Source organism: Bombina bombina, chromosome 5 (genome assembly GCF_027579735.1).
Source record: "Bombina bombina isolate aBomBom1 chromosome 5, aBomBom1.pri, whole genome shotgun sequence".
NCBI classification, from domain to species: Eukaryota; Metazoa; Chordata; class Amphibia; order Anura; family Bombinatoridae; genus Bombina; species Bombina bombina.
Window position 1 is genome coordinate 78133071 of NC_069503.1, and position 72089 is coordinate 78205159.

The following is a 72089-nucleotide window of genomic DNA, read 5'->3' on the forward strand; positions in this document are numbered from 1 at the left end:
CCAGCCGTGAGATCTGAGAAAGGCCAGGACGATGTCCGTGTGAGCCTTTGCTTGAGGAAGGGACGACGCTTGAATCAGAATGTCGTCCAGGTAAGGTACTACTGCAATGCCCCTTGGTCTTAGCACCGCTAGAAGGGACCCTAGTACCTTTGTGAAAATCCTTGGAGCAGTGGCTAATCCGAAAGGAAGCGCCACGAACTGGTAATGTTTGTCCAGGAATGCAAACCTTAGGAACCGATGATGTTCCTTGTGGATAGGAATATGTAGATACGCATCCTTTAAATCCACCGTGGTCATGAATTGACCTTCCTGGATGGAAGGAAGAATAGTTCGAATGGTTTCCATCTTGAACGATGGAACCTTGAGAAACTTGTTTAAGATCTTGAGATCTAAGATTGGTCTGAACGTTCCCTCTTTTTTGGGAACTATGAACAGATTGGAGTAGAACCCCATCCCTTGTTCTCTTAATGGAACAGGATGAATCACTCCCATTTTTAACAGGTCTTCTACACAATGTAAGAACGCCTGTCTTTTTATGTGGTCTGAAGACAACTGAGACCTGTGGAACCTCCCCCTTGGGGGAAGTCCCTTGAATTCCAGAAGATAACCCTGGGAGACTATTTCTAGCGCCCAAGGATCCAGAACATCTCTTGCCCAAGCCTGAGCGAAGAGAGAGAGTCTGCCCCCCACCAGATCCGGTCCCGGATCGGGGGCCAATATTTCATGCTGTCTTGGTAGCAGTGGCAGGTTTCTTGGCCTGCTTTCCCTTGTTCCAGCCTTGCATTGGTCTCCAAGCTGGCTTGGCTTGAGAAGTATTACCCTCTTGCTTAGAGGACGTAGCACTTTGGGCTGGTCCGTTTTTACGAAAGGGACGAAAATTAGGTCTATTTTTTGCCTTGAAAGGCCGATCCTGAGGAAGGGCGTGGCCCTTACCCCCAGTGATATCAGAGATAATCTCTTTCAAGTCAGGGCCAAACAGCGTTTTCCCCTTGAAAGGAATGTTTAGTAGCTTGTTCTTGGAAGACGCATCAGCCGACCAAGATTTCAACCAAAGCGCTCTGCGCGCCACAATAGCAAACCCAGAATTCTTAGCCGCTAACCTAGCCAATTGCAAAGTGGCGTCTAGGGTGAAAGAATTAGCCAATTTGAGAGCATTGATTCTGTCCATAATCTCCTCATAAGGAGGAGAATCACTATCGAGCGCCTTTATCAGTTCATCAAACCAGAAACATGCGGCTGTAGTGACAGGGACAATGCATGAAATTGGTTGTAGAAGGTAACCCTGCTGAACAAACATCTTTTTAAGCAAACCTTCTAATTTTTTATCCATAGGATCTTTGAAAGCACAACTATCCTCTATGGGTATAGTGGTGCGTTTGTTTAAAGTAGAAACCGCTCCCTCGACCTTGGGGACTGTCTGCCATAAGTCCTTTCTGGGGTCGACCATAGGAAACAATTTTTTAAATATGGGGGGAGGGACGAAAGGAATACCGGGCCTTTCCCATTCTTTATTAACAATGTCCGCCACCCGCTTGGGTATAGGAAAAGCTTCTGGGAGCCCCGGCACCTCTAGGAACTTGTCCATTTTACATAGTTTCTCTGGGATGACCAACTTTTCACAATCATCCAGAGTGGATAATACCTCCTTAAGCAAAATGCGGAGATGTTCCAACTTAAATTTAAATGCAATCACATCAGGTTCAGCCTGTTGAGAAATGTTCCCTGAATCAGTAATTTCTCCCTCAGACAAAACCTCCCTGGCCCCCTCAGATTGGGTTAGGGGCCCTTCAGAGATATTAATATCAGCGTCGTCATGCTCTTCAGTAACTAAAACAGAGCAGCCACGCTTACGCTGACAAGGGTTCATTTTGGCTAAAATGTTTTTGACAGAATTATCCATTACAGCCGTTAATTGTTGCATAGTAAGGAGTATTGGCGCGCTAGATGTACTAGGGGCCTCCTGAGTGGGCAAGACTCGTGTAGACGAAGGAGGGAATGATGCAGTACCATGCTTACTCCCCTCACTTGAGGAATCATCTTGGGCATCATTGTCATTATCACATAAATCACATTTATTTAAATGAATAGGAATTCTGGCTTCCCCACATTCAGAACACAGTCTATCTGGTAGTTCAGACATGTTAAACAGGCATAAACTTGATAAGAAAGTACAAAAAACGTTTTAAAATAAAACCGTTACTGTCACTTTAAATTTTAAACTGAACACACTTTATTACTGCAATTGCGAAAAAACATGAAGGAATTGTTCAAAATTCACCAAATTTTCACCACAGTGTCATAAAGCCTTAAAAGTATTGCACACCAAATTTGGAAGCTTTAACCCTTAAAATAACGGAACCGGAGCCGTTTTAAAACTTTAACCCCTTTACAGTCCCTGGTATCTGCTTTGCTGAGACCCAACCAAACCCAAAGGGGAATACGATACCAAATGACGCCTTCAGAAAGTCTTTTCTAAGTATCAGAGCTCCTCTCACATGCGACTGCATGCCATGCCTCTCAAAAACAAGTGCGCCACACCGGCGCGAAAATGAGGCTCTGCTTATGCTTTGGGAAAGCCCCTAAGAAATAAGGTGTCTAATACAGTGCCTGCCGATATTATTATATCAAAATACCCAGATAAAATGATTCCTCAAGGCTAAATATGTGTTAATAATGAATCGATTTAGCCCAGAAAAGTCTACAGTCTTAATAAGCCCTTGTGAAGCCCTTATTTACGATCGTAATAAACATGGCTTACCGGATCCCATAGGGAAAATGACAGCTTCCAGCATTACATCGTCTTGTTAGAATGTGTCATACCTCAAGCAGCAAGAGACTGCACACTGTTCCCCCAACTGAAGTTAATTGCTCTCAACAGTCCTGTGTGGAACAGCCATGGATTTTAGTTACGGTTGCTAAAATCATTTTCCTCATACAAACAGAAATCTTCATCTCTTTTCTGTTTCTGAGTAAATAGTACATACCAGCACTATTTCAAAATAACAAACTCTTGATTGAATAATAAAAAACTACAGTTAAACACTAAAAAACTCTAAGCCATCTCCGTGGAGATGTTGCCTGTACAACGGCAAAGAGAATGACTGGGGTAGGCGGAGCCTAGGAGGGATCATGTGACCAGCTTTGCTGGGCTCTTTGCCATTTCCTGTTGGGGAAGAGAATATCCCACAAGTAAGGATGACGCCGTGGACCGGACACACCTATGTTGGAGAAATATATATAGATTACTATCTTCAACCAATGGTCAAGAACACAAGAGCGTATATAAAAGACACTCAGGCAGTTATTCACATGTTTGAAGGAACAAAATGGGAGAATGATATGAGCTGGATAACATGCGATGAATCCACATTATATACATCAATTCCTCATCAGAAGGGTGTACACAGGCTATAAAAAAAGAATTTGACAATTGGAATATACCGGACAGCCATGCAAAGTTTTTACTGGATAGTATTAACTTTGTTCTGAGCCATAATTATTTTTTATTTGAAAGCAAGTATTATCTGCAGATTCATGGCACAGCGATGGGGACTACGTTTGCCCCATCCTATGCCAATCTGTATGTAAATGCGTATGAGCATGAGTGCATATGGAATAATAATCCTTTTTTAGATAATATCCTAAAATATGGCCGGTACATAGATGATATCATCATTCTATGGCAGGGTGAAACTTCAAAAATGGATAAGTTTGTTTCCTACATGAACAAAAATACATATAATTTAAAATTCACCAAACAAACCTCACAGACATCAATAGAATTTATAGATTTAGTACTCTTTAGTAGCGAAAACTCTAATAAGGAGAAAAGTATCTGTGTCAAAAATTATAGAAAACCCACAGAAAGAAATGGATATATCGAAGCGACTAGCGCACACAAAAAATGCTGGATAAATAATGTACCTTAGTCAGTTTTTAAGGATAAGAAGAAATTGTACACATTTTAAAAATTATGAAGAAGAAGCTGATATTTTAGAGAGCAAGTTTATAGCTAAAGGATACAATGTAAATAAGATTAAGGAAGCAAGACAAAAGGCTGGTATGAAAGATAGAAAATAATTAATTTCTCTGAAAAAGGTCGGCCCCCCAAAAAAGACCAATAATCAGGATTGTATAAGATTCACAACCACATTTAACGAAGGTGCAGGGGCAATAAAAAGTATTATAAACAAACACTGGTCAATTTTAAAGGCAGACCCTCTTTTAGGGCCACACCTACAAGATAGAGCTAACATATCATATAAAAAGGGCATGAGCCTAAAAAACCACTTAGCCCCAAGCAAGATACGTTGTAAAGTTGATAACAAAAATAAACCCCAGGAAACCTGGCTGAGTACTTTGAAGGGAACACTACGGTGCTCCAAGCCCAGGTGCACGATGTGTCCTCATGTAGACAAATCAAAACTTTTTAGCAACTCTAGCAAAACAAACCAATATGAGATTGAGTTTAAAAGCAACTGTTTTACATTGTGGGTGTGGCCTAATGTATGTAGGCCGCACCAAACGCCAAATAAGACGCAGAGCCTGTGAACATATTTATAATATAAAAGAAAAATGAACCAAACACAATGTGGCAAAACATTTTTTTGAGCCTCACAACAGTGATCCTGTCTCTTTAAAAATACAAGTAATTGGGTGGATTCCGCCAACTAAACATAATAGTCTATTAGAATTAAGAAAACTTGAGACATATTGGATATATAAACTGAAGACATTACATCCTCAAGGTCTCAATATTGGTATTGATGTGGCCACTTATATGTAAATAAGAAGAAGATGAAATTTTTATTTTTTATATATATATTTTTTATAAGATGTATTTGCATCTAATTTTATTGCAATTTTTTAGCAACTTTTACAATATGTATTTATATGAAATAGTAGCAATAATGTTTTCAAAGGTTTCTTCAGCATATATCAATTATTTATTTTTTTTGATGCAAGGCATCTAAATATTACATTCACTCTCTGGCCAATTGTTGAAATTATACCCTTCAAGCCACTACGAATTAAATGGCCAAGTGTTGAAATTACACCCATCAAGCCACTATGAAGTATTTAGTCTGTTATTTAGTATTTCAAATAAATCATTAGAAAAGTCTGCTATAATTATAATAGTGTAGTGCATCTCTCAAGATGTTCATATCCATTTTTATTATAGACATTTATATATTAACACCTAATCAAAACAACACTTACCAGATTTTGAATATATAAAGCTGGGACTATGACATCGGTATGTGTACCGAGGTATAAAAGCTCAACAATCGTAATGAATAGGGAAACTCCCCATATACGTAACTGTGTGACTTGGACCTATCATGAGAAGAGTAGAACCATAGGCCAGGTAAATCACCAGTCCAGTAAAGGAGTCAAGTGTCGAGCCTTTTAGGGGACGGGGACACACGGAAAAACCCAAACACAGAGTAGCGATATAGCAACATTTATTGCATCTAGTATATTTAAACATCGAGCATTAAAACATTCACTCACTAACAGGTTTCATAAACATAGAGAAAACAAATCTAATAAAACTAAGTAAATTCGGTATGGCATTTTATGTATGTGTCTCTAAATGATATGTATCAGCTATGTTTTATCTCAATTTTAATGTTGTTTGTTTGTATTAATGAAATGAAAGTTCAGTTGTAATTTTAGATGAATTTATTTCAGTTTAAAAGTATTATCTTTATTGTCGCATGCAAACCAATCACGATCCAGATAGAGGACTGGGCCCCTGTGTGAGGAGGGCGGATGTAATACATACGGGTATAAAAGGAGTCAATGTTCAACAACCCGACATCAGTTTTTGGACAATATCCCCTTGATAAAGCACGGCGAGTACTGGGGGAAACGCGTTGGGGTTCACATCCGTCAGGAGCACCCGAGAACAGAACTGACTTACTGAGGGCGGGCTATCCGGAAACCCTGACGCAGATTGTGATCTGCATTCCAAAGACCTTCCAGTTATCAGTTGTCTGTTATTGCCGGGTGCTGTGCACGGAAACAAAGTTTTTATTCCTTGTAAACTAATAAAGGCACTTTTATTAATCATATCTGGTGAGTAGAATCATCACTTATTGCGCTAATCATGGTGTTTTAAAACTACACTTGAATCCTCTCTCTCTTTGCGCTTTGTTTTTCTTGGTAATTTCACTCTGGATCCTGGATCCCATAATCCCTTGAGAAAGAAGGGATTTAAAAGGAGCTGCACAGAGGAGGAGAAGAAAAAGAATAAGAAACACTTTTGAAAGCTGACAGCACAACTTCCAATAAATTTCAACAGAAGCGACACTGCTCCACTTTTGAGAGCTAAAGGTACTGTCTGGCCAAATTGACTTTAATCATATCCACTGCATAGATTTCGGAAGCTATATACCATTTTAATTACCATTTGATCTTGCATATTGTATAGATTTGATATATCACTATTCTGCATTACATTAGGTGGGCATAATATCAGAACCTAGCGCTGAGCAGTCCTGTGTTGTTTTAGTACACAGATAATATCCCGGCACACAGCTGATATAACAATACTATTAGACATTAAATAGTGAGTGAGTGAAGTTATTTCTATGTGATTATTGCATTATTAGTCACTGTACGTCTGTGATACACAGATAATATCCCGGCACACAGCTGATATAACAATACTATTAGACAATGAAATAATGAGTGAGTGAAGTTATTTCTATGTGTTTATTGCATTATAAGTCACTGTACGTCTGACACACAGATAATATCCTGGCACACAGCTGATATAACAATACTATTAGACATTAAATAGTGAGTCAGTGAAGTTATTTCTATGTGTTTATTGCATTATTAGTCACTGTATGTTTGTGACACACAGATAATATCCCGGCACACAGCTGATATAACAATACTATTAGACAATGAAAATATACGGTAAAGTTGTTTTCCTAGGAATAATAAGTCAGTTTATATTACAGTCTCAAGGTGTTTACTGTCCCTTTAATCAGATCTAGCTTTGTGCTATCTTGTTGTGAATCTTTGTTTAATGAAGATATCATTGCGACAAATTTACCAAGATATTGATTACCTAGAATATATTTATATTAATTATTTCTGTTATTAATTAAAGGGATATAAAGGTGCAATATTATTTAATATGTTAGATCAGTTTATTATTGTACCACTGATTATATATAACTATGTATTTAAAGGGACAGATTACACCTTGGTCATCTTAAAGTCTTACCATAGATTAAGCTGCAAATAGCCTCCTGCCCCTTTTCTATATCATGCAGCATAAACAGTAAAAAAGTTACTGTTTCTGTCCACTTTGAAATGGCTGCCAAGCTCAGCCCACTGATGACATGATCTGGGCTGCATATGGCATCCAATCACAAAAGGCTCACTAGTTGGATTCAACAGACTGTCAATGCTATTCAGCAGAGTCCCTAGATGCAGCCCAGATCATGATGTCATCAGTGGGCTGAGCTTGGTAGCCATTTCAAAGTGGCCAGAGACAATATTCATTTTAAAATAACTGTTTTAATGTTCCAACTGCATGATATAGAAAAGGTGCAGGAGGCTATTTGCAGCTTAATCTAAGGTAAGACTTTAAGATGACCGAGGTTTAGACTGTCCCTTTAACTCCTACAAAGTCAGCTATAGAGCAGCAATTAAGTACTGGGAGATAGCTTAGCATATCTGGTGAGCAAATGACAAGAGACACATGTGTGTAGCCAAAAGTCAGCTCTCAGTAGTACATAAGTTTGTTAACAGAAGTGAAACTAAAAGCATCATAAAATGACACATTCTATCTGAATCATGAAAGTGTAATTTCCTATCCCTTTAAGTAAAAGAAAATGTCTGTGTATAAAGTCTTGCTGGTGATTAATAATCTGGATTGGTGTAAATTGGGGGTTAATTTGATATTGTTTTATGTACTGTTAAAAGGACAGTAATGTCAAAATTAAACTTAAATAGATTGGATAGAACATGACATTTCAAACAACTTCAAATACACGTGCACGCCCCTAAGCTCATATAATATCAGCCTCCTAGGTTTACTCTAAAACAAAAGATACCAAAAGAACAAAGCAAATTAGATAATAGAAGTAAATTGGAAAGCTGGGTAAAATTGATGCTCTATCTGAATTATCAGCGTTTAACTTTCACTGTCAGATTCGGCTTCTGTCTTTGATGTTGTTTTCCTAATTATTCTGTGATATTGGGTTTTTAATTATACAAAAAACACAAAATACTGGTCTGGATTACAATCACTTTTTATTTGCATGAAAAAAAACATTGTATATCATTATATAGTAAACAGCAGCATTACATGATATATGCACACAATGGTATAAATATACCTAACACTTGTGCTCTTGATACAAAGGGATTTATCAGACATATAATGTTCCCTTTATATATACAGTATGTGCTATTATCAGTTCTTGTGGCTTCTAACTAACATGAAAACGTCTAACAGACATAATATCAAGTTACAGAACATGACACACATATTACATACCCAGTATACATGTAGGTTATAGTAGCCATTTAAATTAAACTGATTATGATCACATGACACACATATTACATACCCAGTATACATGTAGGTTATAGTAGCCATTTAAATTAAACTGATTATGATCACGTATGTACCGGTTACTGATATTGTGTCTCATTAAATAAAATCAGTTTCCCCTCAGTAATTCCTCTGGTATATAACATGTGCAATGCTAAGTATCTATTGCTATAAGAAAAAGTTTATCCACATGATCTGCACATTAAATATATCTCCCAGATGTCAATCATATGAGACTGATGTTCTTGTTTATATATTTCTCTAACACTCTATTCATATAAAGACTCTTTTATTCTGTAAATGTAATTATTTTATCCGCTATGTAAAACAAACATACAACTCCTAACACTGGCATATTAATAAACAACACTGGGGGTGCTTTAGTGGGGAATGGTTGTGTAAACTGGTCAGTATGAGGACAGATCTGTATATTCCTGTGTGGCGTTTGGATTCTATCACATTTATATGAGAGAAACTGAGGTGCACATGTATAGAGGAACAAAGGACAGCAGAAGAACACTTCCAATCTGGGGCTTTTATAACTGGGATTTATAAAGTATTATTTACAATAACATCCATTTTGATGCTTCCATTTATAGAGTTTGTCCTCTTTACGATAATTGTAAAAATGTTTGTACACTGTGTTTATAAAGTTTATTTGTGTGTAAATATTTGGTGTTTTGTGATACATGATTTCAATAATAAACCTTTTTTCCACTTTCTAAACATGTGAAAGGTCTCTTCCCTTGTGAATCCTTTCATGAGTTTTCAGACTAATTATTTGTGTAAAACGTTTTCCACACTCTGTACATGTGAAAGGCTTCTCCCCTGTGTGAAGCCTTTCATGAGTTTTCAGATGACTCTTTTGTTTAAAAAGTTTTCCACACTCTGTACATGTGAAAGGCTTCTCCCCTGTGTGACTCCTTTCATGCATTTTCAGAGAAGCCATTCGTGTAAAACGTTTTCCACACTCTGTACATGTGAAAGGCTTTTCTCCTGTGTGAATCCTTTCATGAGTTTTCAGAGTACTCTTTTCTGTAAAACTTGTTCCACACTCTGTACATGTGAAAGGCTTTTCCCCTGTGTGAATCCTTTTATGACTTTTCAGACTACCTAATTGTGTAAAACTTTTTCCACACTCTGTACATGTGAAAATCTTTTCCCCTGTATGAATCCTTTCATGATTTTTCAGATCACTCTTTTGTGTAAAACTTTTTTTACACTCTGTACACGTGAAAGGCTTTTCTCCTGTGTGAATCCATCCATGAGTTTTCAGTTGATTCATTTGTGTAAAGCATTTACCGCACTTAGTACATGTGTATGGTTTCTCACCTGTGTGACTTCTGTAGTGTTCTAGTAGACGAGACTTCCATCTAAAGCTTTTCTCACACTCTGTACATTGATTTTTTTTCTCCTTTGTATGAATCATTTGGCAAGACTGTAGACTTTTCCTTTCTTTAATATGTTTTGAAAACTCTGTAAATGTGTGTGGTTTATCCTCAGGGAAAATAATTTCACTAGATAAGGCATAAATGTTGTCCTCTTGTTTGATGACTAAATTACTCTCTGTACATACTGATTGCTGCTCAGTTCCTGCCAATTCACCATCTCCTTTAAATTTCTGCTGTGATATCTCCAAAGTTTGTGAATAGTCATTGGTGTCTAAGACTGTAGTGAAGGATAGATATGAAATATTGACGTGTTTGTCTACATGAAAAGAAATGAAATAAAGAAAAATAAGAAGGTTTATTCATTTATAATATAATACATCTAAATAAAAAAAGATTATGTTTTATAATAAAAAATGCCTTCAGTTTTCTATTTTTATTTTCTATAATTTATTTACCTGTAAATCACAAATTAAAAAAGCATGATATAGAATGTAAACATGGCTACATCATAGTAAACTAAATTACTCATGAAAACAAGTTATAGGCCCCATTAAACAAGGTGCGTGTGGATAATGTTCTCTGCCAGTGAACAAGTACATCTGTATTCTGGGCAAGAGAGGTGGCATCTACCATCCTCATTTAACATTGCACAAGCAACTGCACATACAGCCCTGCCAGGCTCATGCTCAACCAGTTGGGTGAGAACATGATGTCTTAATCATCACAGACTAATGATCAGTGTGAGATGTTTTGAGAGGGTAAGAAGCAGTGACCTTATGATAATCTTTAGCTTTTGGATGGTTGTTCTATTTATATAAACAGCCAAAAACTTTATTAGTTTAATAATACTTACTGTAAAAATAAGCACACAAATCAGTGGTGGTTTTGGGGTGGGGAACACTGGGGGAGTTGTTGGTGTTCCATGAGTGAGGTCAGGGCAGGGGAAGATGGAGTTGCAGGTGTTCTGAGTAATGAACCAGGTCTGGGGTGAGGTTAGGCAGTTGTTGGATGTGTTTTTTTTTTACCCTCCTCCTCGGCCCAATGGAGGTTGCTCCATATTTTTAACAGTCACTGACACAAATGTACTTAAAAGATGCAGATATAAATATTAGGGATGCACCAAAATTAAAATTGTGGACCGAAACCGAAAAATCAGGATGCCCTTGGCCAGAAACCGAAAATATCTTTTTTTTTCAAAAATGATTTTAAAATAATTTAAGGTATTCTTTAATTGCCTTGTTTGTTTGGCGCTAGCACAGAAACAGATGTTGCTCTGCTGTGCTAGATATTTAGTTTACTGTACCTAAGTTACCCAGCTGGTCTGTTAGTAGCACTTGCTTGTGTTTGCTAAACTATGTCAACTCCAAGAGAAGGCTGCAGGTTTATTTGTCATTTCTTTTTTTCCCCTTGCGTTTATCCTTGTACCCTCACCTCTGTTTAGAATGCTGTCTTTTTTTTATTTTTATGCTATACAGCGGACCTAAATATATCCAATCTTTGTTGATCAGTATGTGACTTATTACTTTTGTCATCTAATAATTATCGGCATGATCGCTTAGAGCTACAACCAACCTCATCTTCTACACTTAACTGGTACTGGATATAACACACATGTGTGTGATTTTTAATGATTGCTATACCGCTTCCCGCTACACAGGGGCACTTGGGAATCACGCAACTTTTTTTTTTTCTGATTGGGATGCAAAGACTGGACTCTGCGCTTAGTGAAACGGCTTCTTTTGCTTGGTTTTACAATAGCCATGGCATTCCCTAAGTTACAAACAAGATATCTGGCATTTCTCATCCATGGTTTTTATCATGTGACGCTTCATTCATTTTTATAAAAATGTGACATATTTCTTAAGCAATGTAATACCACTCATTTATTTAGGCCAGTATGACACCACTCATGTATTTGTTTCCATTAAATATGCTACCCTCATTTGTTTTTGCATTTACATTTGATATGATATCCCTAGTTCTTAAGTCAGTATTTACAATCAATATATGATACCCTCATGCATTTCTTAATTTAGAATGACATCCCTCATTCTTTTATTAAGTCAGTATTATACCACTCATTAATTTATTAAGTCAGTATGACACCCCTCATTGATTTTTTTTAACAAACAATATGACACCGCTAATTAATTTTTTAATTATGACAGCCTTCCACTTTTTGCAACAAATATGACACCTCATTCATTTTTAAGGTAGTATAACACACTTCATTAATTTTCTACAAACATGACACCCTTAATTAATTTCTTAAGTCCGTATGGCACCCCCTCATTGATTTTTTTTTATCATACAAATTACAATATGACACCCTTAATTTCTTTATGACACCCTTCCACTTTTTGCATCAAATATGACACCCAATTCATTTTTAAGGAAGTATGACACTTCATTAATTTTTTTTTACAACAATATTGCCAATTTGTGCAATAAATATGACACTCCTCATTCATACTGACTTAAATAACTGAGTGTTATTATAGAAACATGTCACATTTTTATAAAAATGAATGCAGCATCAAATGTTAAAAACCATGGACGAGAAATGCCATGGATATTGTAAAACTAAGCAGAAGGGACCATTTCACTAAGCCCAGAAATCCACCCTTCGCCTTCCCAATCAGAATAAAAAATATATATACATTGCGTGATTTCCAAGTGCCCTGGTGTAGCGTGGTGCGGTATAGTAATTGTTAAAAATCGCACGCATGCATGTTAAACAGGGTCCAGGAATTTGACACGGCATGCATGCGCATTCAAAGGAAGTGACACGGTTCTCTGTTTTGTCCGAACACAAGCTCCTGGTATAATTACAAGACCTGCTGGAAGCGCACTAAGGGCAGAAGCTGCATCGCATCCCTCCTCCCTCACAGCCTACCACATTTGTCCATATAACCAGATGTTTTCATTATGTCTAAGGGGAAGTAGTTTTCGGCCGGTTTGCCCCTCTTTCGGCCGAAATGGGATAGGCCCGTTTTCGGCAGAAAATTTCGGTTGCTGAAATTTCGGTGCATCCCTAATAAATATAATAGTTTATTTGTTTAATGAGTGATCTATTCTATTTTGCCAGTAATTAACCCCTTAAGGACCAACAAAGTACAGGGTACGTCGTACAAAAAATGTTAGTTAACAACCAATGACGTACCCTGCACGTCGTTAGTGTTTTCAAGCGGTGGAAGCCATCCTGATCGCTTCCAGACGCTTTCATGTTATTGCAGTGATGCCTCGATATTGAAGCATCCTGCAATAACATTTTTTAGCCATCCGATGCAGAGAGAGCCACTACACTATGGTACAATTTTTTTAGGATAAGGTGGGAGAGAGGAGGGGGGTATTTTTATCTAAGGGATCTAGGAGGGGTGGGGGGTTGGTTAATGAGGGGGGCAACTACACTGCAGAAAAATATTTAAAAATGATGGCACACAATAATGAAGAGGGGGAGGGTTACAGAGCTGTTTGGGGGGGATAAGGGAGGTTGGGGGCTAAGGGGGGGATCATACACAGCAGAATATGTTTTAAAAAAAATAAATTAAAAATAAATAAAAAAAAAAAACGCTTTTATTTTAGTACTGGTCGACTTTCTGCCAGTACTTAAGATGGTGGGGACAATTGTGGGGTGGGGAAGAGAGCTGCTTGGGAGGGATCAGGGGGTGGGATGTGTCAGGTGGGAGGCTGATCTCTACACTAAAGCTAAAATTAACCTTGCAAGTTCCCTACAAGCTACCTAATTAATGCCTTCACTGCTGGGCATACTACAAGTGTGGTGCACAGCAGAATTTAGCGGCCTTCTAATTACCAAAAAGCAACACCAAAGCCATATATGTCTGCTATTTCTGAACAAAGGGGATCCCAGAAAAGCTTTACAATGATGTGTGCCATAATAGCATAAACTGTTTGTAAATAATTTCAGTGAGAAACCTAAAATTAGGAAAAATGTAATGTTTTTTTTTATTTGATCGCATTTGGCGGTGAAATGGTGGTCTAGATCAATACTTTAGGTTGTCTACTACACTATACTAAAGCTAATTGTAAATAATTTCAGTGAGAAACCTAAAGTTTGTGGAAAAAGTGAACTATTTTTTTTATTTGATCGCATTTGGCGGTGAAATGGTGGCATCAAATATACCAAAATGGGCCTAGATCAATACTTTGGCTTGACTTCTAAAAATATCTATACATGTCAAGGGATATTCAGGGATTGCTGACAGATATCAGTGTTCCAATGTAACTAACCCTAATTTTGAAAAAAAAAAATGGTTTGGAAATAGCAAAGTGCTACTTGTATTTATTGCCCTATAACTTGCAAAAAAGTAAAGCACATGTAAACATTGGGTATTTCTAAACTCAGGACAAAATTTAGAAACTATTTAGTATGGTTATTTTTTGGTGGTTGTAGAAGTGTAACAGATTTTGGGGTCAAAGTTAGAAAAAGTGTGTTTTTTCCATTTTTTCATCATATTTTATAGTTTTTTTTATAGTAAATTATAGGATATGATGAAAATAATGGTATCTTTAGAAAGTCCATTTAATGGCGAGAAAAACGGTATATAATATGTGTGGGTACAGTAAATGAGTAAGAGGAAAATTATACAAACACCGCAGAAATGTAAAAATAGCCCTGGTCCCAAACGGTCAGAAAATGGAAAAGTGCTGTGGTCCTTAAGGGGTTAAAGTCAGGATAATATCTATTTTACTCACCTAACACATATGAGTTCATGCTGATAACAGGCTCCAATGTCACAGGAAGAAGGTTCCCTTATTCACTCCAGTTACATCAATACCTGATATCTCTCAGTGCTCTGGCCGTGTCTGTAAAAAGTATATTAAATGGTTTAAAGAGATAATAATAAATAATGGTTCTGATTAAATGTACGTATGGTATAATTAAAGGAACAGTCAAGTCCAAAAAAAAGTTTCATGATTCAAATAGGGCATGTAATTTTAAACAACTTTCCAATTTACTTTTATAACCAATTTTGCTTTGGTCTTTTGAAATTCTTAGTTGAAAGCTAAACCTAGGAGGTTCATATGCTAATTTCTTAGACCTTGAAGGCCGCCTCTAATCTGAAATTATTTTGATTGTTTTTCACCACTAGAGGGCATTAGTTCATGTGTTTCACATAGATAATATTGAGCTCACGCACATGAATTTACAGAGGAGTGAGCACTGATTGGCTAAAATGCAAGTCTGTCAAATGAACTGAAATAAGGGGGCAGTCTGCAGAGGCTTAGATAAAAGGTAATAACAGAGGTAAAACGTGTATTATTATAACTGTGTTGGTTATGCAAAACTGGGGAATGGGTAATAAAGCGATTATCTATCTTTTTAAACAACAAAAATTTCTGGTGTTTACTGTCCCTTTAAAGGCACACATAACAGTTCATGTGATACAGATCAGCTGATTAGGTTATTACATATGTGATGTTGATTCACCACACATTTAGTACAGTTAGCTCTGTGGGTGTTATAGTTGCACCTTAAATATGAATCTTCCCAGATCTATACAACATAATGGTAGAAAATATATTTAAGTGGGGCCATATCACAACTTTACAAACATATTATAATCTTTGTTTTATATCATTTATATAAAACAATATTTTCTACTGAAAGAAATGTTAAAATCAGTTGTTTAAATATAAGTTAGATTGGATACTGCAGTATTGGTATTGTACTTCCTACTAATTCTCACTGTCAGACATTTTGTCATGGGCTCCACCCCCAGTCCTTTAACTTCTCATGGTCAATACGGAGTTGTGTTAAATCACACTGCAAGGGGATGTGGGAGAGATAGGCACTAAAATGTTAATTTCAATTGTTTTCTTGGATAGAGTTAAGAAAATAAAGAATTTGTGTTTACATAGAGTGATAATATAATGAGATATGTTCTTTTGGAAAATTAAGTCCATTTAAAAGGACCATAAAATATAGAATTACAAAACGACAGATGCATAATAAAAATACAATGCAATAAAAGATACTATGAAATTTAAAAGAGCAGTAGGTTGTTTTCTGATAAATGTAGTTCTGCACCTGTACCATGTGACAGCTATCAGCCAATAACGGACTCATATTTTTATATAATGTGAACTCCTGCATATGCTAAGTAGGAGCTGGAGCCTCAGGTCATTTAAAAGGCTGTGCACAATTTAATAATGAAAATAAATTACAAACAGCAGTTATTTTACATAAAAATAAAGCTAAACGTGAAATCTCCCATACACTTAATACTATTTTATACACCGGTAAAACAAGTCATTAGAAACACATTAAAGGGACAGCAAAGTCACAATTACACTTTTATTATTCAAATTTAAACAACTTTCCAATTTCCATCTATGATCAAATCAGCTTTATTCCCTTGGGGACCTTTGTGACAAAGCATAAAATGCACTATGGTGCGCTAGCTGCTGATTAGTGGCACATACAAGCCTCTTGTCATTGGCTCACCTTATGTGCTCAGCTAGCTCCCAGTAGTGCAATGCTGCTGCTTCAATAAAGGATATCTAGAGAATGAAGCAAATATAATAGAAGTCAGTTGGAAAGTTGTTTAAAATTATATGTTCTATTTAAATGATGAAAAACATTTGGGGTTTCTTGTTATTTTAAGGGGAAACTAATTTTACAGGACCCTGTCCCTTTAAGTCTGTGATCATGTGACATAAACAGCAGCAGCTGAAGGTGCAGAATACACTCACTAAGGTCTTTGCTAACAACAAGAATCAGTCACAGATCAGTGGGATAAACGTTCTGATGATAAACAGGTGCAGCTAATAGAAATAAGAAATGTATTATAAAATAACCTCATTAGAAATAAAATAATATGCCGATCACAAGATATTTATGATTAGATCAGTATATGTGATGAGATTGATACAACAGGGCCATAAGCAGAGTGATATTAATTACTGGAGCAAATAGCAGCTTCAGACTCATATTAAATGAGAATGGTTTCTCCGGGCTCTACAGTTAATTATAACCCTATAGGGAAATACAAGATTCTAATTGGCTGATACTTAAGAATCTGTTGCTCATTGAATAACAGGAACAACCCCACAAATGTATTATTGGACAGACCTCCTCAAGCTTCAAAATATGGTATAGTTCTGTGTCAGTATATTTATAAGAATTTCAGTAGTGCTCTCCAAATAATATGTCAGTCTATGGCAGGGTTATAATACAATATATTTAATAATTATCCTTTAAAAATAAACACTCAATCAATATGCATCTACTAGAAACCATAAAATTAATATAAATACCTGAATTCTTTTTATTAGTTAATATCTATGAACACATTGGAATATATATTTAGGAACCAGAATATGAAACAATATTATACACGTTTAAAAAATTATTAAGATATGCTATACTTCTTACAAAGCTTATAAAAGTTTACCTTTAAAGCTAGCCTTATTTACAATAGCCTTTCATTCAATTAACACAATGAGATTCCAAGTAATATACTCAGCTATTTACCCACGCTTTATTCTAACACAATTCTAATTTAAAACATCCGAAATTGCACAGATAAATTACTTAGCCTACAAGATACAAATTTGACACTATACAGGGCTATGGATACCAGTTTTAAAATACAATTTATTTCTTTAAGTCTGCTGCATACAGCAACAATGAATGTTTTGCATACAAAAGGCAAACTAAGAGCTATTCAAGACTATGAAATACAGTATAAAACACAAATTGCTCTCTTTAATCTATCAGTTGTCTTTTAATACTTTACCAGGATGAACACCAATCGATATCCAATATCTCTCAGCAGGTTTAATCTCACCTCAGAAGACCAATAAGTATATTTTGTAATCAATGAGAAAAGGTAGACCAGCTTTGCTAGAGTAATGTTAGTTCATGCCCAACAAATCAGTTACAAGTCAGCTCAGCAGAATCTGTCCTTCTCCTATCTTGCCTTAAGCTTATATGCGTTTCCATCATGGGTGAGAATATGGGAGGCCCTTTTGGGAAAACCTGCTTTGTTATTGGCCCTTACGGAGCTGATCACCCCATTGGTTACCTGGGAATTTCATTTTTAACAGCCTAAAAAGCCTTCTGGCTGTAGTTCTCACATCATAACACCAGGGGCAGCGTGACAAACAAACACAACAATACATTTACTATCCAACATTTTTAACAATTCATTATTTTTATGAAATGGTTATTCATTAGATCATAACTTCCTGCATCAATTACTGACAATATTAATTATAGATGGGGCAGCATCATATCATCTCTCTGATTATTTCAATATGAAACATCATGTGTCCCCAACATTATACTATATTAAAGCAAATTAATACTGCTAATTATTCAGAAATTAATGGAATTTATACGTCTATTATATATGTATTCACACAAATACAGCATGTTCTACATCTCCAACAAATTCTGCATGCATGAATCTTGTCTATGGTCCATCTGAAATAAAAATAAGTGTTATTAATCATTTCTTTTTAGGTCCACAAATATTCTTAAAAAAATACAGATGCTAAGACATGCTTTCAATATATATATATATCGGGGAACCCAATTCGCTAGTGAAGTGGGTTCCCCGATCTGATTCGATTCTTTGGGGTAAACCAAATCTGGAAAACACGTGGTTGATGAGCAATGCTGCGCATGTTTCAGCACTATTGTTAGGTGCACTGATGCACTCTACCCATTTAGTGAACAGGCATGTCACTGTTAACATGTATTTGTTACCTCTTGATGACCTTGTTACTGGACCGATAAAATCAGTTTGTATATCTGACTATGGCATTACCATTCCCCTTTTCTGCAATGGCGCTCTATGCGTTGGCGCAGTGGGTTGGAACTGTGGACAGATTAGACACCCTTGACAGTAGGTTTGAACATCTTTCAACATGTGTGGCCAAAAAGTGTAATCACGCAATATTTCATATGTGAGTTTGGCACCACGATGACCAGATGTGGGAGCATCATGGGCATGTTGAAGCATTAGTCCTCTGAATTTGGTGGGTACCACCCATTGCTGGATGCCAGTTTTGGAGGTTCTAATTAACAAAACATCCTGTAACTTGAATTGTGATCTGGATTTCATTAAGATTCTAAGATCTTCTTTGCCAATACAATCATCTTTTGAGGTGGGGTTGCTTTCAGGATCTTCTATGTGTTTATAGAAGATGCCTACAATTGGGTCTTCTTTTTGACTAGTGATCAGGTCCTCGCTAGGAGAATCCTGACTCCATTGCACCAGGTTAGGCTCACTCTGTTGTTTGGCCTGGTTTCTGGTAATGGCTTCTATCTGAATTGCACCCATTAAGTGTTCAATATTAAAGAGTTCTCCAGTTATGGCTCCTTGTTTGGCTAATGAATCCGCAAGATCATTGCCTTCCTTATCAGGACCCAGAACCCTGAAATGACCCTTGGTCTATTTCCAGTGTATGGTTAAATCATTGGATACCACCAGATTATCAATCACTTGCCATACTTGACTGGTTTGTTATTGCTTTTCTGCATGCCATTTCTTCTCCAAGTTGGCAGGTATTCAACAAAACTGTCACGCACATAATTTGAGTCAGTTATGATTACAAATTTGTGAATACCATGTTCAATAGCAATTTAAATCATTAGATACCACCAGATTATCAATCTCGCAGAACAACTTGCCATGCTTGACTGGTTTGTTGTTGCTTTTCTGCATGCCATTTCTTTTCCAAGTTGGCAGGTATTCAACAAAACTGTCACGCACATAATTTGAGTCAGTAATGATTACAAATTCATGAATACCATGTTCAATAGCCATTTCAATGTTTTTTAGAACAGCAGTTAGTTCTGCAACTTGACTGGATCTTGGTCCAATGAAACCTATAGACATATTTGGGAATCCATTTGCCCAAGTTATACCAATGCCAGCGACTAATCTGTTCTCATTATCAATAGTGGCATGGTAAGAACAACCATCAACATATACCCAAGGTAATGTTTGACAAAGGTCCTCATTGTACATTTTATATGGGGAAAGCAATTGTTCCTCCAGAAAATCATCTTCTGATAATTCTTCCCCAGGATCTTTAGCAGTACAGTCGTGGAGCTCAGCAAGCCCCTGTGCAACTGGATTCTTTTTATTCTGCTTGTAGTGAATTTCTAAGGGCCAGCCTTGTAAGGAAAGAGTCCACGCTCTTATGCAGCTATTAGACAAATTCCCATCTCTTATTATATCACTTTGCAAATATAGCAAAGGCTGGTGGGCCATTTCTACAATAATTTTCTCGCCCTGTATATAGCTGCAGAAATTTTGTAGAGCCCATACAGTAGATAAGAGGGCTTTTTTGCAATTGCTAAATTTTATTTCTACTGGGGATAGAGTTTTGCTCGCATAAGCAATGGATTTGCTTAAATTATCATGCTTTTGGTATAAAACAGCACTCATGCTTACATCCGTGTAACCTGTCTCTAAGAAGAAAGGTTTACCACCTTCAGGGTATGCTAAGCAAGGTGCTTGTGTGAGTTTTCTCTTCAGCTCTTTCATGGCTGTCTCTTGAGACTCACTCCAGTGCCATTTCACATCCTTCTTTAGAAGAAGTAGTAGTGGTTTAGCTAATTCTGCATAATTATCAATGAATTTGCGAGAATAATTTGTCATACCCAGGAAGGATCTCAATTTCTTTAAGTTAGTTGGGTTTTTAGAATTTACTATAGCTTCCACCTTTTTCTTCTGAGGATTTAACCCTTCCGAAGTAACTTCATGCCCCAAGAAGTTTACACGAGTGTGGCACCATTGAGCTTTCTGTAGGGATAATTTGACACCTGCCCTTTTAAGATGGCTGAGGACATGTTTAAGCTCTGCAATGTGTTTTTCAAAGTCAGTGCTTTTGATTAAAACATGATCAACATAAGATAAGGTCCCCCTTTCCAGTGCATCAGACATAGCCTTATGCATGAATACAGCAAATTCATGTCCAGAATTTATGTATCCAAAAGGAAGTCTCTGAAATGCATATTGGACCTTTTGGAAGGAGAAGGCCAGCTTATACTGGTCCTTTTCATGTACCTTTATGGTCCAATATCCCTGTGCACAATCAATGGCAGTGAATATTTTGGATCCCTGCATCTGCACTAGGCACTGGTCAATGTATGGCACAGGCCAGCCAGAAATGTACACTCGTTTGTTTAGCCGTCTTAAATCAGCACACAAACGCCATTGTCCATTGGGCTTAAGAACACCTAGAATAGGATTATTATAAGAGCTGTGCACCTTTCGGATAATACCCCTTTCTTCCAAGTTCCTTATGATTTCTGCAAGAGAATCATATGAGGCTAAAGGAAGTCTGTATTGTTTAACAAAGACCGGTGGTGCATTGGGATCTGTTTGTATTCTTGCAATGTGCAAGTCTGTAGTCCCACAGTCATAAGAATCCTTAGCAAAAATATCTTTGTACTCCATCAGGAGTTCTCGCAGCAGATGGCGTTCATCATCGCTGGAACAGCCATTAGCTAAAGATATTTGCTCTTCGACTATTTGCTGAAATCCTGGAAAGATTTCAGGCTGTCCTATTTCATAGGCTTCTTCCAACCTAGAGGTGAGATCCCCTTGACTATAATTTACATTGCCCCCATGACTCTGGGTATTGGGGTAATCTTGCTGTTTATTCGGCTGATCAAATACTAGAGAGGCTTCTTCAATTTTACAGATGCCTTTCTCTGAGCTGAAGGGATAAATAGACTAAATTGTAAATAGACCCTCTGGCATAGATGCAAAGGATTGTTCTATTAACTGTTCTTCAGTTAAGTATCCTTCAGGTATTAGCCCAATTATATTATTCTGGAATCCAAAAGTGTAATAACTTGATTCCAGTGCATACCCTATAGTAGTTCCCTTGGATAATGTTATATCCTGTGGGGTCATGTTATGCACAATAACATGTATTGGAATAGTTCCAATATTTACCAAAGTAGTGTAGGTCATTGTGACACCCAGATTTTTGTATTCTATGGGAGAGGCAAATTAGTGTTTCAGAAGTTTTTAATTTCTGACCTCTTTTTACCTGTAAGGGTAAAAGAAAGTTATCAGCCCCGGCAGGAATTATAATATCGCTAGACACCTGCATATTTACAGCATATGGCAATTAATGGTCCGATTTCAGGGCTGCATTTTCATCCTGAAATACTTCAGGGTCCCCCTTTAACCTGCTCCAGAGGCAAGAGTTAATCAAATCAATTTTGTATGGCATATCTATGTAAGATATATTTGCCAATGTATATTTGATTATGGGGAGTATTTAAAACTAAAAACAGGTGCTTCACTGATTTATTACCTATAGATACAGATAATAAGCACTTAGCTGTGACGTTATAGCTTTCAAACCTGTTATCCAGGCTGCGGACACAGAGGTCTTGGGGAGAAAGATATTTAATCACTTTAGGTTCAGCTATCTGCGCTAATAAACCTTTGCTTATATAGCTAGCTTCCTGTTTTAAGTTTAATTTAGCAAACTTGGTTTTCCCAAAGTCATGCACTTGTACTCTCTCAATTCCTGTGAGGTATTGAGCATGGCCCCCTCCCTTAGGGATTCTATGATCCCCCTTGTGGAGAGATATGGTTAATACATTGCCGTCTAAGGAAATATTCGCTATCTTTTCAGGCAAATTTTAAAAGTATTACCATCAGAGCCATTTAAAGGAGTCTGATCATCTATTTGTAAAATAGTGATTTCAGGTACAGAGTTATTCCTGAAATAAATCTCCACAGCATCTGGTTTCTCTTCCACCACGTGACAGATTTACCAGATTGCTCATAATTTATTGGCCATTTTACTTGTGACCAAATTACATTATTTATGTAATCAATTATGGTGCTTAATCGCTTCAGGAGATCACTACCAATAATTAAACGATCAGTTGGCAGATCCACTATAATGACAGGGTGTCTTATGACCCTGTTTCCCAATTTAAATTTTAACCAGGCAGTACCGTAAACTTTTAGGGAGTCACCCCAACTCCTATTAGAGAAACATCAAATTCTTTTATTTCAGGTTTGTGGAGTGTTAGCTCATTTAGATGTGTGTAGTACCTGTGGGATAAAATAGTTGCCTGAGATCCAGTATCAATTAATCCCATGATAGGGTTGGAGACTGAATCTTGCAGCTCGGCTAATACATAATATCTTCCTGCAGTTTCTACCATTTCACACATAAAATTGGCATTATAATACATCTGTGGGCTTCGCCACGTGTTACCTGAATCCGCCATGTTTTCCGATGCAGAAGAAACTTCATACCTACCAGCCCCTCTATGACAGGATCGGCTGGATTCTTGTGTACTGCATCTGTGGAAATAAGGTTAAGAGAACGCTGTAAAGGAAGAATTTGGTTAATTTTTCCCGGCTGAGGTTGCTTGTCATCACAGCTAAATCGTCCGTTTCCGGTCTGTGCAGAGAGAACATGATTAGTAGCATTGACATTTATCATTACATTTTGTATAGCTCTCCCCTCCCTTTCAGGTGATACTGCAGTATTTATGACTGTGCCTGTGGTCCAATGCTGACCACTGGCTGTACCCCTAAAAAAGTATTGTTCGGTTGCTGAGCCGTAAAAGGTTGACTCATATTAGCGAATTGTTCGCTCAACCACATTAACTGGGTATAAAGCATATCTACCTGATTGTACAAGTTACCTCTACTCCTGGGCCTATCTCTTGATGCCCCATAATAGTGATTCCTGGACCATCGGGTTCCCTCAGAATCAGGGCCGCTATTTCTATTCTGCCGTGGGGTTCAGCTTGTTCAGCATTAGTAGTTTGGAGAGCATTATATACTTGGGGTGTCTGGTTACCCTGAGAATATCTTCGCCATCTATTGTATCTACCCTGCGCGGATACCAATTATTTGGTGAGCATTCTCTTCGTGAGTAATTATTCACCTGATTATGTCCCCCACTTTGGTTATTGTCTCTGTGCGCCTCAGCCCGTGTTGGGGAAGGGGTAGAGTTAAACCTCTGTGGAGATGGCCTGTTTTGACTGGCCACCTCCGCGTAGGTTTTCTTTTTAGACTCCAAATTGAGGGGGCTAGGTGACACCCTAGTTTCTGCCACAATTTTGGGTTTTGATTCCTTTTTAACCCCTTTTCTCGCCATTAAATGGACTTTCTCAAGATATCATTATTTTCATCATATCTTATAATTTACTATAAAAAAAAATTTGAGGAAGAAATTGAAAAAAAACACACTTTTTCTAACTTTGACCCCCAAAATCTGTTACACATCTACAACCACCAAAAAACACCCATGCTTAATAGTTTCTAAATTTTGTCCTGAGTTTAGAAATACCCAATGTTCACATGTTCTTTGCTTTTTTGCAAGTTATAGGGCAATAAATATAAGAAGCACTTTGCTATTTCCAAACCACTTTTTTTTTCAAAATTAGCGCTAGTTACATTGGGACACTGATATCTTACAGGAATCCCTGAATATCCATTGACATGTATATATTTTTTTTAGAACACATCCCAAAGTATTGATCTAGGCCCATTTTGGTATATTTCATGCCACCATTTCACCGCCAAATGCGATCAAATAAAAAAAATCGTTCACTTTTTCACAAACTTTAGTTTTCTCACTGAAATTATTTGCAAACAACTTGTGCAATTATGGCACAAATGGTTGTAAATGCTTCTCTGGGATCCCCTTTGTTCAGAAATAGCCGACATATATGGCTTTGGCGTTGCTTTTTGGTAATTAGAAGGACACGAAATGCCGCTGCGCATCACACGTGTATTATGCTCAGCAGTGAACGGGTTAATTAGGTAGCTTGTAGGGAGCTTGCAGGGATAATTTTAGCTTTAGTATAGAGATCAGCATCCCACCTGACACATCAGACCCCTGATCCCTCCCAAACAGTGCTCTTCCCTCTCCCACCCCACAATTGTCCCCGCCATCTTAAATAAAATGTATATTTTTTTTAGCATATTTACATATGCTGATGTGTAGGATTACCTCCTTAGCCCCCAACCTCCCTAATCCCCCCCAAACAGCTTTCTAACCCTCCCCCTCTGCCTTACTGGGAGCCATCTTGGGTACTGGCAGCTGTCTGCCAGTACCCAGTTTCTGCAAAAAAATGCTTTTCAATTTTTTTTTCTTTTTTTTTTTCTGTAGTGTAGCTTCCCCCCCAAAGAACAACCCCCTCCACCTCCCAGATCACTTTGATTTAAAAAAAAAAAATACTTTTACCCAACTTTTATTTTTAATTGTTTTCTGTTGTGTAGCCGTTCCCACCCGCATCCACCCCGCCCGCCCCCGCTCTCCCGTGCACGCGCGCATGTCCGTGCGTGCCCCCCGGCGATCCCGCCCCCCTCAACATCATATGGCCTATCGATGGCCGCCCACCCGCCTCCCACGTAAGCTCCCACCCACCAACGATACCGGCCATCGATGTCCGGTGCAGAGAGGGCCACAGAGTGTCTCGCTCTGCATCAGATGGCCAAGGGGGGTTCTTGCAAGATGCCTCGATATCGAGGCATCACTGCAATAACCGGAAAGCGGCTGGAAGCGATCAGGATCGCTTCCAGCTGCTTTCCAGACCAAGGACGTACGCCATACGTCCTCGGTCATTAACTGGATTTTTTTTGAGGACGTATGGCATACGTCCTTGGTCGTTAAGGGGTTAAATGCTGCAGATTCAAAAAATTTGTAACTGAGCACATTGTCACTGTCATATCCTATACTAGTGCATTACAGCTACACTATATACATAAAGCTACACTATATACTGTACATACAGCTACACTATATACATACAGCTACACTATATACATAAAGCTACACAATATATATTAGCACTTTCACTAGCACTGAGAAGAGCTGCACTTTGTATTAACCCCTTTACCAGCACAGAGAGCTGTGCAGTGTGTATTAACCCCTTCTATGCCCAGAGAGCTGCACTGTATTAACCCTTCACTGGCATAGGGAGCTGCACAGTGTGTATTAATCCTTCACTAGCACAGAGAACAGCACAGTGTGTATTAACCCTTAACTAGCACAGAGAGCAACACAGTGTGTATTAACCCTTCACTAGCACAGAGAGCTGCACAGTGTGTATTAACCCTTCACTAGCACAGAGAGCTGCACAGTGTGTATTAACCCTTCACTAGCACAGAGAGCTGCACAGTGTGTATTAACCCCTCACTAGCACAGAGAGCTGCACAGTGTGTATTAACCCTTCACTAGCACAGAGAGCAGCACAGTGTGTATTAATCCTTCACTAGCCCAGAGAGCAGCAGTGTGTACTAACCCTTCACTAGCACAGAAAGCAGCAGTGTGTATTAACCCTTCACTAGCACAGAGAGCAGCACAGTGTGTATTAATCCTAAACTAGCACATAGAGCAGCACAGTGTGTATTAACCCTTCACTAGCACAGAGAGCTGCACAGTGTGTATTAACCCTTCACTAGCACAGAGAGCAGCACAGTATGTATTAACCCTTCACTAGCACAGAGAGCTGCACAGTGTGTATTAACCCTTCACTAGCACAGAGAGCAGTACAGTGTGTATTAACCCTTCACTAGCACAGAGAGCTGCACAGTGTGTATTAACCCTTCACTAGCACAGAGAGCAACACAGTGTGTATTAACCCTTCACTAGCACAGAGAGCTGCACAGTGTGTATTAACCCTTCACTAGCACAGAGAGCTGCACAGTGTGTATTAACCCTTCACTAGCACAGAGAGCTGCACAGTGTGTATTAACCCCTCACTAGCACAGAGAGCTGCACAGTGTGTATTAACCCTTCACTAGCACAGAGAGCTGCACAGTGTGTATTAACCATTCACTAGCACAGAGAGCTGCACAGTGTGTATTAACCCTTCACTAGCACAGAGAGCTGCACAGTGTGTATTAACCCCTCACTAGCACAGAGAGCTGCACAGTGTGTATTAACCCTTCACTAGCACAGAGAGCAGCACAGTGTGTATTAATCCTTCACTAGCCCAGAGAGCAGCAGTGTGTACTAACCCTTCACTAGCACAGAAAGCAGCAGTGTGTATTAACCCTTCACTAGCACAGAGAGCAGCACAGTGTGTATTAATCCTAAACTAGCACATAGAGCAGCACAGTGTGTATTAACCCTTCACTAGCACAGAGAGCTGCACAGTGTGTATTAACCCTTCACTAGCACAGAGAGCAGCACAGTATGTATTAACCCTTCACTAGCACAGAGAGCAGCACAGTGTGTATTAACCCATCACTAGCAAGGAAAGCTGCAGTGTGTATTAACCCTTCACTAGCACAGAGAGCAGCACAGTGTGTATTAACCCTTCACTAGCCCAGAGAGCAGCAGTGTGTACTAACCCTTCACTAGCACAGAGAGCAGCACAGTGTGTATTAATCCTAAACTAGTACAGAGAGCAGCACAGTGTGTATTAACCCTTCACTAGCACAGAGAGCAGCACAGTGTGTATTAACCATTCACTAGCACAGAGAGCTGCACAGTGTGTATTAACCCTTCACTAGCACAGAGAGCAGCACAGTATGTATTAACCCTTCACTAGCACAGAGAGCAGCACAGTGTGTATTAACCCATCACTAGCAAGGAAAGCTGCAGTGTGTATTAACCCTTCACTAGCACAGAGAGCAGCACAGTGTGTATTAACCCTTCACTAGCCCAGAGAGCAGCAGTGTGTACTAACCCTTCACTAGCACAGAGAGCAGCACAGTGTGTATTAATCCTAAACTAGTACAGAGAGCAGCACAGTGTGTATTAACCCTTCACTAGCACAGAGAGCAGCACAGTGTGTATTAACCCTTCACTAGCACAGAGAGCTGCACAGTGTGTATTAACCCTTCACTAGCACAGAGAGCAGCACAGTGTGTATTAACCCTTCACTAGCACAGAGAGCAGCACAGTGTGTATTAACCCTTCACTAGCACAGAGATCTGCACATTGTGTATTAACCCTTCACTAGCACAGAGAGCAGCACAGTGTGTATTAACCCTTCACTAGCACAGAGAGCAGCACAGTGTGTATTAACCCTTCACTAGCACAGAGAGCAGCACAGTGTGTATTAACCCTTTCACTAGCACAGAGAGCAGCACAGTGTGTATTAACCCTTCACTAGCACAGAGAGCAGCAGTGTGTATTAACCCTTCACTAGCACAGAGAGCAGCACAGTGTGTATTAACCCTACACTAGCACAGAGAGCAGCACAGTGTGTATTAACCCTACACTAGCACAGAGAGCAGCACAGTGTGTATTAACCCTACACTAGCACTGAGAGCAGAACAGTGTGTATTAACCCTTCACTAGCACAGAGAGCAGCACAGTGTGTATTAACCCTTCACTAGCACAGAGAGCAGCACAGTGTGTATTAACCCTTCACTAGCACAGAGAGCAGCACAGTGTGTATTAACCCTTCACTAGCACAGAGAGCAGCACAGTGTGTATTAACCCTTCACTAGTACAGAGAGCAGCACAGTGTGTATTAACCCTTCACTAGCACAGAGAGCAGCACTGTGTGTATTAACCCTTCACTAGCACAGAGAGCAGCACTGTGTGTATTAACCCTTCACTAGCACAGAGAGCAGCACAGTGTGTATTAACCCTTCACTAGCACAGAGAGCAGCACAGTGTGTATTAACCCTTCACTAGCACAGAGAACAGCACAGTGTGTATTAACCCTTCACTAGCACAGTGCAGCACAAAGTGCTGCACAGTATGCATTAACAATTCACTAGCAGAGATAGCAGCACAGTGTCTATTAACCCTTCACTAACAAAGAGTTGAACAAAGAACAACAATTATAAACTTTTTAAGCAGACTAGAAAGTCACTAAATCGTTTTATCACACAATACACACAGCCTGACTCACTCACCCAGGCAGAGCTGCACAGGAAGTAAATGGGAGGGGAACAAAACTCAGTTCAATACTGAACTACAGCTCCCAGAATACATGCAGAGAAGTCAGATGTTAAGCAGCAGCCAATCAGACAAAAAGAAAAAAATGCAACCATTTCAAAGACAAATCGTATGCTTTTTAACTTGTTTAAATGCTGCAGATTTAAAAAAAATAGTAACTGCTGAGCGCACATTGTCACTGACTGTCATATCCACTACTACATTACAGCTACACCATATATATTAGCACTTTCACTAGCTGCACTTTGTATTAACCCTTCACTAACACAGAGTAGCACAGTGTGTATTAACCCTTCACTAGCACAGAGTAGCACAGTGTGTATTAACCCTTCACTAGCACAGAGTAGCACAGTGTGTATTAACCCTTCACTAGCACAGAGAGCTGCACAGTGTGTATTAACCCTTCACTAGCACAGAGTAGCACAGTGTGTATTAACCCTTCACTAGCACAGAGAGCAGCACAGTGTGTATTAACCCTTTACTAGCACAGAGAGCAGCACAGTGTGTATTAACCCTTCACTAGCACAGAGAGTAGCACTGTGTGTATTAACCCTTCACTAGCACAGAGAGTAGCACCGTGTGTATTAACCCTTCACTAGCACAGAGAGCAGCACAGTGTGTATTAACCCTTCACTAGCACAGAGAGCAGCACAGTGTGTATTAACCCTTCACTAGCACAGAGAGCTGCACAGTGTGTATTAACCCTTCACTAACACAGAGAGCAGCACAATGTGTATTAACCCTTCACTAGCACAGCGAGCTGCACAGTGTGTATTAACCAGACATCCCAAATCTCCCTGAAGTTCAGGGAGTCTCCCTGATTGTAATAGCGGCTCCCTGATGCCAGCAAATGGAATGCAATCTCCCTGAAACTCCAAGAACCATGATCCAATGTGGCCCAAATCCGGAAAAGTGTTTCTTTAAGGAATGCCTTTAGTTGCTGGGACATTAAAGAACCCTCAAAGCATCAGTAACCAAATAGCCCCCACTGATTCTAATAAAATAAAACACAACTACTACCTTATTCATACCCCCCCAACTGTCCCAATTTTCACGGGATAGTCACGATTTTAGGGGTCTGTCCCCCTGTCCCGGGTTGCTAGCCATCTGTCCCGATTTGCCCCAGGCATAAAAAAAAATATATATTATTTTATTTATTTATTTTTTAAATCCTGTTGGGCCCATACTCAGAAGCAGCTGGTTTTGCCCTCACATGGTTAGATACCTGTTCGATTCCCTGTGGAAAATTAATGGTGTGTGGGTTAAGCAAGAGTAAGAAGGCTGTATACACTCTGACCACGGGTAATGGTGACCTCTCTAACCTACCTCTGGTAGTGATGATGTCTAAACCCTGATGATAATACTAGCATGCCTTCAGTTTTATACAATGAGCAGTGCTAATACCAGGGTAACGAACAGTGGCAGCCGCAGACTGCCAGCTAATGTGCTTGCCAACCCCAGGAGTGGACCCCATACAATGAATTACAGATACCCATTGTGATGAGAGCAGGAAGTGATGTCACTAGTTTGGGGGCGGGGCTTAGCTCCGGTAGTCTGTGTAGCAGTTAGTTAGTGAAATCTACCTGACTAGATGTACGTTTCTGTGCTCTGTAATAAAATAGAGTTGTACCATCATTGCTGTGTCCTGCATATGTCCTGCATCTCATGACATGGTGTCAGAAGTTCTGGCCTGCGCTTCTGTTCCTGATCGATGAAGATGTCAAAGTTTACCCACCTGAGCCTTTTGACTTCTCGCCGCCTGCAGCTTGGCCCACATGGCGTCAGCGGTTTCAGCGCATCAGGATCGCTTCTAAACTGAACAAGGAGAGTGGTGAAGTACAAGTTAATTCTCTTTTATATTCTATGGGGAAGGATGTGGAGCCAGTGTTCAATGCTTTTATTTTCCAAGAAGGGGAAGAATTTAACTTTGATATAGTTATGGATAAACTCAGTGCCCAGTTTGTGCCCAAAAGAAATGTGATTCATGAGAGAGCTTGTTTTCACAAACGTAATCAACGTGTGGGAGAATCTGTGGAGTCATTTGTGCGCAGCCTGTATGAACTAGCTGAATTCTGTGAGTTTGGTGTTGCTAAAGAAGAGCAAATCAGAGACAGAATAGTTATTGGAATTGCAGATGCTGAAGTCTCACTGAAGCTGCAGTTAGAGCCTGATTTAACATTAGATGGGGCTATTAGGATGGCCCGCCAGAGTGAACTGGTGAAAAAGCAAAGTGCTGATCTGAGGTCTGAGAGTATTGTGGATGAAGAGCAACAGTTCAGGAAAACTGCTAGTGAAAGGCACAGTGTGAGCGGTAGATCTAAAATAACGGATAGACCTAGAAGTGGATGGGCACAGCATGCCAGATGCACATGGTGCAACCATGCCCATGATCAGAGTGCTATATGCCCGGCCAGAGATAAAAGATGCAGAAAATGTAACAGAATGGGCCATTTTGAAGTGGTGTGTAAAACTGAATACATTAAGGAGATGCAGGTGTCTTTTGTGGGGTCTGTTGTGGAACGGCCAAGCTCAGAGGAAGATTGGAAGGTTACTTTTACTGTAATGGGAGCCAAAGTTGATTTTAAGATTGACACAGCAGATATCACTGTAATGTCTTTTGCTGCATTTATGAAACTGCCTCGACAGCCCCAGCTGGCGAAGGTTACTAAAAATGTCCATAGTCCCGGTGGCCGCATTGATTGTGCGGGGAAATTTCTTGCCAGCTGTGAGTACAAGCAAAGGAAATTCACTATGTGGGTGCATGTGATTCGAGGTCAGTGTATTAGCAATTTATTGAGCAGAAAAGCAGCCTGTGATTTGGGCCTCATGGCCTGAGTGAATGAGATCTCCGAAGATATGTTTGGCGAATTGGGCCTACTGAATTGCAAGCCAGTCCGTATAGCACTTAAAAGTGACGCAGTCCCATACAGTATTTCTACTCCCTGTAGAATTCCGTTCCCACTCATGCCTGAAGTGGAGAAGGAGCTTATGTGAATGAAGTCTATGGGGGTTATTGAAGAGTGTGACAGACCCTTCTGTCAGGACTGAAGGAGTTAACTGTGTTCAGCTTTAAGAAGCTATTCTGTAACGACAAGGTTACTAGCCTCAGCTATTGTGTACTATCATTAAAGTTAGTGATAAACATTCCATTGTTTAATCACCCTCAGAGAGCAGACGCCTAGTGATAAGAAAAGCCAAGTGTGTGTCTTGTGTTTAAGTTGTTATCAGCTTGAGCAAGGTATTCTATTGTATCATGTCAAAGGGCGTGTTCCCTCCATCTAATGTACAACATTCTTTCCACCCCCCATCTGGGGTCTAACCTGCATAAATACTGGGCATATGGCCCTTAATAAAGTTCACTTTGTTTTACCTTGAATGTGGAGCCTGGTCTCATGTTTGAGGGGAAATACTGGCTGGGTTGTGAGTTGCTGATCCCATATTCAGGACATTGTTCATCTGGTGTTAACCCTTCGTACACTGTTGGTACCGTAACAATTGGTGGCAAGCGACAGAATGAACCTTATCGCCCAGAAGAGCAACTACACAAGCCAGTAACCTCAGGAAGAGGGGGATTGTTACAATACTGACTAAGATGGAAAGAGTACCAGGGACAGAAGGAACCAATGGGCCCAGCATATCAGACAGAACCCCTGAAGAAGCAAGCTTTGATCGGGCGGTTAAAATAAGACTGGCATATTATGGCCCCAACCCATCTGCCGAAATTATCGACCGGGTCATAGCAGCTGTGGAGGCCAACCTACTTCGCCAAAGCGGCGCTGCAGCAGCCCAAGTCACAGCAACCCCAGTGGAAAAGGGAAAAGTAAATTTTGCAGCTTTTAAAAACTTCCTGGAAACAGAAGGAGAGATTGATGGGTACCTTGCGGATTTTGAGAGGCAATGTGCACTACACAAGGTACCCGCAGAGGACTGGGTCACGATATTATCCGGAAAATTATCCGGCCGGGCCAGTGAGGCTTTTCGGGCCATTCCAGATGAGGAAGTCGGGGATTATAATACTGTAAAAGAGGCTCTGCTCTCCAGGTATGCGGTTACACCGGAGGCATACCGGAGGCGGTTCAGAGACACTGTTAAATTAGCTGGAGATTCCTACCTTGAGTGGGCATGTAAGGTGCACCGCACAGCAGCTCACTGGATAGCGGGGTGCCAAGCCGTATCTGGGGAAGAGGTGCTGCAGCTATTCCTGTTGGAACATTGCTTCAACAAGTTACCCGCAGGAGTTCGAGAGTGGGTTCGGGACCGTAAACCCTCCACCCTGCATGAAGCGGCTCGTTTGGCAGATGAGTATACGGATGCCCGCAAACTGGACACTGCTACCACTAAGCCCCCTGCTAGAGTGGAGTACAGACCCCCAGTCACCCCAGCAGCTGCCAGTTACCAAACCCCAGCGCACCGCTATACCACACGGCCTCCGGCCACGAACTACCCTCAGAGAGCCCGGTTCAATTCGCGGGGCTACTCACAACCTATTCGGTGCTTTGGATGTAAGCAACTAGGGCACAAAAGACCAGAGTGTCCCCTAAACGCAGCGAACCAAGCGCAGTCCTGGAGAAGACCCGCCGGCGGAATCCCACGTAATCCTCAGCCTGCGGCCCGCTACGTAGAGGTGCAAGAATGCTGGGGCATCCTACATGAGGCAGACCTTGTGCAAGCTGCCCACCGGAATAACCGGCAACTGGTTAAAGTGAATGGGAAGGAGGTCAGTGGTCTACGGGATACTGGTGCTACCATGACCTTGCTTCAAAAGAACTTGGTGTCTGAGAAACAGCACACTGGAGACACTGTGGCTGTGAGGGTAGCACGGGGCACTGTGTTCCGCCTACCTGAGAATGTGGGGGTCAAGAAGGACTTACCTGCTGATGTTCTCCTTGGAAATGACTTGGCCCCCCTTGTTTCTGCCTATGCTCCCATGGGTCCCGCTGATGTTAACCCTGTAACTACCCGTGCCCAGATCCGTGCAGCAGAGACTGACCCACCTGCTGCTAAGCCCCAGGACTCTGAGCTCAGTAAATCTCTAACTGCTATTGATACGTGGAAGTCCCGTTACAGTGCGCTGATAAAGGAGAAGAGTCAAGTAGAGGATGAAATGGTCACGTTAAATAATCATGTAACAGTGCTAGCGGGAGAGAAGAGTGCAGAGGAAAAAACACGTTTAGAACAGGAATCTCTGCTAGACAAGCTGCACCGACAGACTGCAGAAAACACCAGCTTGAGAGTGGAACATGAAACCTTAAAGACAAACTTAGCGACACTTGAGGAGAAGCTGATGCTGGCTCATAGTGAGCTGCAGCAACTCAAGGGCACCCTATGTCAGTATGAAGGGATTGTGGATACCTATAAAGAGCAGGTACAAAAAACTTGTAAAGAAGCTGATGAGATTTTGAAGGACTGTTTAGCCCTAGTCTGGGCACTGAAGAAGTTGAACCCTTATTTATACGGGTAGGAATTCTCTCTCATAACGGGAATACAGATGGATTGCCCCGGCAAACTGACATGCCTACCACCTCCTAGTCCGGTCATCCCCAGGTTGACCCGCCAAAGGGTCAAGCCGGGTCTGCCAGAGTGTTCCACAAGGGGGGAGCTATGTGACAGACCCTTCTGTCAGGACTGAAGGAGTTAACTGTGTTCAGCTTTAAGAAGCTATTCTGTAACGACAAGGTTACTAGCCTCAGCTATTGTGTACTGTCATTAAAGTTAGTGATAAACATTCCATTGTTTAATCACCCTCAGAGAGCAGACGCCTAGTGATAAGAAAAGCCAAGTGTGTGTCTTGTGTTTAAGTTGTTATCAGCTTGAGCAAGGTATTCTATTGTATCATGTCAAAGGGCGTGTTCCCTCCATCTAATGTACAACATTCTTTCCACCCCCCATCTGGGGTCTAACCTGCATAAATACTGGGCATATGGCCCCTAATAAAGTTCACTTTGTTTTACCTTGAATGTGGAGCCTGGTCTCATGTTTGAGGGGAAATACTGGCTGGGTTGTGAGTTGCTGATCCCATATTCAGGACATTGTTCATCTGGTGTTAACCCTTGGTACACTGTTGGTACCGTAACAAAGAGGTTGTTGAAGCAACTGATTGGTGTGCCCCCATTGTTCCTGTTGCAAAGAAAAACGGAAAGGTGCGCATCTGTGTGGACCTGAAAAGGTTGAATGAGGCAGTGAAGAGAGAGATTTGTGCTGCCGACATTAGAAGATATAGCTCCAAAGTTGGCTGGGGCTAAGTTCTTTTCTACATTGGACGCTTCTAGCGGCTTTTGGCAGATCCGCCTAGATCCAAAGTGCCACAAACTGACTACCTTTATCACACCGGTAGGTGGGATTTGTTTCTGCAGACTCCCCTTTGGGATATCCTCTGTTCCTGAAATCTTTCAAAGGGAAATTAGTTCTCTCCTGAGTGACCATGTGGGCAAGGCATTCGTCATGGACATTCTAGTGTATGGGTCTACAGTGGAGGAGCATAAGTTGTGTGCTGCAGGCTATCAAGGAGTCTGGGCTGAAGTTAAAGGGACAGTCTACACCAGAATTTTTATTGTTTTAAAAGATAGATAATTCCTTTATTACCCGTTTCCCAGTTTTGCATAACCAACACAGTTATAATAATATACTTTTAACCTCTGTGATTATCTTGTATCTAAGCCTCTGCAAACTGCCCCTTTTTTCAGTTCTTTTGACAGACTTGCAGTCTAGCCAATCAGTGCCTGCTCACTGATTACTTCACGTGCACAAGCACAGTGTTATCTATATGAAATATGTGAACTAACACCCTCTAGTGGTGAAAAACTGTTAAAATGCAATCTGAAAGAGGTGGGCTTCAAGGTCTAAGAAATTAGCATATGAACCTCCTAGGTTAAGCTTTCAACTAAGAATACCAAGAGAACAAAGCAAAATTGGTGATAAAAGTAAATTGGAAAATTGTTTAAAATTACATGCTCTATCTGAATCATGAAAGTTTATTTTGGTCTAGACTGTCCCTTTAAATAAAGAAAAATGTCATTTTAGGAAAACTGAATTATGTTACTTTGGGCATATTATCAATGGGGATGGCATCAAACCAGACCCAGAGAAAATTTGTGCTATTGAACAGATGAAAAGTCCTTCTGATGTACATGAGCTGAGACAGATATTGGGCCTTGTAAATTATGTGGGCAAGTTTCTTCCAGATTTATCAACAGTTCTACACCCTATCACAGAGTTGCTAAAGAAAGACGTTGCCTGGATCTGGGGACCTTCACAAGAAAAATCTTTTATGCAGGCCAAGTCCCTGTTGGGGTCTGCCCCAGTGCTGGGGTTCTACGACCCTTCCAAAAAGACTGTGGTTAGTGCTGATGCAAGCAGTTATGGGTTGGGGCTGCTCTCCTGCAGTTAAATGAAAATAAACTACAGCCCATCGCCTACTGTTCCCACACACTGACGGCTGCTGAGTCAAAATACGCTCAAATTGAGAAAGTGTGCCTGGCTGCAGTTTGGGCCAGTGAGCACTTTCAGCGTTATCTAGTGGGTTTAGAGAAATTTAGTCTGGAGACTGGCCATAAACCGCTAGTCCCTCTAATCAACTCTTATGATATCGACAAAACACCCTTAAAATGCCAGAGACTTTTAATGAGACTACTCAGGTTCAATGTTCAGGCAGTGCATGTTCCGGGGAAACAACTGGTTGTGGCAGATACACTATCCAGGCTCCCGCTGGCTGCTGCTGAAGAATCCTCAACCGAATCTGATGTGAAAGTGTATGTTGATTCAGTTCTGGCCTCAAAGTCCATTTCTTCAAGGAAACTGGAGGAAATAAAGAAAGAGACATATTTGGACACAGATCTGCAAGAGGTTATAAAGTACATAAAAGAAGGCTGGCCGAGAGCCGGGCAGCCTGGATGTCTTTAAGTTCTTACCAGTTAGGGAGGTCGCAGCTCACAGAGCTGGAGGGGTTGGTGCTGTTCCAAGACCGCATCGTTATTCCTGTCAGCATGAGGAAGGAGATGTTAAACAGGATTCATGATGGCCACTTAGGCATTACAAAGTGCAGAGAAAGGGCAGCTACAGCTGTGTGGTGGCCTGGGATCAGCTCCGACATTGCAAATCACGTGTCTAAATGTGCCTTTTGCCGTGGCAGAAAATAGCTGCTGATTTGTGTGAACTGCACGGGAAAAATTTCCTTGTTGTGATCGACTACTATTCCAGGTATTTGGAAATTGCACCTTTGAATGATATCACAAGTCAAGCCGTTATCATTCGTCTGAAGAGCTTGTTCGCCCGGTGGGGCATTCCGATAGAGCTGGTGAGTGATAATGGCATGCAGTTCGCTTCTACAGAGTCCAGTGCTTTCAGCAGGGAATATGACTTTGTACATTCCACTTCAAGTCCACATTACCCGCAGGCCAACGGAATGGCTGAAAGGGCAGTTCAAACAACAAAGTTCATTTTAAAGCAATCTGAGCCGTACCTAGCCCTCTTGTCATACAGGGCGACACCCATTCAAGCCACGGGTTTAGCCCAGCACAGCTGATGCTAGGAAGCCAGATTCGCACCACTTTACCGTCAGTGGGTGTCTTCAAGCTGACTGGCTCTGTTCCTCGGGACGAAGTCCTTAGGAGGGATGAAGAGGCCAAAAAGAGCTATTGTTTCTTCTACGACAGGAGACATTCTGTCAGGCCCTTACAGGAACTAAATGCAGGGCAAAGTGTCAGAATTAAACTGGATGATGAGAAGAAATGGAAGACGCCTGCTACGGTAATTGGACGCTCTCCTTATGCAGTCCTTACTGATGGAGGGACAGTTACACGCCGTAACCGAAGATATCTTCAGCCTGTACCTGAGAGTCTGGAACTGGATGCCTCAGTACCACCGCCGGTGGGATCCCCTATTCTAAGAGAGGTGCCTTCCCCTCAGCAAGATCACAGTGGGGATATGTCTTTGCCTCCAGCGGACTCTTATTCACCTTCTTCTGTATCAGAGGACAGTTCATGCAAAGTTGCATCAAGCGGAAGAGTGGTGAAGCTTCCGGCCCGATATAGGGACTGACTTTAGCTAGAACAGTTACCGGAAGTATGAGCAGAATAATCCCATGGTCACTGTGGACTAGGGTAGTCTACCCCGATGTCCAAGTCAGGATGTAATTAATGTTGTTTATTTTTCTGTAACCAATTTGCTATATACTGTTAAAAAATGTTGTTGTATGCGCTTTGTATACCCTGTTATTTGTTATATTTAAATGTATGTTTCGCCCTTTGAAAAGGGGGAAGATGTGATGAGAGCAGGAAGTGATGTCACAAGTTTGGGGGCGGCGCTTAGGTCCGGTAGTCTGTGTCGCAGTTAGTTAGTGAAATCAACCTGACTAGATGTATGTTTCTGTGCTCTGTAATAAAATAGAGTTGTACCATCATTGCTGTGTCCTGCATATGTCCTGCATCTCATGACACCCATATATGATGTAGTGTGTGTGTCTGTATGTATATGTTTATGCTATGTAGTGTGTGTGTGTGTCGGCATGTATAAATGTAAGCTATGTAGTGTGTGTATGTGTATCTGCATGTATAAGTGTGTATCTGCATGTATAAGTGTATGCTATGTAGTGTGTGTGTGTGTCTGCATGTATAAGTGTATACTATGTAGTGTCTGTGTATCTGCATGTATAAGTGTATGCTGCATGTATAAGTGTATGCTATGTAGTGTGTGTGTGTGTGTGTGTATCTTCATGTGTAAGTGTATGCTATGTAGTGTGTGTGCATCTGCATGTATAAGTGTATGCTATGTAGTGTGTGTGTGTGTGTGTATCTGCATATATAAGTGTATGCTATGTAGTGTGTGTGTATCTGCATGTGTAAGTAAGTGTATGCTATGTAGTGTGTGTGTGTCTGCATGTATAAGTGTATACTATGTAGTGTCTGTGTATCTGCATGTATAAGTGTATGCTATGTAATGTGTGTGTGTGTATCTGCCTGTATAAGTGTATGCTATGTAGTGTGTGTGTATCTGCATGTGTAAGTGTATGCTATGTAGTGTGTGTGTGTATCTGCATGTATAAGTGTATACTATGTAGTGTGTGTGTATCTGCATGTATAAGTGTATGCTATGTAGTGTGTGTGTATCTGCATGTGTAAGTGTATGCTATGTAGTGTGCTACTGTGCATTTTTGCTGACTTTAAAGGTCAGAATATTAATGGGGAATGCAGAGAGCAGTTTTAAAAAATCTATTATTAAATGTCCAATTAAGATAAAAATGTTTAGCAATGTCTTTGCAAAGGCTAATTAAATACATAGCTCACATAGCCATACCAGTGGTTTGAGCTTGTGTTTGATTTGCTGCCTGTGTATTAAAATATATGACTTTATTTAGAATGTTATTTATATTACTTTGGTCTTATGATTTTTTAAGCCCCGTCCACCACATTTCAAATTTTATGCCGCGGAGGGGGGGGGGGGGGCGTGTCCCTCTTTTGAATTTTGAAATACAGTATTGGGAGGTATGCCTTATTTACTGCACATAATTAAACTTTGGATTCTTTGCTGCAACACAAGCGGACAGCTCCACCTACTGGTTATTTTAATAAATGCACTGCTTCTCAATGCTTTTCAATAGCAGTCACATGACTGGAAAAAAAGGTTGTTATTCTGAAACGGTGTAAATTGAACCGTTGTAAAACGGGGGCCACCTGTATTGGGAGGTATGCCTTATTTACTGCACATAATTAAACTTTGGATTCTAAAATATTTAAGGATTCAACAAGCGTACGATCACTGGAAAATAGGTTTGTTGTATGTGGTTGTGCAATAAAGCTACTTTTTTTTTAATGTGCCTTTAGTGGGAAGCTACTTTAATGATAAGGCTCTATCTTATTTAGGGTTTCAAGGTGTCCAATATATAACTGGGAGGGGGGGTAGCAGCGCAGTAGCGGGAGAAGCCACCTTCCTGAAATTAGTTTTTGCAGGTTGGGATGTCTGGTATTAACCCTTCACTAACACAGAGAATAGCACAGTGTATATTAACCCTTTACTAGCACAGAGAGCAGCACAGTGTGTATTAAACCTTCACTAACACAGAGAGTAGCACAGTGTGTATTAACCCTTCACTAGCACAGAGAGCTGCACAGTGTGTATTAACCATTCACTAGCACAGAGAGCAGCACAGTGTGTATTAACCCTTCACTAACACAGAGAGCTGCACAGTGTGTATTAACCATTCACTAGCACAGAGAGCAGCACAGTGTGTATTAACCCTTCACTAACACACAGTAGCATAGTGTGTATTAACCCTTTACTAGCACAGAGAGCAGCACAGTGTGTATTAACCATTCACTAGCACAGAGAGTAGCACAGTGTGTATTAACCCTTCACTAGCACAGAGAGCAGCACAGTGTGTATTAACCCTTCACTAGCACAGAGAGCAGCACAGTGTGTATTAACCCTTCAATGGCACAGAGAGCAGCACAGTGTGTATTAACCCTTCACTAACACAGAGAGTAGCACAGTGTGTATTAACCCTTCACTAACACACAGTAGCATAGTGTGTATTAACCCTTTACTAGCACAGAGAGCAGCACAGTGTGCATTAACCATTCACTAACACAGAGAGTAGCACAGTGTGTATTAACCCTTCACTAGCACAGAGAGCTGCACAGTGTGTATTAACCCTTCACTAGCACAGAGAGCTGCACAGTGTGTATTAACCCTTCACTAGCACAGAGAGCAGTACAGTGTGTATTAACCCTTCACTAGCACAGAGAGCTGCACAGTGTGTATTAACCCTTCACTAGCACAGAGAGCAGCACAGTGTGTATTAACCCTTCACTAGCACAGAGAGCAGCATAGTATGAATTAACCCTTCACTAGCACAGAGAGCAGCACAGTGTGTATTAACCCTTCACTAGCACAGAGAGTAGCACAGTGTGTATTAACCCTTCACTAGCACAGAGAGCTGCACAGTGTGTATTAACCCTTCACTAGCACAGAGAGCAGTACAGTGTGTATTAACCCTTCACTAGCACAGAGAGCTGCACAGTGTGTATTAACCCTTCACTAGCACAGAGAGCAGCACAGTGTGTATTAACCCTTCACTAGCACAGAGAGCAGCATAGTATGTATTAACCCTTCACTAGCACAGAGAGCAGCACAGTATGTATTAACCCATTCACTAGCACAGAGAGCAGCACAGTATGTATTAACCATTCACTAGCACAAAGAGCTGCACAGTGTGTATTAACCCTTCACTAGCACAGAGATCAGCACAGTATGTATTAAACCTTCACTAGCACAGAGATCACCACAGTGTGTATTAACCCTTTACTAGCACAGAGAGCTGCACAGTGTGTATTAACCCTTTACTAGCACAGAGATCAGCACAGTGTGTATTAACCCTTCACTAACACCAAGAGAAGAACAGCACCTACTATCACATTGCCTGGCACAAGCAGATGAGTAACATGCATTAAAAGAACAACAATTATAAACTTTTTAAGCAGACTAGAAAGTGACTAAAACTTTTTATCACACAATACACACAGCCTGACTCACTCACCCAGCAGCAGCTGCACAGGAAGTAAATAGGAGGGGAACAAAGGTCAGTTCAATACTGAACTACATCTCCCAGAATAGATGCAGAGAAGTCACATGTTAAGCAGCAGCCAATCAGACAAATAAAATATGCAACCATTTCAAAGACAAATTGGATGCTTTTTAACGTTTAAATGCTGCAAATTCATAAAATTAGTAACTGAGCACATTGTCACTGTCATATCCTCTACTAATACATTACAGCTACACTATATACATAAAGCTACACTATATACATAAAGCTACACTATATACATAAAGCTACACTATATACATAAAGCTACACTATATACATAAAGCTACACTATATACATAAAGCTATACTATATACATAAAGCTGCACTATATACATAAAGCTACACTATATACATAAAGCTACACTATATACATAAAGCTACACTATATACATCACAGCTACACTATATACATAAAGCTACACTATATACATAAAGCTACACTATATACATTACAGCTACACTATATACATAAAGCTACACTATATACATAAAGCTACACTATATACATAAAGCTACACTATATACATAAAGCTACACTATATACATAAAGCTACACTATATACATACAGCTACACTATATACATAAAGCTACACTATATACATAAAGCTACACTACATATAGCAGCACTTTCACTAGCACACTATATATATATATATGTATATGTCAGACAGTGTGCACTCCAGAATTAAGATCCAACAGCCTTGGGTGCTGCAAAATGTAAATACAGAGCCAAAGAGAAAGCGCACTCCTAGGTCTTCTTATAAGCAGTTTTGTCACTTTATTATGTGAACATTTTCGATTAAAAAATGACCCATTTGCACTTACCCACCACCAAAGTAGGGTTGCCAGGTGTCCGTTATTAGACCGGACTGTCCGGTATTTCAGGCTTTTGCCTGGTAATTTTATTTTTAAAATACCGGGCATAGCCTTAGGTAGACTAGGTAATTTTTCTATAGAATTTTTTTACTAAATTCTGCAGCCCGTGTCAACTCAGGCTCTGCTCAGCTGTCCAGATGATCGGATCATATATCATGATCCTGACAGTGTGCGGAGCCGGAGTTGCGGTCGGAACCTCTGCGCGCTGCCTGCCTGCCACCCATCTGTGAGATCTGCCTGTGCAACTTGTAACTGTCTTCTGATTGCGCTGTATCGGACGTCGTCACGTGAACGTGCGGGTCACGTGACGTCACGACACACACAATAGCAAGAAGACCCGCTCTCATCTCAGTCTGTATGACTATGCTGCAGCGACTGAGTACTGAGCTGGCAGCGTCTGACTCTGAGCCAGCAAGAAATTACTTAGATTAGTGTGTGCCTGCCCACTGCCCTGCCAAGGGAAGGGAATAGACAGTGTGATGTGACTGAGTCTGTGATTGAACAATTCTTCATCAACATAATCCATTGAAGCAGCCAGGGACTGAGAGTGAGACTCTGTTAACTGTTACATTATTAAAACAATAAGGTATGTCTCAGTCACTCTTAGTCTTTTTAAATAAATGTTATATCATCACCATCACCCAGACAATTATATACATATTTATTTATTTTATATATATATATATATATCTATGCATATAATATATATTTATTATGTATATAATATATATATATATTTATTATATATATATATATATTTTTTTTTTTTATTTTACTATCTATATTTATATATATATATATATATTTATATATATATATATACATACACACACACACACACACATATACAAACACATTATATATATATGTGTGTGTGTGTATATATATATATATATATATATATATAAATGTGTAGATAGATAATTAAAAAAAAAATATATATATATATATAATGTGTGTGCATTTTTATCTGCAAGACCCTACCACGCTTCGACCCGCCTCTATCATTTTGGCTGTCCAGTATTTTCTTGAAGGACAGCTGGTACCCCTACACCAAAGATATAACATATCGTGAACCCTGGAGGACACCACGTTCTCCCTAGTAGACACGCCCCCAATGTGGGGGCGTGTCATATGTCACATACGAACTTAAGTGGTTACCATGGTAACAGACGCTCCCAAACAAATACAAAATAAGTCAATGTTGGCAATGGGGCAAATGAAGCCAACTCACAGTCATACAAACAAATATCCAAAAAGAGAAAAACGGTTTTATTTATATATATATATATATATATATATATATATATATATATATATATATATATATATATATACATATATATATACATACATACATATATATATATATATATATATATATATATATATATATATATATATATATATATATATAAATTGAAGGTATTCTGCTTTGTGAAGGGCATTGGAATGTGAAATATTTATATTTTATGTAGGGTTAGCGCACTTGAGAAAATGCAATTTGGTTGTAGAGTAGTTTTTTTTTTTTTACTTTTCTTGCTCCATTGAAGTCTATGGGGGAATATGTTAAAGTGGCTGCAGTATTACAAGTGCAGCTTTTTGCGCACATTGGGTTAGCACTTGTGTGAAAACTTTTGACTTTCAACTTGTAATACGAGCGATACCCGACACATGCAAAAAGCTTACTTCTAGCACAAGCAGGAGCGATAAACAGCACTGCACTTGTAATCTAGTCCATAATGTCATTCTTTTTACTGCTTGTGCATTGTTAAATGCTGTCGGCATTCAGCGATGTCTGGCTACAGCGGATCATGTTCACCAGACATTAATAATTCGGCCCCTTAGTCTGAACTTCAAATGAGTAGTAGATTTTTTTTCTGACAAATGTCAACGTTTTGCCCATTTCCACTTCTCCTGTATTATGTGACAGCCATCAGCCAATCACAAATGCATATATGTATATTCTGCAAATTCTTGCACATGCTCAGTAGGAGCTGCTGACTTAAAAAGTGTAGCGGATCATGTCTGGCGGACATTGATAAATCGGCCTCTTAGTCTTGTATTGATTATTCGCTTATGATTTATGTAATAAATTAAGCATAAGTATCAATAATTATTATGCAATTTGCTAGACGGTCCACTGGGGGCAGTGTGTAGAATTCATTTCCAGGCAGTGACATCATAGACCAGCCTACCTGATATAGTACCTCACATTTTTAGAGTAAATTGAGGGATGTGGAAAAGGCTTAGCCCTTCCACCATGAGCCAGCAAGAATTAAGGACTGGAGTTTATGCTGGGCCCAGCTGGCAGGCTCTGTAGGTTAGAATTTGTACTGTTGTGAGTATTGTTTTGATTCATGGTTGTGTTTATTGTATTGTTTTGTGTTATCACTGTGTATATTATATTTTAACACTGAGTATTGTTTCTGTCTTTTGTACTAGTATTGTTTTATTGTATTAACTTTTAATATGGATTGCCAAGTAAATTGTCAATTGATATTATACTGTGTTTTTCTTCCACATATTCAACCATAATACCAAGAAGTAAAAAATATTAATGTTGTAATTCTGTGCTTTGATTGTTGCATATTAATTTATTTATTGATATTCATAAATTGAACGTAACAAGTCTAAACTTCAAATGTGTAGTAGATTTTTTTTCTGACAAATTTAAAAGTTTTGTCTATTTCCACTTCTCCTGTATCATGTGACAGCCATCAGCCAATCACAAATGCATATACGTATATTCTGCAAATTCTTGCACCTGCTCAGTAGGGGCTGGTGACTCAAAACGTGTAAATAAAAAAAATCATCATAATTTATGCTTGCCTTATAAATTAATTTCTTTCTTGACAAGGTGAGTCCACGGATCATCTTAATTACTGTTGGGAATATCTCTCCTGACCAGCAGGAGGTGGCAAAGAGCACCAAAGCAAAAACTGTTAAATACCACTCCCCTTACCCACAATCCCCAGTCATTCAACCAAAAGGAAAGGAGAAAATAACTAATATAAGGTGCAAAGGTACCTAATGTTTATAGAAAAATAAACTGTCTGGAAATACAGGGCGGGCCGTGGACTCACTGTCTCAAGAAATAAATTAATTTATTAGGTAAGCATAAATTAGGTTTTCTTTCTAATGACACAGTGAGTCCATGGATAATCTTAATTACTGCTGGGAACCAATACCCAAGGCTAGAGGACACGGATGATAAGGGAGGGACAAGACAGTTAACCTAAACGGAAGGCACCACTGCTTGAAGAACCTTTCTCCCAAAAGAAGCCTCAGCGAAGCAAAAGTATCAAATTTGTAAAATTTTGAAAAAGTGTGTAAAGATGACCAAGTAGCAGCCTTGCAAATCTGTTCCATAGAAGCTCCATTTTTAAAAGCCCAAGAAGAACAAACAGCCCTGGTAGAATAAGCCGTGATTCAGGAGGCTGCTGTCCAGCAGTCTCATAAGCCAAGTGAATAATACTCCTTACCAAAAAGAAAGAGAAGTGGCAGTAGCCTTTTGACCCTTTCTTTTCCCAGAATAAACAACATATAAGGAAGAAGACTGGCGAAAATCCTTAGTTGCCTGCAAATAAAACTTTAAAGCACGTACCACATCTAGATTCTGCAACAAACGTTCTTTATGAGAAGAAGGATAAGGACACAAGGAAGGAACAACAATCTCCTGATTAATATTCCTAGCCAAAAACCACCTTAGGAAGAAAACCTAAGGCAGTACGCAGAACTACCTTATCAGAATGAAAAATAAGAAATGGAGATTCATATTGCAAAGCTGAAAGCTCTGAAACTCTTTTAGCCAAAGAAATAGCAACTAAAAACAAAACTTTCCAGGAGAAAATCTTAATATCCAAAGAATGCATAGGCTCAAAAGGAGCATGCTGAAGAACTCTAAGAATCAAATTAAGACTCCACGGAGGAGTAGCAAATTTAAACCTAGGCCTGACTCTTACCAGAGCCTGACAAAAAGACTTAACATCTGGCACATCTGCCAGATGTTTATGCAACAAAATAGATAAAGCAGAAATTTGACCCCTCAAGGTACTAGCAGATAAACCCTTCTCCAAACCCTCCTGGAGAAAAGTCCTAGGAATTTTAACTCTATTCCAAGAAAAACCCTTAGATTCACACCAATACACATATTTACGCCAAATCTTATATTAAATATTTCTAGTCACAGGCTTACGAGCCTGAATCATAGTCTCAATAACCGATTCAGAGAAACCACGTTTAGATAAAATCAAGCGTTCAATCTCCAAGCAGACAGCTTCAGAGAAATGAGATTTGGATAAAGGAAGGACCCCTGGCGAAGAAGGTCCTTCCCTAATGGAAGTTTCGAAGGTGGAAGAGATGACATCTCCACTGGGTCCGCATCCAAGATACTGTGAGGCCATGCCAGAGCAATGAGAATCACTGATGCCCTCTCCTGTTTGACTCAAGCAATGACCCGTGGAAGGAGAGCGAACGGAGGAAAAACATACGCTAGACTGAAGTTCCAAGGAACTGCCAGAGCATCTATTAGTACGGCCTGAGGATCTCGAGACCTTGACCCGTACCTCTGAAGCTTGGCATTTTGATTAGATGCGATGAGATCCAGCTCCGGCTGCCCCCACCTGAGAATCAAATTGGAAAACACCTCCGGATGAATTTCCCACTCCCTCGGATGAAAGTCTGATGACTTAGAAAATCCGCTTCCCAATTGTCCACCCCTGGAATGTTGATCGCAGACAGAAAACAATTGTGGGTCTCTGTCCACTGAATAATCCTGGCTACCTCTGTCATGGCCAAAGAACTCCGAGTTCCTCCCTGATGATAATGTAAGCTACTGATGTAATATTCGGGATAAACTGGGCTGAAGCTAACAGAGTCCAGGCCAGAAGAGCATTGAAGATTGCCCTCAGCTCTAGAATATTTATGGGTTGAACCGACTCCTCCCGAGACCAAAGACCCTGAGCCTTTAAAAAGCTACAGACAGCTCCCCATCCAATCAGACTGGCATCTGTGGTCTCGATCACCCAAGTAGGTCTGAGGAAGCAGGTTCCCTGGGAGAGAAGATGCTGAGACAACCACCACGGAAGAGAGTTTCTTGTCTCCTGATCCAAAACAATACGTGGAGACAGGTCCGCATAATCCCCATTCCATTGTCTGAGCATGCATAATTGCAGAGACCTGAGATGGAACTGAGCAAATGGAATGATGTCCATAACTGACAACATCAGACCAATGACCTCCATACACTGAGCCACTGACGGCCAAGGAGAGGCCTGAAGAATAAGACACAAATTGAAACTGTTTAATTTTCTGGCCTCCGTCAGAAAAATCTTAATTTCTAGGGAATCTATAATGGTTCCCAAAAAATACCACTCTTGTAGCCGAAATCAAAGAACTTTTCCTAAATTCCCCTTCCAACAGTGGGAGTGCAGAAAAGACAACAATATCTCTGTGTGGGAGCTTGCTTGTTGAAAATATGATGCCTGAACCACAATATCGTCCAGATAAGACGCCACTGCAACACCCTGCAATCAAAGAACCGCCAATAATCCTCCCAGAACCTTTCAGAAAATCCTGGGAGCCGCTGCAAGACCAAATAGAAGAGCCACAAACTGAAGATGTTTGTCTAGAAACGCAAATCTCAGAAACTTGTGATGATCCTTGTGGATAGAAATATGCAGATACGCATCCTTTAAATCCACTGTGGTCATGAACTGACCCTCCTGAACTAAAGGAAGAATGAAACGAACAGTTTCCATCTTGAAAGACGGAACTCTGAGAAACTTGTTCACACTCTTGAGATCCAAAATAGGACTGAAGGTTCCCTATTTTTGGGGAACTACGAACAGATTTGAATAAAAACCCAGACCCTGCTCCTGAATAGGAACTGAAACTATTACTCCCATATCGGAAAGATCCTGGACACAACATAAGAACACCGCTCTCTTTATCTGGTTTACAGATAACCTGGAGAGAAGGAACCTGCCCTTGGGAAAAATCTTGAACTCTAGTTTGTAACCCTGGGATACAATGTCCACTACCCAGGGATCCGGGACATCCCGAACCCAAGCCTGAAAAAAAAAAAAAAGTCTGCCCCCAAAAGATCTGCTCCCGGATCAGGGGCAGACCCTTCATGCTGACTTTGAGTCAGTAACAGGCTTCTTTAATTGTTTCCCCTTATTCCAGGAATGATTGGACTTCCAGGAAGACTTACGGCTAGATTTAGAGTTTGGCGTTAGCCGTCAAAAGTAGCGTTAAGGGGTCCTAACGTTGCTTTTTACCGCCCGCTGGTATTTAGAGTCAGGCAGGAAAGGGTCTACCGCTCACTTCCCTACCTCGATTCCAGGCTACCGCAGATCCCCTTACGCCAATTGTGTATCCTATCTTTTCAATGGGATCTGCCTAACGCTGGTATTTGGAGTCTTGGGAGAAGTGAGCGGTAGAGCCTCTACCGACAAGACTCCTAACGCCAAAAAAAGTCAGTAGTTAAGAGCTTTATGGGCTAACGCCGGTTTATAAAGCTCTTAACTACTGTGTTTTAAAGTACACTAACACCCATAAACTACCTATGTACCCCTAAACCAAGGCCCCCCCACATCGCCACCACTCTAATAAATTTCTTTAACCCCTAATCTGCCGACCGGACACCGCCGCCACCTACATTATACCTATGAACCCCTAATCTGTTGCCCCTAACATCTAACTATTTTAGGATTTATATTTATTTTACAGGCAACTTTGTATTTATTTTAACTAGTTACAATAGCTATTAAATAGTTAAGAACTATTTAATAGCTACCTAGTTAAAATAAATAGAAAATTACCTGTAAAATAAATCCTAACCTAAGTTACAATTAAACCTAACACTAAACTATCATTAAATTAATTAAATAAAATAACTACAATTACCTAAAATAAAATACACTCAAATAAACTATTCTATAATACAAAAAAAAACACTTAATTACAAAAATAAAAAATAAAATAAAATGACAAGCAGTTTAAACTAATTACACCTAATCTAAGCCCCCTAATAAAATAAAAAAGCCCCCCCCCAAAAAAAAATCCCTACCCTATTCTAAATTACAAAAGTAATCAGCTCTTTTACCAGCCCTTAAAATGGCTTTTTGCGGGGCCTTGCCCCAAAGTAATCAGCTCTTTTGCATGAAAATAAAAATACAATACCGCCACCAACATTTACAACCCACCACCCACATACCCCTACTCTAACCCACCCAAACCCCCCTTAAAAAAATCTATCACTAACCCCCTGAAGATCTCCCTACCTTGAGTCGTCTTCACCCAGCCGAGCCGAATTCTTCATCCAAGCGGAGCAAGAAGATGTCCTCCATCCGGTAGAAGTCTTGATCCAAGCGGCAAAGAAGAGGTCCTCCATCCGGGCGATGTCTTCTTCCAAGCGGCATCTTCTATCTTCTTTATTCCGGATCCAACTTCATCCCGCCGATGTGGAATATCCTCATACCCCGACGGACTAAAGATGAATGAAAGTTCCTTTAAGGGACGTCATCCAAGATGGCGTCCCTTCAATTCTGATTGGCTGATAGAATTCTATCAACCAATCGGAATAAAGGTAGAAAAAATCTGATTGGCTGATGCAATCAGCCAATCAGATTGAAGTTCAATCCGATTGGCTGATCCAATCAGCCAATCGTATTGAACTCGCATTCTATTGGCTGATCGGAACAGCCAATAGAATGTGAGTTCAATACGATTGGCTGATTGGATCAGATTTTTTCAACCTTAATTCCGATTGGCTGACAGAATTCTATCAGCCAATCGGAATTGAAGGGACGCCATCTTGGATGACGTCCCTTAAAGGAACCTTCATTCGTCTTTAGTCCGTCGGTAGAAGAGGATGGCTCCGCGTCGGCTCCTTTGAAGATGGCTCCACTCCAGATGGATGAAGATTGAAGACGCCGCCTGGATGGACACTTCTACCGGATGAAGGACCTCTTCTTGCCCCGCGTGGATGAAGACTTCTACCGGGTGATGGACCTCCTCTGTGCACCTTGGATGAAAAATTTGGCTCGGCTGAGTGAAGACGACTCAAGGTAGGATGATCATCAGGGGGTTAGCGATAGTTTTTTTTAAGGGGGGTTTGGGTGGGTTAGAGTAGGGGTATGTGGGTGGTGGGTTGTAATGTTGTGGGGGGTATTGTATTTTTATTTTCAGGCAAAAGAGCTGATTACTTTGGGGCAAGGCCCCGCAAAAAGCCCTTTTAAGGGCTGGTAAAAGAGCTCATTACTTTTGTATTTTAGAATAGGGTAGGGAATTTTTTATTTTGTGGGGCTTTTTTATTTTTTTAGGGGGCTTATATTAGGTGTAATTAGTTTAAACTGCTTGTAGTTCTTTTTTATTTTTTGTAATTTAGTGTTTGTTTGTTTTTTATTATAGAATAGTTTATTTTATTGTATTTTATTTTAGGAAATTGTAGTTAATTTATTTAATTAATTTAATGATAGTGTAGTGTTAGGTTTAATTGTAACTTAGGTTAGGATTTATTTTACAGGTAATTTTGTATTTATTTTAACTAGGTAGCTATTAAATAGTTCTTAATTATTTAATAGCTATTGTAACTAGTTAAAATAAATACAAAGTTGCCTGTAAAATAAATATAAATCCTAAAATAGCTACAATGTAACTATTAGTTATATTGTAGCTATATTAGGGTTTATTTGATAGGTAAGTATTTAGTTTTAAATAGGATTAATTTATTTAATTATAGTAAATTTATTTCGTTTTATTTAAATTATATTTAAGTTAGGGGGTGTTAGGGTTAGGGTTAGACTTAGGTTTAGGGGTTAATAACTTTATTATAGTAGCGGCGACGTTGGGGGCGAGAGATTAGGGGTTAATAATTGTAGGTAGGTGGCGGCGATGTTAGGGAGGGCAGATTAGGGGTTAATAAAATTTATTATAGTGTTTGTGAGGCGGGAGTGCAGTGGTTTAGGGGTTAATACATTTATTATAGTGGCGGCGATGTCCGGTCGGCAGATTAGGGGTTAATAAGTGTAGGTAGGTGGCGGCGACGTTGGGGGGGGACAGATTAGGGGTTAATAAATATAATATAGGTGTCAGAGATGTTAGGGACAGCAGATTAGGGGTTCATAGCTATAATATAAGTTGTGGCGGTGTCCGGAGCAGCAGATTAGGGGTTAATAGTATAATGCAGGTGTCAGCGATAGCGGGGGTGGAAGATTAGGGGTTAATAAGTGTAAGGTTAGGGGTGTTTAGACTTGGGGTTCATGTTAGGGTGTTAGGTGTAGACTTAGAAAGTGTTTCCCCATAGGAAACAATGGGGCTGCGTTAGGAGCTGAACGCTGCTTTTTTTCAGGTGTTAGGTTTTTTTTCAGCCAGCTCAGCCCCATTGTATCCTATGGGGATATCGTGCACGAGCACGTTTTTCCAGCTTACCGCTACCGTAAGTTGAAGTGGTGCTAAATTATGCTCAACGCTCACTTTTCTAAGGCTAACGCAGCCATTCAGAAAACTCATAATACCAGTGTTGGCTTAAGGGAGCGCTGGAAAAAAAAGGAGCCTTAGAGCCGCAGGTTTTTATCGACAAAATCTAAATCTAGGCCATAGTGTTGTTTTATAACTTAACCCTTAAAAATTCATTTTGAAAGCTCCCCTTATCTGATCACATTCCTTTCTATATCTGACAGTTGTTTGGAGGAACAATTGTTTTATTTAGGGTCTGAGCATTTCTTTGCTAATGTTGCGACACCATTTTTGGGTGCACTCACTCTAACCTGTTTCTTACATCAGTTGTGCATAACTGTAATGTTGCCCTATGTGTCTGAGCTGCTGGTAAGGGGAGTGTGTGCAGGTGCAGAACAGTGGATAAAGTAAAAAGAGGTCATCTTAAAGGGATATGAAACCCAATCATTTTCCCTCCATGATTCAGACAAAGCACACAAATTAAAAAAGTTTCCAATTGACCTCTTTTATCAAATCTGCCTGGTTTGCATTATTTTTGTTGTTGAACAGGTAGGCACCTGGAGCACTATATGACAGAAATTAGTGCTGCCATATAGTGGTCTTACAAATGGATAATATTGTAGCAAAACTGCTGCCATATAGTTCTCCAGAGAGGTGCACACTCCTGAGATTATATCACTGCATTTCAACAAAAGAACCAAGAAGAGAGCAAAGAAAAATTGGTAATAGAATTAAACTAGAAAGTTGTGCAACATCATGTGCTCTATCCGAATCACGAAAGAAAACACTTGGTTTTTTTTATACTTTTTATTGAGGTTCAGATACTGGCATACAAACAATGATTTGCAGCAAAATTCCATTACAGTACAATGTTCTGTCGGCATAACCTAGTTCACATTTTGGAAGTACAAATAAGCAGGCAACGTATTTTTTAAAAGGAACAAACACTGGAGGAAAGGGATTTGGGAGTAGTAATAGATAACAAGCTAAAGATGGGTGCACAATGCAGGGCAGCGGCTTCAAAGGCTAATAAGATACTAGCATGCATTAAAAGAGGCATTGATTCGCGGCCGCAGCAATGGAGGCTATGTAACTCCTGAGCTCCGAAACCAAGCTCCACAGCATCGCCCAAAATAGCCATCATCCTACCTACCAGAACCTGCAAACTATGCTCAAATGAAGGCGGATGACTCAGGGAACCTCGGGACCACCAACAGCTAAAGCCCCACGGTGTCTAACACTGCTGCCGGTCACATCTGATACCACCTCCCGGGCGGCTCACTGTAACCCACGCACAGGCTGCAGGCCCACTAGTTCCGGCGAGACCAACACCGAGTCACTTCAGGAGGGTGAGATTCTACCGCTTAACCCAATACCGGAGAATTAGGTAAAGAAGGGAGCAAGGGGCACACACCACATACCTATAGCGTGGCGCAACCTCTGAGCGCAACTTTGCCGCATAAAGCCTGAGCGGAGGGCCGCCATCTTACCGCCCTAAAACACAACACCTCAGCATTAATACAAAGAGACAGTGTATAGCGGTCACGGTGTATTTATTTCCGCATCCCTTGGCCCCAACGCAGTCAGAATACCTCAGGGAAATAACCGTAGTAGGCACTGGTTCCAAAGTAATCAAAGTTATGGAAGCCCTGCAACTACAATATCAGAAAAAAACAGGTCTGCCCAGTAAATCAACATATTCATAACTGCACTACGCACCATTATGCAGCTATCCAGATCTGTACACACCAGCTAGGGCCCGCTCTGCACACTGCTCCCAAGGCCCCAATCAACTTAGTCTGCCTGTTTTTTTTTATTGGATCTTCTCATATACAAAGGGGCCCTGCCATTATTTGCTTGGGGACTTTTATAATAGCATACCAATTAACAGCACATTCTATCTGACTGTGCTACCTATCTTACAGTAAGGTCCAATTACTACATCAGTACCTGAAGAGAGGAGCTAGGACATTCATCTCATTCTAGGCAACGCTAAACAATGAATACTAAACGCTCAGCAAAACCTCACAAGACGCCTAAAATTTCCAGCCACAGGGACAGCCTAGTAGACCAGTTTTTTACACCTTCTAGCACAAAAATGGCTGCAAGCGAAGATTCCAACAAGTCGCGATTAAAAAAGGCGCCAACACCTCAAAAAAATGTGGAAGATCCAGAGGAGAGTACGCTGATACCAAACACCATCCTTTCCACACTCGCGTCCAAACAGGACATAGCCGACATCATCCGCTCATGTATACGCGAAGAGATAGCCGAAATAAAACAAGATCTACACTCCATGGGCAATAGAGTAGAGGCAATGGAGGAATTCACTGACCACCTACAGGAGGAAATCAACGTGGTCCACAACACCACAAACCAACATACTTCTCTCATAGCTGATCTCTATGATAAAATAGAAGATCTTGAGAACAGAAGTCGACGGAAAATCCTCAGAATTCGGGGTGTTCCTGAGTCGGTACTACCCAAAGATTTCCCAACCTACCTCCCGGCTCTCTTTGCACATCTCAAGAATTCCTCTCCCTCTACGGATATACCTTGGGTCAGAGCCCATAGGGGCCTCAGACCCAAACCCCCTGATACGGCCCCTCCAAGAGATATCATCATGAAGTTCAGGGAGTTCAGAGAAAAAGAAGAGCTCCTTAACCTCTCACGTAAACACCAACCAGTGAAATTTCGGGGAGTTGTTCTTCAATTCTACCAAGACCTGTCACAACGGACACTGCAAAGGAAAAGAGACCTCACTCCTTTAACAACGCTTCTCCGGCAAAAAAAAATTCTTTACAGGTGGGGGTTCCCGTTCCACCTTTATGTCCTTCACGGAAACAGAAAACTGGTCTGCAAGACCCTGGATGATGTTGGGACTTTCTGCTCAGCATTAGAAATTGACCCCCCGGAGGATCTACCTACAGATGAGCCTGCTGAACCCCCTAAAAAGAGACCTGCCAGACCTGACCTTGGTCATTGGCAAAGAGTAGCCCCTAAGCCGAGGAACAGGCAACCGGCCAAGCCTCTTGGCCCTCCATCTCATGATCCAGCTTAGGCGGGCTCTCTTTTTCACAGGCCTGTGCCGAGCTGGGTACCTACAATAGCCTCACAGACCGATCCCTATAGAACTGTATTTGGGTAATGTATAGTCTTGTTTGTATATTTTTATTTGTAAGTCCTGAGGTTCCTTTTCAGTTAGTTCTTAATTGTAATTGTTTATTAATCCTAAACAAAGAGTCCAGGAGTAATACTTACCCCTACTTCACTTATACGATGATTAGGCTATTAGGCGTTAGTCAGATTTAATAGTAAACCTATTCTACGAAGGAGCTGGCCTAAACCCTCCCTTCTGCAACAACCTATCCCTACTTTTCTATCAGTATTTCCACTTGCACATACATACTCATAGGCAACAACACACAGCTAAAGCAAGACCGCAAACAATAAAACTCTTACACTAATAAGTCAGAATGCTAGGGGCCTGAACTCTGCACAGAAACGCTCATTAGCTATGCGAGACCTACGCAGAAAGGGGGGTGACATCCTCTTCTTACAGGAGACACACTTTTTGAAAAATAATGAGCCCAAGTATTTTGGTGGATATTTTACACAATACTTCCACAGTTCTATTGACCATAAACGCAATGGCGTGAGCATCCTGATAAGCAAGCACATACCGTTCGTCCCTATACAAACCTACACAGATACAGATGGTAGATTTCTATGTGTGACTGGCCGGCTATTCGGCTCCCCCGTGACACTGGTCAATCTATATGCCCCAAACACCAAGCAACTCCCTTTCTTTAAAAAATATTTTGCGCAGATCTTAGATCATACGATAGGAGCACTTTACATAGGTGGAGACTTTAACATCCCCATCCAACCACACTTAGACACCACATATCCTAATCCCTCAATATCTAAGCGTATAGTTAAACAAATTTGGAAGCTCATGCATGATCAAACACTGTTTGATATCTGGAGATTTAAACACCCTGACAGGAGGGATTACACCTTTTTTTCTGCTGCACACCACTCATATAGTAGGATTGACTACCACCTCACCAACCAAAAGGGTCTTTCTAATGTCCTATCCTCCAGACTTTCACACACGGTATGGTCCGACCACTCTGCAGTACTTACAAAACTCAATTGGTTCTCGGCACCCGAAAGCACTTTCCAGTGGAAACTGGATGACAGCCTATTAAATTTCCCCGAGTTTACTACCAAACTAGAGAAGCTTCTCCCAGAGTTTTTCCAATTCAATTCCCTCCCTGAAACAGACCCCTTTGTTGTATGGGAAGCCCACAAATGCTTTATTAGGGGGGAATTTATAAAGTATCAGGCACACGTCAGACAGAAGGCGCGACTGCTTTACAAAACATCCACTGAACTACTCTCCAAATTAGAATACGAGCACAAGCGACACCCCTCTTCTTCTCAAATTTTAGCAGACCTAGAAAAAGCTAGGACAACGGTCCACGACCAATTAATTAACGAAGCTAATACCCTGGCCTTAAAAACCAAACAGAAATTTTACTTTGACAGTAATAGGGCAGGAAAACTGCTTGCGCGCTCACTCAAACTTAAAAAACTTAAAACTTTCATACATGAAATAAAAACACCCACAAACCAGAAAGTTAACACCACCCCCGAAATTCTCTCTCAATTTCTAGCGTACTATTCTGGACTTTATGACCTTCCAAGACGTGACTACCACACAGATGTTAGAAGCACCATAAATGCGTATTTGTCAGACACCCCTCTACCTCAGCTTAGAATTAGAAGCGCCCTTTTCCACAACAGAACTCCTAGCTACTCTTAAACAATTACCCAGGGGCAAGAGCCCAGGCCCCGACGGGTTCACCGTCTCCTATTACAAGAAATTTGCACCCGTTTTACTCCTCCACATATGTACTTTATTTAACCTAGTTGATCAGGAACACCCTTTTCTCCCCCCTATGTTAGAAGCCCATATTACAGTGATCCCTAAGCCCGGCAGGTCCACGGATACCCCTTCCAATTTTCGCCCTATCTCACTGCTGAACGTAGACGTCAAGCTTTACGCAAAACTCATAGCCTCCAGACTCAACAAATTCCTACCACACCTAATCCACTTAAACCAAGTAGGCTTTGTTCCCCACAGGGAGGCACGAGACAACACTATTAAAATCTTAAACCTACTGGAATATTCTCAATCACAAGAAGTCCCCTCTATCTTCCTGGCTATCGATGCCGAAAAGGCTTTCGATAGGCTGGACTGGCGGTTCCTAAAATTCACATTAGCCCGGTTTGGCCTAGGAGAAAAGCTCATAGAGAAAATTTTCGCTCTCTATCAAGAGCCAAAAGCCTGCATCAAACTAAACGACTCCATATCAGATCCATTCCCCATACTGAACGGAACAAGACAGGGCTGCCCCCTTTCCCCTCTCTTGTTCATCCTAGCTATGGAAGTTTTAGTCTCTAATGTCAGGAAGAGGGAGGAAATATGCGGAATCCAAATAGGCGACACACAATACAAAACAACGCTATATGCAGACGACATCCTATTTTCATTAACCTCCCCCTTGCAATCCCTCTCTGCACTCATGCCGGTAATAGAGACATACAGCACCCTCTCTAATTTTAAAATAAACATGCAAAAATCGGAGTTCTTGGGGTTTGGGATCACTGACCAAGTGGCTAAACAGATTACCACACAATACCAATTTACGCCAAAACATAACTCCATAAAATATTTAGGTATACATATAACAAAATCAAGAGAATCCCTATACCAGCTAAACCACCAGACCCTCCTAGATTCTGTCAGATCAGAGTTGAGGACATGGCGGAACAAATGCCTCTCATGGCTGGGCAGGATACAAGCCTTTAAAATGAGCATTTTGCCTCGTTTCCTCTACATATTCCAGACTATACCTACCCAACCTCCCCCACAGTTCATACACTCTGCACAGGCCAAACTGAACGATTTTATATGGGCAAGCAAAAGACCTAGAATAGCTAAGCCTATTCTTTATAGAAACAGAGACAAGGGAGGACTTGGAGTACCCAATCTCCTATTTTACCAACAGGCGGCACAACTAACTAGAGTGCTTGACTGGTGCAAAAATACACCGGACAAGGAGTGGATAAAGCTCGAACATGATCTTGCCAGCTCCAAAAGCTTAGGGTCAGTTTGCTGGACATACAAACAACATAGGAACATGTCACCACACACTCCTTCGTTGGTGACGGACACACTTTCAACATGGGACTGCCTAACGAAATCTCAGACGGGCATATCAACAATCTCCTCGCCACTCACCCCTTTACTCCACAATAACGACTTCCCCCCGCTTATACATAAATGGTCAGAAGGAACATATACACTCGCAGCTGGTCTACCCTGTCACCTAGTAATTGAAAGAGGGACAATATTGCCCAAAACATCTCTAGCAGAAAAAAACATCACTTTCTTTAGCAGATGGTTCGAGTATCTGCAACTGTCACACTATCTCTCCAGTCATATGCACAAACCTAACCTAGTAAGGAACTTAAATTCTTTTGAACTCCTATGCCAGTCACCACACGCAGGGAAGGGTATTCTCTCAATGATATATAAAATTCTTATAACTTTGCACTCAAACAACCTCCCACCATACACTAAAGCATGGGAATACGAATTAGGATTCGATGTCCCCCCGGAAACCTGGGACATCATCTTTCAACAAATGGGTAAGGCACCCTCCTCAATGAGCATCACAGAGACGAACATGAAGCTGCTAGCGAGGTGGTATCTCTGTCCAAGCAGGTTAGCTAAAATCTACCCACACTCTAATCCCCTCTGCTGGAGGGATTGCAAGCAGACAGGCACACTGTTTCACATCTGGTGGGACTGTCCCATACTCCAACCATATTGGCAGGACATTCACAGAGAAATGCAAAAAGTCCTCTCACAGGAAATCCACTACAACCCCTTGACATTATTATTTAATAAACCACCTAAGATCAAGTGCAAGTATAGGTCTGTTCTATTATACATTATGTTAAGTAGCGCAAAACAGCTGGTCCCTAGGCTATGGAAACAGCGGAGAATCCCATCACGAAAGGAATGGTCACAAAATGTGACACTGCTCATATCCCTCGAGAGATTTCATTATTTGAAAACTAACAGAATGGACTTTTATTGTGCAATGTCTCTATACTGGGAAACATACCTCCACACCTACACAAATGCAGGGCCACAACCACAAACAAATAATAGCTCCGGTACTGCCCCATCCACATTTACCTAGGCACTCCACACACTACGTCAAGGGGACAGATTGGGCTTAAACCCAGACCAGAGCCCATGTCTCCTTAGTATTGTAGGAAGATGGGAGAAAACCTATCTACATAGCAATTGCTTTATAGAATATACATTTATTTGAATATCTTTTCTGTTGCCAACATTTACAAAAAGTATAGTCTTCATTTGCAAGATGCCTCTGGTTAGACATGAATTACGTAACAAGGTTCACATAGTTTATGTGTTTAGCAGTTCTTTTGTTATTTTGTTTTACAAAAATGGAAAAAACCTACAAGCTACTGTTTTCTTCAATGACGGCCCCTTTGTCGGTGGCACCATGGACTTTAGAACTTATCAATATGGACATTCCTCAACATATATGCTTATGGTAATAACATTGTACCTTTTATTGGTTTCATCTATTAAGGCCGGACGAGTTCCATGGCAATTGTACAATCTTTTGTTATTTCAATAAAGCTTGTTTGAAAAAAAAAAAAAAAATAAGCATTATAACAAAAGAGGCATTGATTCAAGGGAGGAAAGCATAATTCTGTCACTATATAAAGCCCTGGTAAGACCTCACCTTGAGTTTGGAGTGCAGTTCTGGGGACCGATCGCTAAAAAAAGATATTGCAGAACTAGAAAAAGTTCAGAGAAGGGCTACAAAGCTAATAAGGGGATTGGAGAAATTAACCTATAAGGAGAGGCTAGCCAAACTGGGTCTGTTTTCTTTAGGAAAAAGGCGCTTAAGAGGTGACATGATTACTTTATATAAATATATTCAAGGCCCATATACAGAGATGGCAGAAGCTCTGTTTATTCCAAGAAAATTGTTTCTGACAAGAGGTCATAATTTAAGGTTGGAGGAAAGGAGATTTAATCTCCTGCAACTGAACTCATTACCAAAGGAGGTAGTGAATGCCAATACCATAGATACATTTAAAAATAGTCTGGATACATTTCTGTATATAAACAAAATTCATGGATATGATTGCTACTATTAAATGGCGCACCTTTTAGTGGGGTTATTTAAGCTTAACTGGATCTTTTTGTAAGTATTTTAGATTTGTATAGGTTGAACTTGATGGACTTCAGTCTTTTTTCAACCTTATCTACTATGTTACATTAGTTACCATAGAAGTAACAAAGCAATCAGCTGCCCATCTGTTACAGAAATGCTGTAAAAACTACACTGTAATATGGATTTGCCAGGTAAAGTTTAAACCCTCTCAGCAGATCATTAGGCCACTTTTGGATCTTATAGCAGCTATAATTTCAAAAGAGGGTATCTTAGAATAAAGGAGACCACTTTTGGGACTCATAAGAAGAACCTCAGATTATATATTGTAGCAAACAATGATACCATCACAACAATATCTTTTAGTAAACCTCCCGCAGATGAGGTTAATGAGACAACATATATGGAGAGCATTTATCATAGCTATAAAAATATTTAGCTATAGAAGTCCCATGTGCTTAACTAAATGGGGCTCTCAAACCTGAAACCCCCATCTCTATAAGTCATAGGGCTGACATCACAAGGGGGCTAAATTACAGGTACCTGCTGCAAAATACTCAGTGTATGTTGTGATGGAGTTCATATGTGAGGAGGATGAACATCTTTATAGCAAAATAACATACATACTGTACAGTACTATGCACATTTTGGAAATCGCAAATATCCGGCAAACCTCACTCACTCCGTTATTAAATAAAATGGAGGAAGGCTCTTCCCGTCATACAATTACACATAATGAACAAAGGAACATTTTAAACGAAGCCATGGAAGAGAACCAACTTGAGGGCACAAACCCTCACACAACATATATAATTAAGCTCTTTAGTTCTCAGAATCCTCAAGAGATTGCAGCACAAACAAATGAATTAACCTTATAGAAATATAAAGAGTCCCGCATTTTAAAGTAAAACTTTAGATAAACTCATTGCAGGGTGTAATACTAGAAAAGCTGGGAGCAAAAAGGGTTTAAGGGTTAAACGTTCTTATTTCTTGTCAGCTCCTTTAGGGATAAATAATAGGAAAAGCCCTCCACCCTACAGCAAGTGCTTAAAAAGTTGCATATGAAATAAGGTGTACAATGCTTTGCCAATTCTAATCTGAGTATCAGAGGTTATATAGCCTAAATTGATAATATTACCTGCTAACCATTTATGCACATTTTATAGAGTAAAACTATATGTATATGCTCAGCTAAGTAAGAGCTCATATATCCATATATACAATCATAGAATACGCTTCATAAAGGCATGCAACATGATAAACCAGTCAAAAAGATAGCTAAAGCCAAACTGGTACTGAGTGCAGGAGTCCAGCTATAGAAATTGTAGCACCATGGGCCTCAACTTCAAACATCATGATTTTCATTAAAGTGCCCAAGTCCTAAACTCAAAGAGGTGCACAGTTCAAAAGCAGAAAACTATATTGGGCCTGTAGTAGTGACTTGGCAATCCCCTGCAGAACTAAGTCCGTGGCTGAGTCCATGTAGACAGCAATATAACAACAGGCCGCCCGGAGCCCATGTTCACCGGCAGGGCCACACATTCGAGAGCCGGCCGCTCTCCCCATTGTGACCCCACAAGCGACACCAGCCCGGCGATCCTCACCAAAGTAGATGCCAGCCGTTTCTGCAATATCCCATACACTGATGAAGGACCCTTTGTCCATGCTTGTATTCTTTTCGGGTATCGGTATTTGGATACTTGGTCCTGCAGAACCAAGGATCCACACGCGTCTTCCATATTTTTCTCAGCTGCGTCGACTTCTGGCTCCCTCGTCTCAGATGAGACATATTTAATAAGAACATCCCCAGCACTCGATAGGACCTTGCATGTCATTTCTTCCACCTTATCAGGCCCAGTATATACCTCTTCAGTACGCTGGTCTCCTGCTATTGCCATAGGGCGATCAAATCTGCTATTTATTTGCTGCTCAAACTCGGCAAATAGAGCTTGTATCTTGACATATAATGATTCTTCCATGGTCAAAGAAAGTTATGTGCAGAGAATCTTGGCTTACTCTGATTTCTGAAAATGTATAGATTCAGTTAAAAAGAGTGAAGCGTGCTGTTATTCACCTGGGGGGTGCTGGAAGCTTTCCCACACTGGGCCACCAAAGCCTGCAATGGTCCGGTCTGTGGAGTTCAGTATCATACAAATAGTTATGTTTTTCTCTCCGGTAAACCTTGAGCTATCACCTATGATAGAATATTCTGCCGGATGGCTTTCACAGTTTGAGATACACGGCAGAATGTGTATCCCCATTATAGAGCTCCCAGATTAGCTGCCATCTTGGGCCATAGCCCGTACACCCCCCCCCCCCCCAACTTGAGTTTTCGTGTGCACAAGCATGTATTCCCCCATAGAAATTAATGGAGACAAAAAAGTGGAAAAAACCTAACATCCTACCATTAAACCCTAGCCTAATAACCCCTAAACCGCCACCCCCCCCACAACGCAAACAATCTTTATAAACTCTTAACCGCTAAACCGCCACCCGCACAATACAAATGATATAAGTAAATTATTAATCCCTAAACCACCACCCCCGCAACGTAAATTATCTAAATAAACTATCAACCCCTAAGTGACATCCCCCCACATCGCAAACTATCTAAATAAACTATTAACCCCTAAACCTCCATCCCCCTACAACGCAAAGTAATAAACTAACATCTAAACCACCTAACCTTATCTTAAAAAAAAAAAAAACTTACATTACTAAAAAAAAAAAAAAACTAACATTAAAGAACATAAAAAACCCTAACATTACAAAAATAAAAAAGTAATTACCAAAAAATAATTAAATATTTAATCCTATTCTAATACCGCCAAACAAAACCCCGAAATTAAAAAAATCCCTATTCTAAAAATAAACAACTAATATATCATAAAAGGGCCTTCTGTAGGGCATTAACCTAAAGCAATCAGCTCTTTTTCTAAAAAAAAAAAAACACTAACCCCACCAGCCCCCCAAAATAAAAAATGCTAACTAAAAAACCTAAATTACCTATTGCCCTGAAAAGGGAGGCGGTAATGGCGGTGGTGACGGTGGTTCTCCTCTTCAGAGCAGTAATAGGGAGCTCCTCCTCTTGCGGTCCCCAGCTGCACACTGAATAAGGAATGCGAGGTACCCCTTTTATATGGGGGTACCTTTTCATTCCTATTGGTTGATTTGAATCTTTTAATTCAAATCAGCCAATAGGATGAAAGGTAAAAGCTTTTATTCTATTTTGCCAATTTGTAATATCAGCGTATTGAAAATGGCTTGCGAAAAGGTGATGTTGCTAGCACAAAAACGTTTGCACCTCACTTGTAATCTAGCCCTTTGTGTTTACATAGAGTGATAACAAAAACATAATTTATGCTTACCTGATAAATTCCTTTCTCCTGTAGTGCAGTCAGTCCACGGGTCATCATTACTTATGGGATATTAACTCCTCCCCAACAGGAAGTGCAAGAGGATCACCCAAGCAGAGCTGCTATATAGCTCCTCCCCTCTACGTCACACCCAGTCATTCGACCGAGAACCAAACGAGAAAGGAGAAACTATAGGGTGCAGTGGTGACTGGAGTATAATTTAAAATTTAGACCTGCCATAAAAAACAGGGCGGGCCGTGGACTGACTACACTACAGGAGAAAGGAATTTATCAGGTAAGCATAAATTATGTTTTCTCCTGTTAAGTGTAGTCAGTCCACGGGTCATCATTACTTATGGGATACCAATACCAAAGCTAAAGTACACGGATGACGGGAGGGACAGGCAGGATCTTTATACGGAAGGAACCACTGCCTGAAGAACCTTTCTCCCAAAAACAGCCTCCGAAGAAGCAAAAGTGTCAAATTTGGAAAATTTGGAAAAAGTATGAAGAGAAGACCAAGTTGCAGCCTTGCAAATCTGTTCAACAGAGGCCTCATTCTTAAAGGCCCAAGTGGAAGCCACAGCTCTAGTAGAATGAGCTGTAATCCTTTCAGGAGGCTGCTGTCCAGCAGTCTCATAGGCTAAACGTATTATGCTACGAAGCCAGAAAGAGAGAGAGGTAGCAGAAGCTTTTTGACCTCTCCTCTGTCCAGAATAAACGACAAACAGGGAAGAAGTTTGGCGAAAATCTTTAGTTGCCTGTAAATAAAATTTCAGGGCACGGACTACATCCAGATTGTGTAGAAGTCGTTCCTTCTTTGAAGAAGGGTTAGGACACAATGATGGAACAATAATCTCTTGATTGATATTCCTATTAGTGACTACCTTAGGTAAGAACCCAGGTTTAGTACGCAGAACTACCTTGTCTGAATGAAAAATCAGATAAGGAGAATCACAATGTAAGGCCGATAACTCAGAGACTCTTCGAGCCAAGGAAATAGCCATTAAAAACAGAACTTTCCAAGATAACAATTTGATATCAATGGAATGAAGGGGTTCAAACGGAACACCCTGTAAAACGTTAAGAACTAAGTTTAAGCTCCATGGTGGAGCAACAGTTTTAAACACAGGCTTAATCCTGGCCAAAGCCTGACAAAAGCCTGAACGTCTGGAACCTCTGACAGACGTTTGTGTAAAAGAATGGACAGAGCAGAGATCTGTCCCTTTAAGGAACTAGCAGATAAACCCTTTTCTAAACCTTCTTGTAGAAAAGACAATATCCTAGGAATCCTAACCTTACTCCATGAGTAACTCTTGGATTCGCACCAATGTAAGTATTTACGCCATATTTTATGGTAAATCTTTCTGGTAACAGGTTTCCTAGCCTGTATTAAGGTATCAATTACTGACTCCGAAAATCCACGCTTTGATAAAATAAAGCGTTCAATCTCCAAGCAGTCAGCTTCAGAGAAATTAGATTTTGATGTTTGAAAGGACCCTGAATCAGAAGGTCCTGTCTCAGAGGCAGAGACCAAGGTGGACAGGATGACATGTCCACTAGATCTGCATACCAGGTCCTGCGTGGCCACGCAGGCGCTATTAGAATCACCGATGCTCTCTCCTGTTTGATCCTGGCAATCAATCGAGGAAGCATCGGGAAGGGTGGAAACACATAAGCCATCCCGAAGGTCCAAGGTGCTGTCAAAGCATCTACCAGGACCGCTCCCGGGTCCCTGGACCTGGACCCGTAACAAGGAAGCTTGGCGTTCTGGCGAGACGCCATGAGATCTATATCTGGTTTGCCCCAACGTCGAAGTATTTGGGCAAAGACCTCCGGATGAAGTTCCCACTCCCCCGGATGAAAAGTCTGACGACTTAGGAAATCCGCCTCCCAGTTCTCCACTCCTGGAATGTGGATCGCTGACAGGTGGCAAGAGTGAGACTCTGCCCAGCGAATTATCTTTGATACTTCCATCATCGCTAGGGAGCTTCTTGTCCCTCCTTGATGGTTGATGTAAGCTACAGTCGTGATGTTGTCCGACTGAAACCTGATGAACCTCCGAGTTGTTAACTGAGGCCAAGCCAGAAGGGCATTGAGAACTGCTCTCAATTCCAGAATGTTTATTGGAAGGAGACTCTCCTCCTGAGTCCATGATCCCTGAGCCTTCAGGGAATTCCAGACAGCGCCCCAACCTAGTAGGCTGGCGTCTGTTGTTACAATTGTCCAGTCTGGCCTGCTGAAGGGCATCCCCCTGGACAGATGTGGCCGAGAAAGCCACCATAGAAGAGAATTTCTGGTCTCTTGATCCAGATTCAGAGTAGGGGATAAATCTGAGTAATCCCCATTCCACTGACTTAGCATGCACAATTGCAGCGGTCTGAGATGCAGACGTGCAAAGGGTACTATGTCCATTGCCGCTACCATTAAGCCGATTACCTCCATGCATTGAGCCACTGACGGGTGTTGAATGGAATGAAGGACACGGCAAGCATTTTGAAGCTTTGTTAACCTGTCTTCTGTCAGGTAAATCTTCATTTCTACAGAATCTATAAGAGTCCCCAAGAAGGGAACTCTTGTGAGTGGTAAGAGAGAACTCTTCTCTTCGTTCACCTTCCACCCATGCGACCTTAGAAATGCCAGAACTAACTCTGTATGAGACTTGGCAGTTTGAAAGCTTGACGCTTGTATCAGAATGTCGTCTAGGTACGGAGCCACCGAAATTCCTCGCGGTCTTAGTACCGCCAGAAGAGAGCCCAGAACCTTTGTGAAGATTCTTGGAGCCGTAGCCAACCCGAATGGAAGAGCTACAAACTGGTAATGCCTGTCTAGGAAGGCAAACCTTAGATACCGGTAATGATCTTTGTGAATCGGTATGTGAAGGTAGGCATCCTTTAAATCCACTGTGGTCATGTACTGACCCTTTTGGATCATGGGTAAGATTGTCCAAATAGTTTCCATTTTGAACGATGGAACTCTTAGGAATTTGTTTAGGATCTTTAAATCCAAGATTGGTCTGAAGGTTCCTTCTTTCTTGGGAACCACAAACAGATTTGAGTAAAACCCTTGTCCGTGTTCCGACCGCGGAACCGGATGGATCACTCCCATTAGTAAAAGATCTTGTACACAGTGTAAGAAACGCCTCTTTCTTTATCTGGTTTGTTGACAACCTTGAAAGATGAAATCTCCCTTTTGGGGGAGAGGCTTTGAAGTCCAGAAGATATCCCTGAGATATGATCTCTAACGCCCAGGGATCCTGGACATCTCTTGCCCAAGCCTGGGCGAAGAGAGAAAGTCTGCCCCCCACTAGATCCGTTCCCGGATCGGGGGCCCTCAATTCATGCTGTCTTAGGGGCAGCAGCAGGTTTTCTGGCCTGCTTGCCCTTGTTCCAGGTCTGGTTAGGTTTCCAGCCTTGTCTGTAGCGAGCAACAGCTCCTTCCTGTTTTGGAGCAGAGGAAGTTGATGCTGCTCCTGCCTTGAAGTTACGAAAGGCACGAAAATTAGACTGTCTAGCCCTAGGTTTGGCTCTGTCTTGAGGCAGGGCATGGCCTTTACCTCCTGTAATATCAGCGATAATTTCTTTCAAACCGGGCCCGAATAAAGTCTGCCCCTTGAAAGGTATGTTAAGTAATTTAGATTTAGAAGTAACATCAGCTGACCAGGATTTTAGCCACAGTGCTCTGCGTGCCTGAATGGCGAATCCGGAATTCTTAGCCGTAAGTTTAGTTAAATGTACTACGGCATCAGAAATAAAAAATTAGCTAGCTTAAGGCTAGCTTAAGGGTTTTAAGCTTGTTTGAAATCTCATCTATTGGCGCTGAGTCAAGGGTCTCTTCCAGAGACTCGAACCAAAATGCGGCCGCAGCCGTGACAGGCGCAATACATGCAAGGGGTTGCAATATAAAACCTTGTTGAACAAACATTTTCTTAAGGTAACCCTCTAACTTTTAATCCATTGGATCTGAAAAGGCACAGCTATCCTCCACCGGGATAGTGGTACGCTTAGCCAGAGTAGAAACTGCTCCCTCCACCTTAGGGACCGTCTGCCATAAGTCCCGTGTGGTGGCGTCTATTGGAAACATTTTTCTAAATATAGGAGGGGGGGAAAAGGGTACACCGGGCCTATCCCACTCCTTGGTAATAATCTCTGTAAGCCTCTTAGGTATAGGAAAGACGTCAGTACACGCCTGTACCGCATAGTATCTATCCAGCCTACATAATTTCTCTGGGATTGCAACGGTGTTACAATCATTCAGAGCCGCTAATACCTCCCCTAGCAGTACACGGAGGTTTTCTAGTTTAAACTTAAAATTTGAAATGTCTGAATCCAGTCTATTTGGATCAGATCCGTCACCCGCAGAATGAAGCTCTCCGTCCTCATGTTCTGCAAATTGTGACGCAGTATCTGACATGGCCCTAGTATTATCAGCGCACTCTGTTCTCACCCCAGAGTGATCTTGCTTACCCCTAAGTTCTGGCAATTTAGACAAAACTTCAGTCATAACATTAGCCATGTCCTGTAGAGTGATTTGCAATGGCCGCCCTGATGTACTTGGCGTTACAATATCACGCACCTCCCGAGCGGGAGATGCAGGTACTGACACGTGAGGCAAGTTAGTCGGCATAACTTCCCCCTCGTTGTCTGGTGAATGATGTTCAACATGTACAGATTGACTTTTATTTAAAGTAGCATCAATGCAATTAGTACATAAATTTCTATTGGGCTCCTCTGAGTCAGACATGTTTGACAAACTAGCAATTAGACTAGCAAGCTTGGAAATACCTTTCAACTAAATTTACAAGTAATACGTAAAACGTACTGTGCCTTTAAGAAGCACAGAAAAAACTATGACAGTTGAATCACAATGAACCGGATTAGTTATAAAAACCAATTTTTTCCCGGTAAAAGCATAAAATTAGCAAAGGATTGCACTCATTAGCAATGGATGACTAACCCTTAATATCAGAAAAAACGTATAACATTTAAAATATAAGCGTTTTTTATCACAGTCAAAGCACAATCTCACAAGTCTGCTGTGAGTGATTACCTCCCTCAAAATAAGTTTTGAAGACCCCTGAGCTCTGTAGAGACGTTCCGGATCATGCAGGGAGAGAAAACAGACTTGTGACTGAATTTCTGATGCGTAGCAAAAGCGCCAAAATAGGCCCCTCCCACTCACACACAACAGTGAGGGAAGCTCAGTGAAACTGTTTTTATTTAAAATAAACGACAGCCATGTGGAAAATAACGCCCAAAACAATTTTTCACCAAGTACCTCAGATAATTAAACGATTTAACATGCCAGCAAACGTTTAAAATCTAATTATATGAAATGTCATTAAAAAGCCTGCTGCTAGTCGTTCACACTGCAAGTTAGGCTAAAAGTTATATGCATACAGTATTGTCCCAGTGAAGTGCCATTCCCCAGAATACTGAAGTGTAAACATATATACATATCAGCCTGATACCAGTTGCTACTACTGCATTTAAGGCTGAACTTACATTATATCGGTATTGGCAGTATTTTCTCAGTCAATTCCATTCCTTAAAAAATAATACACTGCAACATACCTCTTTGCAGGTGAACCTGTCCGCTGTCCCCTGATCTGAAGTTTACCTCACTCCTCAGAATGGCCGAGAACAGCAAAATGAATCTTAGTTACGTCCGCTAAGATCATACAAAACTCAGGTAGATTCTTCTTCAAATTCTGCCTGAGAAGAAACAACACACTCCGGTGCTGTTTAAAATAACAAACTTTTGATTGAAGATATAAAAACTAAGTATAATCACCACAGTCCTCTCACACATCCTATCTATTAGTTGGGTGCAAGAGAATGACTGGGTGTGACGTAGAGGGGAGGAGCTATATAGCAGCTCTGCTTGGGTGATCCTCTTGCACTTCCTGTTGGGGAGGAGTTAATATCCCATAAGTAATGATGACCCGTGGACTGACTACACTTAACAGGAGAAATTAGATATTTTCCCCCAGCAAGCTCAGCCCATGTAAAAAGATAATAAAGTATAGCATTACCAAATCAATAGATGCATAATAACAATACAATGCAATAAAACTTACTATGAATTCACTATTCGTGTATTTCGCGTTCCTTCAGGTTGTCAGTATATTTATGAAAATCTTAGTAGTGCTATCCAAATAATATATCAGCTTATGGCAGGGTTAAAACGCAATACAAATAATAATTTTCCTTAAAAATAGAATCCCTTAACCAAAATGCACCTACTAGACCATACAATTAATATAAATATCTGAATTCTTTTATTTAGTTAATATCCATAAACATATTGAAATATATTTGCAATAAAAGGAAATGAAATAATATTATATGCGTTAAAACCAACTCTTAAGATATGCTATCCTTCTTACAAAACCCAGAAGACTGTATCTTTAAAACCAACCTTATTTATAAATAACACTTAACATCCAAGCATTACAATTCTAAACTGTGCTCTTAAACAATAGGACAATATATATATATTCTGCTATTTAACTGCAATTTATCCTGATACAATAATTAACTTACAATATCAGAACTTGCACAGATGAGTTACTTAACAAATCAGATACAGATTTAAACAATATGTAGGCTGTGACTACCAATTTAAAATACAATATACACTTCTGAATTATTATTATATATTTGCATAGATAAACAATTTAAGATTGGGATTAGTATAACAATACATAGGCTATGAAATGCTAACTTGAAATATTTCCTTAACTCTGCTACATACAGCAATAGTAAATGTTTACTTTAAATGCTTGCATACAAACAGGCAGGCTAAGAGCTATTTAAGGTTATATAATACAAACTAAAAGCCCAATTTGTTCTTTCCAATTCAAAAATTGTAATTTTACTGTAGTGGCTATGCATATAACTTATCTTGTCAAAAACCTTGTATACATCATCAAATAAACCAGTCGATATCTGGTTTCCAATGTTTCGCAACAGATCCAATTTCACCTCAGAAATTTCAAAATTCGGGGATAATGCATATGGAGTCCAATAGTAGGTGTGTGCTTTAATAATAACCACTGCAGTTATTCCCTTCAGGATCAGCCAACAACCTTCTCTTCAGTCTCTATGCTGGGTTTAAATCATCTCCTCTCACCCCTTCCCGTTGTTGATTTTTATCAGTTATTGGTGAATATTGGAAACGCCCACGGCCTTGTCTTGGATTGGTTCTTTGCAACTGACATGGATTGGTTTATTTGGTAAATGTGTTGTCAAGGAAATGCATTCTTTGCAACAACCAATCATCTCATGGTTGCAATTCTGCATCATAACACTAGGTGGCAGCAGACGTACAAACAAACAAATACAACAAGACCATTTCTAAACATTTTTAAGCAAGGTAAAAATTTTTTCATAAAATGGTTATTTAATCAGATTAAACTTTCTGCATTAATCATATATTACAGATGGTTAATATTAGGTTATTTTTTCTGATTATTCTGATACCAAATATGTTATATTATTAACATTTTATTATATTAAGGCAATTTAATACTGCTAATTATTAGCTTAAAATGCATTACAATTTTATCAGTATTCTGGCATTTATATGTGAATAGAAGCTTATTTTTAATTCAGTATTGTACTGTATTCCAACAAGAATATGCCATATTTTATGTTTCTAATAAGCCCAGGATGTATCAACCTTCTTCATGCAGATCTGAGATTATATGTATTTCTGCGTATTTCTTTCTGAATACATGAATCCTGTCTATGTAGATCTGAAATAAAAAAAATAAATGTTAATAATCACTTCTCTTCAGGTCCATAAACATCAATTCATGTTCTTAAACACACAGAGGCTAAGATATTCATGCTTTCAAAATATGCATGTCTTGTATTTATTTTCCTAGTATATTTTATTTGAAATCTAACTACAGTTGCTTTGAAATCATAATGTAAGTCATGTGCTTTCTCTATGTTATCCTAACCCCAGACACAATGTCTGTGTCACGTGTATTCTGGTGTTATCAGCCACACAGCCTGAGTCACTTAACAGGCAGCTGTGTCAATTTTCAGCTCCTTTGAAGAATGTTTGCATCTCTCACATCTCTTCAGACGGATCGGCATTTCCCTTGGAGGAAACCCATATATGGGCCTGTATCCTGTTCTATGTATCAAAGTGCTGTCATTTAACATTGGTTCCCAGGCAATCATACAGGGGGTTTCTGAAACTGTGTTAATTTTCAGTTCTTTGCTAAATTATACAATTGCATAATTTAGCATATTGAGTGTGTGAGATCTCCCAGAAACAACCCTTTGTTGTACAAACAGTGTGCACATCCACAGCCTTACCAAATAAAGACAAATATACTTCTATATATTATTTAATAATATTTCAAATACCTTGACAAGGTTGAACATTTCTGTACAAGATTAATTAAAGAAATTACCACTGCATGGAGATGGGATAAATTAGGAGATATTATAAATATATACTCCTTAGGGAACTATAGAATATCCTATCTGTATATAAGTTTGTTTAAGTTAAGAAAAGCTTAATAAGAGTTGAGAAAGCAACTCCATCTCTAGACAGAAAAGAGTCACATCTAAAATTGCTATATCAGATATATCAGACACCCTACCTGTTAAATAAATGGTGGAACGGA

General features: G+C 40.3%; 1 protein-coding gene across 3 annotated transcripts; it reads right to left on the reverse strand.

Moving 5' to 3' along the window:
- Nucleotides 1–8260: 8260 nt before the first annotated feature.
- On the reverse strand, nucleotides 8261–41416 carry LOC128659912 (gastrula zinc finger protein XlCGF7.1-like). 3 transcript variants are annotated; one of them, XM_053713499.1, is made up of 4 exons: nucleotides 23206–23450; nucleotides 16442–16497; nucleotides 14689–14799; nucleotides 8261–10288 (listed from the first exon to the last, which is right to left on the reverse strand). In XM_053713499.1, the coding sequence occupies exons 3-4, from the start codon at nucleotides 14705–14707 to the stop codon at nucleotides 9303–9305; spliced, it is 1005 nt and encodes a 334-aa protein (XP_053569474.1). In that variant the 5' UTR covers nucleotides 14708–14799; nucleotides 16442–16497; nucleotides 23206–23450; the 3' UTR covers nucleotides 8261–9302. The 3 variants fall into 3 exon arrangements, with proteins under 3 accessions (XP_053569474.1, XP_053569473.1, XP_053569475.1); XM_053713498.1 differs by lacking the exons at nucleotides 16442–16497; nucleotides 23206–23450 and adding an exon at nucleotides 41399–41416; XM_053713500.1 differs by lacking the exon at nucleotides 16442–16497 and having other exon boundaries at nucleotides 23251–23450.
- Nucleotides 41417–72089: the final 30673 nt, after the last annotated feature.